This window comes from Daktulosphaira vitifoliae, unplaced genomic scaffold (assembly GCF_025091365.1).
Source record: "Daktulosphaira vitifoliae isolate Bord-2020 unplaced genomic scaffold, ASM2509136v1 Scaffold_1, whole genome shotgun sequence".
NCBI classification, from domain to species: domain Eukaryota; kingdom Metazoa; phylum Arthropoda; class Insecta; order Hemiptera; family Phylloxeridae; genus Daktulosphaira; species Daktulosphaira vitifoliae.
Window position 1 is genome coordinate 73,839,565 of NW_026099572.1, and position 72,089 is coordinate 73,911,653.

General features: G+C 34.0%; 2 long non-coding RNA genes across 3 annotated transcripts; both read left to right on the top strand.

Moving 5' to 3' along the window:
• Nucleotides 1-14,353: 14,353 nt before the first annotated feature.
• Nucleotides 14,354-31,802, top strand: LOC126893552 (uncharacterized). Of its 2 annotated transcripts, none has more exons than XR_007701210.1 (3): nucleotides 14,354-15,455; nucleotides 30,173-30,278; nucleotides 30,343-31,802. It is a non-coding gene; the product is annotated as an uncharacterized LOC126893552 (long non-coding RNA). The 2 variants fall into 2 exon arrangements; XR_007701209.1 differs by lacking the exon at nucleotides 14,354-15,455 and adding an exon at nucleotides 21,827-28,027.
• Nucleotides 31,803-61,030: 29,228 nt separating this feature from the next.
• LOC126894587 (uncharacterized) lies at nucleotides 61,031-63,579 on the top strand. The gene is made up of 3 exons (XR_007701454.1): nucleotides 61,031-62,726; nucleotides 62,901-63,042; nucleotides 63,126-63,579. It is a non-coding gene; the product is annotated as an uncharacterized LOC126894587 (long non-coding RNA).
• Nucleotides 63,580-72,089: the final 8,510 nt, after the last annotated feature.

A 72,089-nucleotide genomic window follows, 5' to 3' on the forward strand; every position in this document is an offset into this window, starting at 1 on the left:
TTAATTAGGTACTATCGAACTAAATGACATTTTCGGCTCACGACAATAAATGCACCGATCAAAAGATGGACGCATTGGGCAACATGCTGAATGTCTGCTTGAATAAATTACGGCTAATTAAATATGTGTGCGGCACGCGAGTAGACGGGAATAATTAAAATCCGCACGAAAGCGCTAACTTTTGTGTAAAACCAATTATCAATAGGCAATATCAATAGTTTTTCTATCCGGTGGCTTAATCCGCGCAACGATCGATCAACAAATGTCAACCGGTGAAATATTTGTTTTTTAGTCGATTGAAACCGGACGTCTCGAAGGCACAACAGTTTGATACTTAATATTATTTATATGAATACTAACTCGTGTACAACAAATGTTTGCTGCTGCATCTCGTGCGAGTAATCCTGCGCACGGCAGTCTCGACATAAATACCCATAAATGGTTCAAGCAGTTGGGGAAATGCGAGCAGCTGATTTCGTCGCTTGTCAGGTACAGAGTAACGACAAAACAACCTTGTTCGGTGGAAATAAGAGCTGAAAGAACGTCGTTCACCCTCCACTTTATGGCGGACGATCACAGCAACGAAAGCGTACGTTTCAACCGAAATAATTACATTCAAAGGAATTATTGTAGTTCCTATGGAGTGTACAGTACATTTCAGATAACCGCTGCTCGGCTTGGGTCGTTTTGCAGAATTGATTTCGCCGCAAACAATTCCATCAGTTTTTCTTTTTGTTGTGAAAGCGCCATTGTTCACCGCCGCTTTTTAACACCTAATCTCAGCCGTGCCGTAGCTTTTGCGGCTGAACAATTAGCGGCGCTGACAATTTCTTGTAAAACGCAACAAAAAGCGACGGATTCCTCGTGGATTATGCACCCGAAAGGGATAACAGAATACAAAATGGCGGTGGTAAGACAAACGAGACGGGGGGGGGGGGCAGCGTTTCGTTATGCATATCACAGGGCAACGGCAAATGAATAATTTCATGGAGTTGAAAGTGTACTCGGACGTGAACGTTTCGAGTCTTCGTTAAAAAACACCAATTTTCGATGTACACTAAACGCGATAATTGCTCAACAACTGGGTCAATAACGTATTGGGTGAGTTTGTACGAGTAAATATTTGGCAATGCGAAAAATAATGTTCATGAGTCGTTGCGGAAAATCACAATTTTACATAATAAACAAGAATAATATAGTGCAAATCACACAGTTTTCCAGTTAAAACCTTCGAGTACATATTGCACTTGTCTACGATAAATTGTATGGTTATTGCGTCGACAGTGATAATAATTAGCAATTGTTTTTTCACGTCCGCTTGGCTTGCGCGATCCACGAATGCATCTAAGTAGAAAACAAAATAAAACTACGAGCAGGAAAAAATAATGATAAGTAAATGATGTGTACATTTCAGCGTTGCATCCTTGAACGACCCAATGAAATGTCCATGATTAGTGTAATCAATTTCTATTATTTTTTTATTACGAGTAAAAATGTAATTTTAACGCGTCCTGTTTTGTTCAGTGTTCCGTCGCAAACATAAACGCAATCCGTTGGAGTATGCTTGAGCATTTTCGACTGGCTTTTTTTTATAAAAAGCTGACGACATGTATTCATTGTGGAAATTCAAAGAAATTAACAGCGGCAGACTTGCGAATAAGGTTATCGCCGTGCCGTCACGTGCTGCTGTTATCTCATCGCTTGTTTTATTGCGAGAAGTAAAAAATTAACAAAAGGGAAGTTGGAGGGGGGGGGCGATAGTTTAATTAAACGCCAATTCACCCATTGCCGGCGTGATGCGCAGCTGTTCCGACGGCATTCGCTCAATCACAGTGTGCACTTGTGTTAACCGTGTGCTCGATATATGACGTACAATAAATGCTTAACAACACAGATAATATTGTTGGCGATACCACAATAAAAAATCGTCCTATTTATTGCGCGCCGTTGAGTTTATGCGGTGCCGTGATGACGATATTAATGGTCATTGTCATCGATCACTTTGCTCTTTGTTTGCCATTCATTGACAATATTTGCATATTTGATTTTTCCAGTATCGTAAATTCATTACAATATAACACTCACGGACGTTTACATGTATTTTATGACACCGGCCATAGGTAAACTAGTAATATGCTAATTGTATTAGATTTACGGTTATCGATTGAAGATCCAACGATTAATATCAAAATGGTGGCAGCAAAACACGACGACTAGACGAACAGAAACGCCGTGCAAATTACTTTTTACAGTAATACTCTGGCCACTGGTTTTTTCGTTCCGATGAAAATACATTTAACATGATAGCACAACATTATCTGCTACAATGGCGCCGAATTCACAATAACCAGTTAGGGAAAAAAATATTTTACATCGCCTACTCTTACGACAATTATATAAAAAAAACAATTACGACAATTGCTAGAGTTTTTTTATTTAGCGACAAATTAAATACGAATATTTTTTGTGCAATAAGTCGCGTTTTTAGGGGGAAAAGGTTATCTCATATTGCCAAATTTCAATTATATATGCCTAAAAATGTTTCAATAAGCCGACTGAAACACAATGTATAAATCATAATTTAATCAAGTAATTTTATAAAAATTTGCAATAAATTTTCTTACTGCAATGATAAAAAAAACATAGTAAAACAAACAAATTTATTGTTGTTGGCCTTAAAAATGTTTTGATTTTGCGTTTTTACTAAATTCTATTCTTTAATGAATTAAAGTATAATAATGTTTGAACAATATTGAAAAGGCCTACTTTACTTCAATTGAAGTCTGATTTATTGTGATTCGCGGGTTCGGTTCATTAATTGCATCTGAATCCCCAGCCGATTTACTCATGACGACCCCGCGAAGCATTGTATGAAATGTAATTGGAGAGTCTTCAGTTATATACCAGTTCTTTATTACACGGATAAAGTTTGTTTTTATTTATGATAGAAAAGTTGTATTTTTTTACCATTCTTCGAATAATTTAATATTTGTTTTCACTTTACATTGAAATAACTTTAAACAAATAAATCTATATAAAAACACCCGTATGGAACACATTTTATGCTAGTGATGTTAATCATTGTCAAACTTAAATCTCTACTGGACCTTACTTTACTGAGTCCCGCTGTTTGAACTGTTTTTTTTTTTTATTATAGACATAGTACTCGCACTTGGCTTATACAATTTTCAAAGTTCGTTATATTTCGATAACAAACAAACAAGCCCTTACACTTCTCGTACCGCAATTATTTATAGCGATTTTCGTTTTACTGGTCTTATAAATGATATTTAACATTAGGTGTATTGAAGTGTGTAGTACAGATGAATTGAAACATCAAAACTAACGCCAATACAAATATTATTAAAAAATATTTATGACTCGATAAGAACTGTTGGTACACAGTGTTTAGTCAATGTGCACTGTATGTGTGGATTCCTCGAGAGAGTCGGTACCGCGTAACTGTGTTAAGTAGTATGATAATCGAGTGGCTTGTTTGATAATTAAACTCGTGCTGTTATCAAATGTTGTGAATCTCACGCAGCTCTGTATGAAAACCAATAATTTAGTCGTCAAACGAAACGGTTTGAAATATTCGGCGACGGTAACGGACAAATGTATTTGGCAATGTTTTGTCAAGCCTTATTAGTAGTCATTAAATACTGTGTACCTGTTGCGACTTATGACCTCGATGGACGTCATAGCGTACGGATTAATCGCACACAGCCTTGACATGCGGCTAAAACAATTAGTACACATCGTATACACAATAACGGCACAGTGTATTTGCCGCCGACAGTGTTTTTTCGACCCTTGTGGGCGCACCGTCAATTCGTCCCCCTTTTTTGGAAACCAAAATGGTACACGTCGCACCGAGGGCCGGCAGCAGCAGATGTTCTGCAGAGTCTGAATATTCTCACGCGACAGTATCGTTATGATTATTTTCGTTGTAATTGTTTCACCAGCCTCGCTCGTGTTAAACACGTCTGATCCCATGACAGTGTAATTCGAACAGTTATTTTCGGTAAAAAACGTAATGACTCGTCCGAAATCCAACGGTATACGTGTACTTTTGACTGCGTAAGTCGATTCGGATCAATTGTTATTTTTTATTTGCATTCCATAGCAGCTGATGTGTGTATAATGTTTTTCTACGGTAACGGTCTAAATGCAACAGTTTCCTTTGTGAAGATTTCAATGAGAATATATGAACAGTATAATATGATCAGCCACCGCGTATCAATCTTTGTGCGCGTAATGTCAGTTGGCGGCATTGTAATTACTATACCTGGACGTAGGTTTTCGCGTTTTCAGTGTGTGTGTGTACTGCGTTTTTTACTGTTTATAACCTTGTACTACGACCACAGAGACCTACATAAATAAATAAATGAATATCTAGTTAATAGACCGTCAAATGTGATGAAAATATTGTTCTGCTATTGTAGTAGTTCACGTCGTCATTAATTCCCTACGAATATTTCATACGGAATTTCTACCAGTAATTTAGTTGGTAAAATGACAAGTTGTGAATTGGACCATACAGTCAAAACTTCATCGTTACTATAGTTTATCTTAATATTTATAAGTAAACCTAATAAATTTAATTTGATTTTTAAAGCAAAAATAACAGCAGACGTTTTCTATTGTTAAATCATGACCCAGTCATTTTATGACTTTGTGCATTTTGTTAAAAGGAAAGAAAATCGTGACAAATAAATGTGTGAAATTCACATTTTATGAATCCGATTTTATCGTTCTACAATTAATAAGGACACACAGACGGCACAGCAAAAACTGTCCGTAATAATATTTAGAATCACAATGTAATATCAACTATATTATAACTGAAAGATAACAAGTTGACTTTGAGTTGGAATAATTTTCCTCGACATTTTACGACATATAAGAAGTCTACTGTAATTAATCAGACAATAACGATGTATAAAACACATGAGCACATTTGGGAAACGGAGATTTATCCTTTTATCATTGTTGTCGTCCAAATTGAAAAGTAAACATTGAATACTGAGGATTTTGCAAATATTAACACTTTCCTTATAGCGTTGTTGAAAAAGTATTGTTTTTCAGTCGTGTCCGTTTCACTATTGATATCGGATACTCGAATGTGTGTATACTTAAATACCTTTGTACGTGTAATAAGCCTTCGTCTATGTGCTATGACGTATGATTGAAGGTCGGTCGAAATATATACAACAGTAGGTACACTTTTCAAATGATTATTAGTAAAATTACATTTGTCCGTAATGCTCCGTGTACTGACTGTTAATTACATTTACTATTAAAACTTTGAAACTGCCGTTCAAATAGCTTACAAATGTTATGTACTTCTTTCAAGAATTTTACATGACGCGCTCGTCTATTAAATTGTTCGATTTAGATAATTGTCAACAGTTAAATAAATATATAAATCAACAGATGAATCTCTTGGGCAGCACCATTGACACTAGTTTCTCTGTCAAACTGTTCGTTCAGTGTACTTATGACAGTTTTAGGAATGGATTTGTCGGCTTTGAAACGGAGCGATGGACTTGCATAGTTTAAGTGCTCTGAAAACGGCGACGATCAATAATAGATTGCACGGCGAATTGTTAACGATATTGGCGACTGATATTTTTAATTATATTTTAATGGTATACTCTTATTTCACAATGAAAGGTATGCGTGCGTGGGTCGTGTTAACTTGATGCGTTTGAGTTTGTCTTTTGATCAATAATTTCTACGGAAAAAAGAATACCGAGTAAAGAAACAACGAGAGGTGATTTGTTTTTTAATTTTCTGCATAACTGAATCTGAACACTGCAGATGTTTTTCAACATATCCTACGTTGAACACGCTAAGTAATTTATAAAATACATATTTCTTTGATTCTATCTATCAACAAAACGGCTATTTTTAATTCCAACCAAAAGATCTGATCAACGCACAAATCGCTATTATATTCAAATTAGTATTGTTCAATGAAAACACAGTATTTCTTTTTAAGATTTGTTCACTATAAGAGTGTTTCGAAACTATTAAATACCGTGAATTTAATCACAAACATTATTTTTTGACTTTATCTGCGTTAAAGTGTAGATAAATACTATTAATAAAGATGTAATAGTTATATGAATGGAAATTAACATTAATAGTTATCAATGAAGTTTTTTAATGATTTTGTGATCAAAGTTAATATGATTAAAGTGCAAGTTGTAAGCTTGTGCATTTATTGAATAAAACATTCAAAAGTTGTGTAAAAACGTTAATACTTTTTATGAGAGTTTTAAAAATGAAAAATAATTATGCATATTATTTAACGACCGAGTAGTTGCTTAATTAATGTTGTAAAATTTATTTATTGTGTAGTTATAAGATTTTTAATTACACGAGCTAGAATAAAAGTACTTTCTAATAAATGTTTGTACTTTTATTTTAATAAATTTATATAGTGTAGTGTATATATATTTTAATAAAAGCATACTATCTATGTTAAAACTTAAAATATTAATTATTTTATCATGTTTTACATTACTTTTTTTTACAAAAACATCTATTACTTTTTTTGTTGTTTATTTATCAATACTCATTTTATAACGATTGAATTATATCTGCACTGTTTTAACACAGTCCCTTCAACTTATGAAGCCAAGGGCATAACTGTTTTAGAAGGGTCTACAAAAACAATATGTAAGGCTTCCCACAATAAAGGTGGAGTGTAAATCGCGGGAAGACTCTGCACTATTAAGTTATTTATTTTACAATGATACCCTTTATTTTTTTTTTTATAAAAATGTACAGATTAAATTTGATTTATTTTTATGAATCGTGTTATTAATTAAGAACACTACTATTTCTTCGTTAAATGAATTTTTCATAAAAATGTATAGATTCAAATTATTTTTAATATATTAGATTAAAAATCTGTACATTTTTACTACAAAATCTTTGTGTAATGAAAATATGGAAATAAAGTTTTAATTAAATTACTTTGTATACAGAGTATCTTAGATCTAACTGATTATATATTTTATTCAATTATCATTTCGTTAAAATATTTTTTTTAAATTGCCTCTGTAGATTATCTTAATTTTATACTTTTTATTATTAATGTCCAATAAAAATCAAAATAATTTATTTTTTAAAACTTTCCAAAAAGCTTTTTTTTTAACCCCATATAAAAATTATGAAGGGCCGATAACAATTTTAGGACAAGTACTTATCAAATTATAAGCATTTTAATACATTAAGAGTATAGTGTGCAGGTAGAGCATATGTACGCCAGTTTGGACTGCACTTATCCGCGCAACATACCCTTTTTATGTATTAAAATATTTGTGACTTGATAAAACTTGTCCTAAAATTATTATTGACGAATAAAAATTGTTATTGTTATTTTGTTTTTATTTTAGATAAATAATAAAAAATGCATTTAAAGTAGTGGACGAAGGCAATAATTGTTTAAAAATTTTTATAACGAAAATTAATAAATTGATCATAAGTTGTTAGATCTGATATACCATCTATGTATTTACAATCCTTTTTTGATTAATCGAAATAATTACATTTTTTTCAAAAAAATATGTGGATATCTATTTCAAATATATTTTTATAAATACAAATAATGTCATAATGAATGATTTGCGAAACAATATTTTTACAATGTAAATACTAAAATCAAATGAATACAAAACCTTAGTCCTTATTGATTGACTATATATTACACTTTTTTATATTTTCTATTCTATAAATTACAAAATATTTCACAGTTACGTGAAACAGATTACTAAATTGATATTTACACATAACATTTTGTGTTTCAAAAATTAAAACATGTTTATTAACCTGTTGGCTTGATTTTTATCTTTAATAACCTTCAATTTCTCTTCAATTTTTTTTTTCTGTACAAATATTCATAAAATATATCTATGTTTAAGATAAAATGTGGAAAATCAAAATAATTATTTGTTAGTCGAATAATGAATAGAAATTAAAATGTTTATATCGTAGGTTTATATTTGTATGAAAAGGGAATTTTAAAAATATTAGTTTAGTTTAACTATAAGCTTAAATATAAGCTACCAAATATTATATCAATAAAAACGTACAATAAAAATTGTTACCATTTTAACTTTCTACCGAGTAAGGTAACTATGATATTGTCTTTTAATTTTTAAAAATACAATAAAAATGTTTACAAAAATAAATTTCTACGATTAGTAGCTCATGATATGATGAATTATTCAAATAATAAAAACAAACAAAATTATTGAATATCAATTTCAAACTAAATTTAATTACTATGATAAGTATATATTCATGTATTATACTTATGAATCTTAAAACTTGATTTCAGGATATTACTAAGGAAATAGGAGTTTATATTGATTTGGATAAACTAACGAATTATTCTTAAAATTAAACATTGTCTGCAGATTAGCATTGAAGAAATTTTATATAATTATAAAAACAAACAAAATTTAAAATCGAACTTCAAATATAAATGTTGAGTTTTGTTGTTGATCTCTAAAAATTTTTAAATAACATGCAGTTTTGAATTTTATATGTTCTTTTTTATTCAGAATTGCAGTTCATTATAATACTATAAAACTTTGATCTTTTATTAAACATTGTTAATTGTTTTATCTTTAAATAATCTTTTAATTCGCAAAACTCATTTTTTCATTTTCTCACTTTAATAGTTTTTACTACATTATTTAATATACTTTTCTGTCACACATTCTATACAGATTAAACTAAAAAATTAATATGTATTTTTTTAATTGGTTGATTGCTATGTTTATAAAATTAGTTATTTCTCAATACACGCCGATTTTTCGCCCAAATTTACCAGCTGTAAGTAAACATGTTTCACTATATCTAAATCATCTGTACTATATCGATTTATGTTTTGTGTTAGGGAGAATATAAATTAAGAATTAAAGCCATTAATATACCTTGCGGTTCCACAAATGATCATTTACTTAAATACTATTATTATATAAGTAAAACGTCACCAAGCCAATATATGATGATGAGCAATATGACGTTTTTAATTAGTTTTGACGATTCTTTATATGTGGGGTCAATTTAGGATTTAGATAGGAAATTTCAACAATAATATTATGTTCATTGAATACAAAACCAGACATATTTTTCTTTAAATCAATTTAACTAACTTCGTTTTTAAAATAGATAAATATTAATTTTGCCGTGAAAGGGTCAAATGGTGGTTGGATAAACAATGCTCATGTTTTGTCAAAAAATAAAGCTTGTTGCACGCTTAAAGAGTTTTTTGGAAATAATTGGTAGGAAATCACAAGATCTTTCAAAATTAATGATACTGATTGTCCAATAAAGCCGGTAGGTGTTGACTAAATTTATTTGAAATATAATTGTTGAATTAATTCATTCCAATAGGGTACTTACAAAACAATCGGATTTGATCTGAGTAAAATAACTGTTTTTAGCATGCAAAAAGTATTTTTTCATGGTGAATACAAAGTTACAGTAACATATTTCAATTCTTCGGGGAAAGTTGTTGGCTGTTTGAATAATAATGAATAATAATCTCAAAACAAAAAATATATTTTAGTTTGATATTGTTTTTGATTTAGATGAATTGATAATTTAAATTAATCAATTATAAGGTTAAAACATTATAATTACTTAATTTAAATTGAATAACTCTTTTTTAGATTTTACATACCATGTTATAAAGATGAAAATTCCATTAATAAATATATACGTTATATATAATCGGTTTATAGTACAAATTAAATTGGTTTAGGTGATACAGAATGATTTTTTTATCATAACCCACTCAATTATTTGCAGAAAAATATAATTTAAACCTTTTTTTTTGGTTACTTTTAGTTACATAATATTCTTGAATTATTAACTATGTAATATATTTTAAGTTCATCCATATGACTTGAGAGTGTCAACTTTGTTTTTTCAAATGGGAACACTTATTTTGAATCTAATAAAATGTTTGAATTTTTATTTTGATAATAAACGATTTTTGCATTTTTAACATGACTTTATTCGTTTATTAGGTATGATAGTTTAAAGTTTTAAATTTTTGAGTTAATATATATATATATAATATACGAGGGATTGCAAATACAGGCAGCTAATTGTATTTTTATGTCGTCTATTTATTATCAATTGTGACTTTATCAACAGATATGCTTAAAGTATGGTAGTAAGGCACATTGTTGTTAGTTTATAAATACACCAACTGGTAATACAGAAAGCATATCTATTTTCACTCTGTACAGGGCGATTCCTTTGTATTGAACCAGTTAATCAATAATAAAATAAAACATTTTTTTTTCATTTTGGTCTTTTTTAGTTACATTTTTTTATTAATTTATCAATCATGAATCGTGATTGATAAATGAATTACGTTCATACCTTATATCTTATACCTTATACAAATTTCAGCTTTATTTTTTTCAAATGACGACATATATAATTAACTGACTTCTTTATTAATAATGATCTAATTAATGTCGATAGTAATTTTTAGACCAATATTTCAGAAGCTATAAAAATGTTCATACTTGGAAGGGAGAAAGAGTGAGGCAAAAAAATATCGAAAAATAATAGCACTTCCAAACATTAATTTAAATAATTAATAACTTTTAAAGTACTAGTTCAAAAGTTGTTATCGGCTAGTCATTTTTTTTAGTTAGATCATTATAAAATAAATAACCTAGTCAAATATGTATTTTTGCATTTGTAATAATAAAGTGAACACCCTTAACAGATAAAAGTGATTAATATAAAAATACTTGATAATTGATAATAAGAAAATTACATCACTAAAAAAAATATATTATCAATAGTATTTATATTATTCGATCAACTAAAATGGTTCGTGATAAAAATATCACCTTGTATATATTAAGTATGTCCAATACTGGTAGACATATGCGACTGCAAAGTATGGGCAACAAGGAAAACGCTATACGCCATGATATTTTCATGAATTGAAAACTTTTTTAGTAGCGCCAAAATAATTCTTACATTGTCACTGAAAAACGCAAAGCCGATACTGTGCATTTTTATATAATCGATCTAAATAAAATATAATCAATTGTGTGCGGTGGGCACTCTCGAATGTCGAAATCGATGATAATAGTCGAGTTGAGCTGTTGATGAGTCATTTAAACATTTTCCCATAATAATTATCATAAACACAATAATTAATGAATAATTATTGGCACGATTTTTTTGAACCGATGATGAAATTTATCGGTAGGTATATTATAAAACGATTAGAGTAATCAGTAAATTATAAATTATTTGTTAACAATCCATTACAGAACGCACGCCTAGTGTGCATAAAATAAAACAAACCCGGAATGTAACGTAAAACTGAACCGTGTTGATCAAAAAAAAAAAAAAAATCATTAACCCGTGTTACTATTTACCAAGATGAAATAAAAAAAAAAAAGAACAATAACAATAAAATCGGTTTAAACGCGCACACTATGTACAATGTAATGCAGTAATGTTAGCCGCGTTAAAAACCTGCAGCTCTTCTCGGAAGTGTATTCACTTGTGTTAAGTTAATAACTCGTAAAATAAAATCCGATTTAATCATGTAAATCGAATTTGACCTCGAGCAAAGCTGAGCTGTTGAACGCGTTCACTTTTCGCGACAATTTCAATAATGTATTCAAATGGATACGATTTGCCGTGTGTCATCTGCTAACGTGTTCTACGACATAACGAAACAATTATAGTCGCAAACAATTCGTACTGTGAACTCGTCAGTAATAAAAAACGCGGTGTATACTGTTTCGCGTGAATCTGTGTGCAGATGTCAAACACAACGAGGACTTATTCTTCCATCGGGCCGACCGAACGCAGCTCAATAAATTTGTATCGATTCCGCACACGCGGTCCATTATAAGAGCTCTTTCCGATTACATAGGAATTTGTGCGCGTGTATAGTTTTCTTTATTGTTGCCGTAAGATCTAATCGAAGATGAAAAATGTATTTTCACCGTGCGCCCCCGACAAGAGCGGCTCGTGAAAACGGCGAATCCCACGCAATTGCCAGGCGCTAAAAAAAACCGACAAGTGTAAATTGGCTTTCGTCACGTGTGTTCGCCGACGTACGGCCCCCGTCCAGTACACGTGCAGGTCGAGCTCATGCTTTTAACCCGCACGTTCATCCAACTCAACTTTCAAGTGGCAATCGTATTGGATAAATAAATAACAGCGCCTCTCCACCGCATTGTTACCAACGAGTATGTAAAACGCGTCCGTGTGATTTTTTGTGTAGAAAATTGTTATTATACCGTTTTGGAGCATTCGTTACGGTCGGAACGCACTGCGGCGGTGTGGTGTATTAAAAAGTGTTGTTCGAGTACACAATGAGAATGGTCGTTATTAGCACACAATAATGTGGGTTAGGCATCGACTTGGCCACGTTTTTATAGTGTATTGTCAGTGTGGTGTTGTACACTACAACGACGTTCGTTTTGTATTCGTTTACTTCCCAAATAAAAACTCATAATACTATGGAAAATAATTAGAATAACGCTAAATAAATACACTGCCGCACGACCGTTTCCTGTGCGACATTGGACAGAGCGCAATCGATTTCCAGTCGAAAAGAATCTAAAAAAAAAAACACTTGTTTTTGTTTCGGCAAAGCGTCCGGCGGCGTCTCCATGCCGTTTTCATCGATTTTTTATTGTATTTTTACGCGTTTGGCGTATAACCGTTGACCTCCCACTGGAATTGCAAGTCGCCTTTGACGTATTTCACTGGTTAAGTTTGCCGGCCGGCGTGTGCGACCGATACTCTTGTTCGTCGCCGTCGAAAAGCCATTGTGTCAGTAGTCGGCACGACGTGATGTTGAGATGCGCTTTGATAGTTACCGTGGTCGTTGGCACGCACGTTATGGAAAGTAATTTGGGTTTACGGGCAAACCGGTTCGATGGTAATAATCGTTATTGTCGTAATACGTATAATTAACACGTACCTCCTTTTGTCGAACGGCCCCACGACGATAATCGAAACGGATTCCGTCGAGTTGCACTCGCCCGGAGTGCTAATATCGTTTTAATACAAACGCACCAACAACAACACGTCAAGTCCCAACTGTGTGCGACATAACGTGCCACGGGCTCACAATACCCGTAAATTTTTTAAACATTTAGCGCTCTACTGTTTTAAATTGCGCGATAAAATGTGATTTACATCAACACCGGTCAAAAGTGATGAAAAAATCTATTGTTTTACTAGTGGAAAGTTTCTACACAACCACTAGCTAGCGTTTCTCAACGCGATGTTCATTAATTTCGACGCCTCTTTTTCTAACCTTTTGTAGTATTACATATAAATATTTACAAATGGAAACTAATCTAATAACAGCGGCAATCGGCAACACATTCAGTGACTTATATATCAAGTGTTTTCGGTTAGCAAAGCAAAACCGTACAATTATGAACTTATCAGTTTCTATCACGAGCGACAATAGAACATAAAATAAAATATTCATTGCATTCATGTTACATTTACGACTAACAGAACATGAAGTTATTATACCGGTTAAATGTGACTGAATGTAAAATAAACCAATACGAAACGTATATAAGTTGTAATAGTTAATAAATATGTAATAGTTTTTTAAGTGTTTTTTTTTCCCAATATTCCAACGTTTAAAATCATGTCAGTGTTCATTGGTATTTATTTTTATATAAAAAAAAAACCAAGACGATATTTCAGTTTATTATTATCTAACATAATATTTAATACTGTACGACTTAAACTTGATTATCATTCTATTTAGCGTCCAAGACTGGTTATCTGTGTGTTTTTCACGATTAGATCAACAAAATTGAAATGTACATAAACACGAATGATTTTTTTTTTTTTAATTAGTTAAATACAACATGCACCAAACGATTGTACACTGTACAACGATGATATCATTTATTGAGATAAGAATCGAGTGTATGTATATATACATTTTAGACTACTGTTTTGTGGTAACGACATGTTTTATGATTATAATAATTGAATACATTTTGAACACGGTCATTTTTCATTATACGGTTTCTAAGAACTATGTTTTTAATGAAAGTTTTCACTATAAAATACATTGATAAACTTCTCGACAATGCAAATCATAGGAACGGATATTCGATTCATTGTTTAATCTCAAAAATAGTCTCAACGATATTTTCTTGATAGATTAAAAATTTATCCAAACAATGGAAATATTTTCAATGTACCATGTAAATGCAGTCGGTGGTAAACTCGCGCGTATAATGTAATGATAACAAATCGTTATGCTTTAATATTATGTACATACATATATGAACGCATTTACTTTGATGTCGGTACGAGACAAGCTGTTGGTAATTACTTTATAAATCGTTCGTACGAGAGTAGCTGTTGTGTATTGTCGATCGGGTGTACGCACTTAATACTATTATTTGATTTACAATTCTCGTTGACTTAAATTTTTAGTATAATACGTTTATGCGTTGCCAATTAATGTTTCCGTAGATTCCGTGCGTTTGAAATGCATCGATGAATCGCCGTGTAACTTTTGCAGAGTTACAAACAACGATAAAATATTAAATTTCAAATGATGTTTCAATGCTATTCAATCTCTACCTGAGGCAACAACTCACTCGAAACATGTGCTTCTTTTTATAATACCGCGTCGTGGTAAAATGCACAGTACGAGCTGAAAATTCTAATAATAGAACGAATCGATCGGTATATGGATTGGTATTTAGGTCATGTTTGCTGCACATGTCCAGTGCACTTACTGCACCCCTGCAAGTTCTCACTCGGTACGTTTTACAAGTACTAATAATTGCGGTTGAACAATAACAAAATATCGGCGAATATGTGCTTTCGAAATCGTGAGATCTATAATATTTCAAAACAGCTGCTGGTCGTTGTACTATTGACTCAGGTGTTAATACAGACCGAACACTGTTGCTGTGAAATCCTGCCCCGTTCCAATGGCTTATAAAAAAGTCTAAACTAGCAACGCTTGAAGAATAGAAAACTTGGGCTTTGAAAATGTGCCTGTAAACACAATACGTACATTTGTACCGCAATATAATCACAGTACACAGTGTTTAACAGTTTAGTACATTAAATAGCGTTATTATTTTTATCATAATTCAACTGACAGCGGTGAGGTGACGCCAGTTGAACTTATGACGTACGGGCAATAACTGTTGCACAACATTTAATTATTAGATCAGTGTTGATCATTTCTAAGAACAACAGCGTTTATACTATTACCACATGTATAACACAAATATTGTACATAAATCTAGTAACTGTATACAGTGTATGAAAATATACAAAGTGCAGTTTGTCAGCGTTATCAATAATAATGCGTTTTAACATATTATGAACTAAAGAGGAGTACATTTGAAGCATACTGGTTTTTATTGGATTTGCAAGTATATACGATTATAGATTCCACTTTCTAGTTTTTAACAATAGACTGTTAATACAAAGTGATTTATTAAGAACACTACTATAACAAATATTTTTGTTAAATAATGATTGTTTCATAAAAATGTATAAATTTAAATTATTTATTCTATGAATCATGGTGAGTATAAATCATGTTGCAAGAAAAAATTATTTCTAAGGGTAGATTTCATAAGTGATTTTCGAAAGTTAAATCAGACATATAATTATTTTATTTTACTCTTAGATGAGGAATAAATAAAATTTTGATTGGTCAATAATTAGTTTTGTATTTTGAGCATCTAACGATTTAGAAAACGCGAGAAGCCGCATATTGTTTGGCAACGTTTATTAGATTATAAGATTTATTCGCTCCCCTCTCGCCCATAAGTAAAAATTACACTACCGAACTGGTTTTCGACCAGTTAACATCTTATTTAATCCAGTCACCATTTAAAAGTAAAAATTAATTACAGGTTTTCACTTAACTTCCGAAAGTTACTTCCAAACTCTACCCTGAGAAATAATTTTTTCTTACTGTATACTTTATTGTCACTATGATTCATAGAATAAATCATTTTAATCTGTACATTTTTATGATAAATTCAATTAACGAACAAATAGAGTAGTGTTCTTAATTAATAACACTATATGCGATGTCTGAATATTTTATCGAATAAATTGTCATGTCACAACTTATTCGAGTAGTTTATTCTGAAAAAAAAATTAACCAAACGGTGCACATGCCCGTAAACGGTGTTTTCGTATAAAATACGATTACTGTGATAATGTGTAACGCAATATATTCGGTGCCGGGAAAATCAAATAAAAAGTGAATTAACAGGCCTGTTAGGAATTTCAAAAAAAAAATTACGGAACAAAATTCGTTTACGACCCGAACGAGTGTGGTTGTTTCCAGCGGCTGGGTGCGGACGAGGGCTGAGGATACTTGCGGTATTAACCCTCAGTGGAGTGTATACATGGCACGATATTACTTATGACGGCCAAGAGTGTGTGTGTGTAGACGTTTGATGTACGTGGACAAGGAGCAGGGGTAGCGGAGTGTCGGTTACAATATAAATAGTAATAGTGCTGAAGGGAGTGTGTTTTGGTTGAGCGTGGAGGGAATGGATGTGTGCACCGGCAGGGTGTGAGAGAGGGAGGGGAAAACGACGAGCGGCGATGGTGGGCGATTTGTCGCGCGGACGTGTGCCGAGGAAGAGCGACCGAGTACACTGGCCTATGCCGGTTTGTCGGAGGGGTATTGACTCCTGCTGCCGTTTCTACCGCTGTGTGTAATATCAGGCGGCGGCGCGCACATTGTCTTCCCACCGCGGTGGTCGGTCCGTCCGCCGCCGCCGCCGCCGCCGATATTCGCGTCCGGGCGCGCATGCACAAGAACGTTCGCCGAATAGAAATTTCACCGCTATGATACGATTATCCGCGTTCGCTTTCTCCGGCAACCGACCCTGGCCAATTATGATTATGACGCGTTTTAATTGATCGTGATTAATGAATTGATTGATTCAACCGACGCCATTTTCCCATGAAATCGTCTCGTCTAGTGTTCCACGATGCACTTAATCGTTGGACGTTGGCTACCGCCGTTGTTGTTGATGTGTACCGTTTTAATAGCCGCACTCGCCTTATATATGAACAATTGCAACGGTGAAAAATGGCGTACCTCTGCAAGCACTTCATAGCCGGTCGATTGCTGCTTCTGGTTGGGTTTTTCGTTGATCTCGTTATTATTCAGGGGGGGGGGGGGGCTGATCAACTACGAACCGGCAAAACGCACTGATGTCCATATCATTTGTCCTTTAAATTATAAAATTCATTTCGGAGTACTGAATCCAATTTACCGCGATAAGTTATGAGAATGTTTGCAGTTAGAAATACACATGTTAATAAGAGTTTAAAACTTATAGTTTCTAATATAGTTTCAAAACTAATTTAGATGCTTACAGTATAAATATATGAATTTAATCACTAGCACTTTCGTGTAAACTAAAATTGCGCGATGGAAGTTTATAGGTATTTGTTGGTGATTTGAGTTTAGAAAATTAATTAACATGCTTCATAGCATAGGCGCAACTTGAATTGTTTGGAAGGTCTAATTTAATTTATCCACTCCTTACGAAATATTTCTATTTAAAAATACATGCAATCTCCGTAATTTTGGAGAGGCATTCACACATTTTGGGGTAGCCAAGTCCCCTCACAATATCCCAAAAAGTTCCCCTCTTAGATAACGGTAACGTCGATCGAACCGACCTGTAATAGTCCACTACTTTAGAAACAATTATTGTGATCGCAACGAGTTATATAATTTATAATGATAACACAGTACATATCTATGAAATATTTAATGAAAAATTGTGCGTTTCTTGGAATGTAAAATAGTCTTATTACGACTTATCCGTATAAACTCAACTAATGATATGAATTAAAATTCAAGACAAGCTGTTTGTTAAGAGTAATACAATTTTAACAATACTTAGAATTACATCTATGATTAGGCCACTCGCGCTGTGTTTAATATTTATGTAAAGTAATAATTACTATTATAATTTGATCGGATCGATGAATAAATATGAAATATACGACCAAGGTAAAGACTGAAAACAATAATAAGGGTTCGCAAAATGCGAAATCGGTAATAAAACAAATCGCCATTGATTTTACTCTGTAAAAACAACATTTTTACATAAAGTGGAAGAACACTTTGTTGTTCAAATAAAATTTCAACATTGTAAACTCATTAAAAATCATGGCTTTTATTGAACTCTATGAAATTATTTCATACTACTTAATATTATTGTTTATCGTCATTAAAATGTTGATTTTGTGTACACAGTGCAGTAGATTACATTAGTTACAGTTGTGTAACTGTTAATTAAAACGTATTTCAACCTGAGGTACAATTAAAGAGTTTTTCGTTTAATATTCATTAAAAGTCGACACATTTGCAATTTTCAGTCTATTATCTCTGAGCACTCCAATTTCTAACTGCGTGCAATATATTTTTTACAAGGTTATTATTTATTGTTGGAAAATTAAAAAAAAAATGATTAGCTTTTATGTCTCGGTGCAAAGTAAAAATAATTTTTCCAACCCGTTTATAACTGCTGTCCGTGTTTTATTTAAATTTGAACCGTTTAGAGAACTCAATAAGTCAAAAAAACAATAACCGTTGTTATGTAAATTTTACAGAAATATCTTGTGTTTGGTTGGCGGTAACACACAAAAATAGGCGTCACGAAAGTACAACAAATATGATCGTTTCACTTTGTGCGTACGGGAGCGATGGCTCGTATTTTTTATTATACGCGTAATGGAACACATACAGCGCACTCATAATATTTAACATAACATTGAAACCGGTACCGGTGAGGTCTATCTGTTTGCTTCTCTCTGTTCATCTGGTAACCGGCCGGATCTACTGACATATTTATGGTTTTCGTTTACATTGTTGTTACTGCAGTGTTGTCTCATTTTAATAATTCGTACCCACTGGAAAACAAAAAAACACAAACTGCGTTCACTTCAGTATTCTGAGACAGCTGAAAACGAGTAATTAAGGCCAGATCGATTATGCGTCTAGTTCTTCCGAACCGAAATGAAATTATTTCATTAACCGCTGTAGGTTTCAACCCGTCCGCCTACACACTGGTTAGCATTCTAGTCGGGGTAGTAGTGGTGGTGGTGGTGGTGGTGGTGGGGGGGGTCGAATCAATGTCATTGTCCGGTGGCGCTGGGGGGATACCGACCGATTAACCGGCCAATCGTTTTATTATATTTCGGAATCGCCGGCCGAATGTGATTTATCTATTTTTTGTGTATTTTAGAGCGTACACTGGCATTCGGATCCCAGCGGTGTTGCATGACCTGCACCGCATGTTAACAACGATACGCCGTCGATACTCCCACGCCGTCTCCTCGGCCGTGTGCATCGTGTGCGGGGACAGTGCAGCGTTATTTGCACTGGGTCGCCCCTTGTAATCTCTGTACATGTGGATGCGCATTCCTTTGCCGGCGGGTACACACGACCATCGCTTTGTGTACAAGTACATAACGTGTGTAGATATACGGAGAGACACGCGCGCTAATAGGCGAACTGGTTTCTCGCACCGAACCACCTGGCAATCCATTACCGTCATCGTCGTGGGCGCTATAAAAAAAAAACGTGCTCGTGCGTCGCCCTGCAACATCCGTCCCAACTACCCTTTGAGCAAACGTGTTAATAACCGCGGTTAGTCTAGATAACCATCGACGGAATTGTTTTTTTATTTAATCGTCGTTTTTTTTCCGGTAGCTCGACGTGAAATAAAAACCACATGTAAAATACTCTTTAACAATGTTGTCTTCATTGGCCACCCCGTTTAAATTAATAACGGCAGTTTAATAAGCGCCTCCTTCTCCGCTTGCCTCCCTTCAACGAGACCCGCGGAACGAACTACTGTTCGCTGCGAAAAAACATAATTACTATTAACGAAAGCCAAAAACGGTGCTAATATCGCGTCGTTTATTTTTTTTTTTTTGATGGCACATGTTTCTCGTGTAGGACTCGATCGACCATGTGCGATAGCGATAGCGTTTGGGGTTATTATTAAATGTTAGTTTTGAATAAAAATGGTGAAATCGAATTATATAAGTGTGGGGCATCGGATTTTGGCCGGGCGCGGTGATGCGCAGTAAAAAAGATAGGGACAGCAGAGTGTGACCGCACAACGAAAATACACAATTTCGATTGTCTAATACGCATGGGCTTATCTGGTGCACAAATTTTACGGTGCGTATACGACGGAAATTGGTGTACTTAGAGGTCGCTAAACTCGAACGGGACGTGCGGCTAAAAATAGATAATACTACGGAGAAGAAGAGTCGCGCGTATGTCAGCCGAGCGAGAGATGTTTAGGCGAGTGAAAGTATGTGGATTTTTTTAAAAACGTTTGATGCCGAAAACGTTTGTGCGGCAGATGATACGATTTATTTTCCGTGTGTGAACTTAACCGGGTAATGTATACTTGTTCGAGACGGACAAGGATATCGTAAACACTACTTGGTCTCGTCCAACTAAAGAAAGTAAACACAAACAAGCCCAACCGCGTACACTACCGAGGAATGAGTCCGCGGTAACCACGTCGTTCTGTTTAAACACAAGTCTGGTTGTCTGTCGGTCATTAATCCATTTGTCGAATTTGTCTCGTATGTCGACGCGGTTCGTGTTCGACGTGGGCCTACGTCGTGGAACGACGGCCGTCCTTTGTGAATGTAAATTTCAAACTGTTTTTTCAAACAACATGGTTTGTACAACAAACATCACGGGTACTTCATGAATTTGGGTTGATCGTTACCGACGGAACACGATATTTTTTACAGAGGAAACGAATTTCGACGGATTGTTCAAATAATTTAGCTGCCAACTCCAATAGGAGGAGACAACGTCGTCATTGTAATATTTGAACGCGATCGTATGTAGGTCGAGGTGAGAGTGGCTTCGTAAGGCTATACGACCGACGGAAAAACACGTACAGTAATATTTAACCTTTCTGTTAACGTGTTCGATGATCTGATGTTAATTAAATAATAATAATAATAACAACTAAATTTCGACCTGCAGCCGAGCCGCGAAAAAACGTGCAAAATCTAGACACTGTCAAACATTGGCAGTTGACCTGATATTATTTCATTACGCAACGTGCAATCGATAAAATGTACTTCAATTTAGAACTATAGAATGGAGTAGTCGTTTAATACGTTTATGAGCGTACGTTTTTTTTATAAACTGTTTCTCGCTATCAATTCGCGTTACTTCATTTTAGGCGAAAAAAATAAATAAATACATAATAAATTACACGAGGAGCGTATTGTTGTTACAAATGAGAATTTGTTTTCTATTTGGCCGTTAAAAATTGGAATAAAACGGTCGCCAAGGGAGTGATTAACGCGAACAACAAGTTTTATACTCAATTAAACTAAATTCTTTTTTTTTTTTATTTGGCGCCGCTAGCGTTTCATACTTTTTAATTTATTATGAAATGTACGCTCGGCGTACAGTATGACTGGCAATCAACGTGAAATGCTCGTTGATCGCAAGCAGCCAAAGCTCTTGAGCTTCTACGCGTTATAATGCCTAAGACATGTGTTTTTTAAAATCAATCAACTATTATTTGTGCATTGTATTAAAATTTCGAAGAAAAATACCGATGACTCAACTCAAATTCCTACCTCCCGCCGTCTCGCCCGAGGTTTATTGTCAGTTTTAATCAAACCGGATATTTCCTATTACGTCCGTCTCGCACACAGTCACCGCTACGGTTTTTTTTATTTTCATTTTATTTCCATGTGTCTAAAACGGCTCCGGGCCACGTTATTAATTTACTTGCAAGTTCCAACGCACAGAGCTGTTATCAATTATTTTATTAATTGTTACGGCGTAGACGGTCGCTGTACCGAACTTGGGCCGACATTTTTGCGGCCAAAAAACGGATAGTAAAAAGTGCAGTCGAAAGTGAAACACATGTGTACACAGTTGAAATATTATTACGGCCGAGAGCACCGTTGCGCACGACGTCTCATCGTATTGAACGGTAGCGGTACGGCACGTAGTATTGTTTGGGGTCGAGCAGCCGTCTTACGTAACACACCTAGGACGGCAATAACGAGTTAATTCCCTCTAAACAACAACACTGCTCTGTTCGCTTTTGTCTGTGCGACTCGAGTACAAAACAACGTAACAAACCAAAAGGAGCCGTGACGCAACGGCCGGTGACGAGCGTTTTTAAACAACGACACTCTGTCAAGCGTTTTTGTGGACGGCCAATCATTTGATCGGCCGTTGTTACCTCGTCGGAACAATATCCACGAGATCTTACGGGCTGGTGAACCATCGGAACGCGATCGTGAGCAGTTACGTTTAGATCACGGGCGCGTAACAAGAGCACACACACTCTTGTTGTTGTACAGACTGCGCGCGTGTGTTTCTTTGTTGGCGCGCGCTTAATAACAATTGTCTAGACACGTCTCCTCTACGGAGCACTTGCTGCTCGCCGACGTAAGGAACGTACCCAGCCCGCGCACCGCCAAACAATCGACTTTCAAGCACGCGGTTGTTTTTTTCTCGCGATTTCACTTTTGGCTTGAAAAACCGTTTCATCGCCGTGTTGACCGATAAAAAACCTACTCGGAGCTCGGCCGCTGTCATTGAAAACGGCTCATGCGATTCCATTTTAATACGCTTATATTTCTTATGTGAATACGCTCGCCACCGACGTTTTTGCCACACGAGATCTTATGCGCTTAACGAATGCTAAACGACAATCACGCGACTGTCCGCGTCGTCAAAAACCTCAAACGAACCACCGACGACCGTTAATCGCGTAAAAAAACGTCGATAAAAAATCTGGAAACCGTCGTAAGTAATCGAAACGTCGATTTCTGTTTTACGGCAGTCACGTGACGCGATTAATTTTCAAACAAATAAAGATAACGTCGGAGATATCAGGCGCCGATTGTTTCTCATTACTGTTGCGACGTTCACGTAACGCGTTAAAAAGCGACGAGGGAACGTAAAGAGTACGATTTTCGTCGAGCAATTAACCACTGCGGTGTTTGTTGACACGATGTCATTGTCAGTTCAGTGTGGTGATTCGCTACTAAGCGTTTTAGCAAATTTCGAACGGCAATATTGAAGTGTTGATATTGGTGGCGTTCATCTAGAAAAAAAAAAAAACGTTTGTTATCGCGTTATTATTTGTATATAACGCACACTTTTTACGGGAGCCGCCGAGACATTCAGTGGTGGCCAAAGTGTCGGAGCGATTTACATTACTGTCAGCGCGCAATATAATCGCGAGTAGTGTTTTCCCACTTGTTGTGACCCGTTTGCCGCAATCGCGGACAATCGATATCCGAGACGCATTAATTTATTCCATCGCCACTCCAACGACCAAATCCGAATGTAAGAACCGATAAAAAGTAAAAGAAAATTTGCTGCTCGCCGTAGGTTTGCAAACAAAAGCAAGTGCGGACGACAACCGCGCGCTACAGTCGGTAGTTTATGTGGATTTCAGCGTTTTTTAAGAACGAGGAGGGTCTTTGAACGTATCGGTCGGACGCTTTGACAGCGCAATTAAAATCGATTTTGCCAATACGCTCACGGCTACCTATCGGTAACAACTCGATCATTTCACTTGGGCTTTTCGGTTTGGATACAACTAACCGTTATCTCGTAAACAATCATCCGCCGAGTTTCCCACGCCGGACATTGTAGTGGGATTGCTTTTCATTGGACGGCGACCGGAGAGAGAAACACGACAAACTGCTGATGAAATGGAGTTCGCCGGTTTCCACGAAGACCGTTTGGGACGTCAGTGCACTCGATCGCATTTGCCCTACTTACGGTCGACCAGCTCGTTTCGGGCCAAGACAAAAAAATCGTTTCGATACCGTTCAGGGATGTCGTGTCTCCCGGAGGATGCGTTCGTTCATCTGTAGGTACACGCCAACAGAAATCGAAAGAGAAAAAATATAATCCAACGGAAACGGCAATTTGATTTCGTCCGGCCGTAACGTACGCCGAGCATTTTTTTTATTTCGCTTTGGCAACGCTATTATTCCGTGGAAAACGTCGACGTTCAATTAAAACGAAACGTTCTGCTGCGACACACGATGCACACACAATTGGCCGAATCCCAAGGGTATAATATTATTATTATGTAGCAACGGGAGATTGTCGGCCGATAACGCGGTAAAAAAAAAAACACATTTACTGATTCGACGAGTACGCCGTGTCGCCCGCACGTAATGTATTCCAACAACGACAAACGCGCAGGCAGATGATCGCCGTAAAAATATTACTCGGATTGTAATTAATTTTGAATCTCCGACGGGCAGCCGATGCACTCAACACTAACCGGTCGTGAATCTCGGCGCACGGAATTTTTTTTGTCGAGTGAAAGCTTATTTATATTATTTTTTTTTGGCCGCCGCCGGAGTTTGTGCACTTAAAACGGTGTTAGGCGCCGCATTGCGTTTTCCTGCAATCAGAAAACGTTGAAAAATAATCTATTGTTTAGCCATTGAATAGTATGTATAAAACAACGAATACGCCGGTGCCGAGAAGTTCCTTTTTTTTTTTTATCGTGTACGCACGCCGTTCGTAGCGGTAAATCGATAATGTAATTTCTAATAATGTTGTACTTGGAAGTCTTCTATAACTGGTACTGAAATCAATCTTTAGCCTCGCGTTCATATGTATACACATATTTGTTATTGAACAATTAAATTGCATCTCCGCGCAAACGCGTTACCGGCGGGTCGGTAGTGTCGGCGCTACACGAGTTTCACTTACATGAGATTTCACTTTTGTTGCAACGGATTTATGGTAATTCCGAATCAATGTGGAAAAATAAAAAATAAGCCATGTCGAGTTACAATTCGACGCTTCCTCGTCCGCATTAGCACATAGGCTTCCTTTTTCCAACACAACACCGTTAAAAAGAATGGCAAGTGTCGCGTGTACAAACGCACTAAAGTCGTAGTAATACGATTCGACGGGAGCACACACAGAATATTCAACAAAAAAAAACAATTATGGAAAATGGCTACTGAATTCGCCTAATTTTTATCCGACAAAACACTGAAACCGCCTTCTCCTGTTGAATAATCAGAAAACCGTTTCCTTATTTAGGGCGCAGTCGAATTCCAAATGTATTTTTTAAACATTAATACGAATGTCGTGTGAACGTACTGGCTGCTATGCAAATATCAATGTTTAATTAACTAATTGTAGACAAGCCCGTTCTTTAATAGACAAATTAGAAATTCGGATTGGATTATAGCAAATCCAAAATGTTTTTTGCATTAATATTCACTCATTATTTATATGTAAATTATCAAATGGAGTCACGTCCACTGGTCACCAACAAATAAATAAATTTAAAAACTCAATTATACGGACACACGATGGAAGCACAGCATGGAACGTCGTAGTCAGTTGTTGTCACACAGCAAACGGTTATGACAATTATTATAGTGCTAAAAAATATTTTCTGTTGGGTGTCCTTCGGACAAATTTTAGCAGTGTTTACGCTCATCGTCACGTAATCTAGCAGTTTTTAATTTTAAAACGAGAAAAATGTTGAGAAACGCCAAAATGGGAAATCGCTTTTGGTTTAAGTTAAGTGTTACAAAACTATTAAACATAATGTTACTACTCAGTTTTTACGCTTCAATACAGAAATGTACATTCGAAATCGTTTAGAAATAGTATAGGTAGTTGATAATTGTGCCTAAATCATCAAAAGCCTTGGGATTTATTAAATAATATTATTGCACTTGTGTTTAGAGGCTAAAACGTTTGTAGTACCGAGTTAATGGCGGTTATTTAGCAATTGGTTAATGTCCACGCTAACTTATTATTAATTATCATTTTAACGCGTTAATTGAACATTACACGATAATATAGTGTTTAAAAATCGCACATAAAATACGATAAATATTTCAATGGGTTTGATATAATTACTGATAGCCGATAGCAAATAAGAGCGACGTGTTTTACCAAAGCAAAAAATTATCAAGTAGCTATTTTGCGCAAAGTGTAACTGATTGATTGTGAAAAAAAAATTTTACGGGTGTCGTCATCAACATAGAACTCTGAAAATAGCGTTTGGCCAAACAAGATAATAATAGTGCTGTGTGTGTTTTCACTACTAGAATATACACTAATGTAAATTATCTTTTATTATTTATATTAAGTCGCTTTTGTTTAATAATTAATAACGAACAAAAGAGGAAAAATGTACATTACTAATATTCTTATTGAGTTTCAACAGCGTTGGAATAATTTTCACAACCTTATAAAATTGTAATTATTAAACTATAATAGTGTCTCGATTATGATTATTACAATTACGTTTATTAAAAACGTATTAATTAATGTTTTTGTGTGTCGGCGATAAAAGTGAAATAATAGACAACGTTTTTTTCTACGTGTTCAACAACAGCATATTTGTTTTTCAATGATTATGTAAAAACAAAAAAAAAAACATTGTGACAAAGTGTATCTCGCCGGGATGCAATGTGTGTTCGTGATAATATAATAACAATTCATTTTTTTTCTTTCTCGTGTGTTCACAAAGATATTAAAAAGCAAAGAATAAAAAAAAAAAAGAAAACACTATGACCGGAGAGAGAACATACACTGCGTTTGTGTACACGTTCTTACACTCTACCCGTGTAATAACTATTGTACATCAGTTATTCTTAAGTAGCATTGCACCTGGCCGGCGCTCATTTTTTTACTTTTTTCCTAACAATAATACCTATAGGAAATTCGCCTTTGTAAATACAAAAAATAATAGACATGTGATCTTATTTAACTAGCATTTTTCTAAATTATAATACACTACTGTACAATATAAATTTTAATTTTCTATCGTTTTGAGAATTTTTTTTAGCTTGTTGTCAACCTTAGCGACTACGTCCGTGAAACCGCTGAAAATGTCATGAATTATCACAAACATGTCATAGCAATCAATCATTATTTATTCACTTATTAGAGGATTTGCAAAAAAAAAAACCATTCGAAGCTTATGGAAAACCAAGTCCTCACAACCGCAGAGAAACGCAAAGCATTGTGAGATGTATGCGCGTGGACAAATTTTATGTAACGTCTTGTATTTGTACTGCTGGTGATTTTTCGAGTGTAATAAACAATACATTGAAAATATGAGAAGTGCGCGTGGTTCTATACATTTCTTAGTTTGAGTTGATATTAACAAAAAACAACCTTAATCTCTGATCGCTTGTTTACGCGAAAAAATCGAGTCCGTTTAAGTGTACAATGTTACTACATGACAAGTACTCGTACGCAGAGAACAGTACAAATGCATAGGACGCGCATAATAATAATGTTATGAGCAAAATAGTGAAAGTAAAAAAATGAAGAATAAAAGAGGCCAAATTAATTTTAAGAAAAAAACGTGTGGAACGGATAATAAACTAAAATGAAATGTCGATGCGTAAAATACTACGAGTAGCGGTAATATGTTATTGTGAACACTTTATTACACAGTATTTATTATTTTTACACGTCTATTACTACACTCTGGTCGATTGCTATCACATGACTAATGCTTATTGTTGTTATGGAAGTAACAATATAAACTAATAATTCATAGCATTGTTTTCTGTTGAGCTTAAGAAGTCATTTGTATTTCAAAGCGAGCCGTCTGGCCATTCGAAAAAATCATGTTTTCTTTAGCTCTCGAGTGTAATATCAAAACACAAAGTTCAGTAACCACATTATCAACGGGCATGTGAAATATGATACCAAAATAATGATAAACAGAACGTGTGGTGAAGACGTTTGCCAAATACTGTTATGAGAATATTTTAATAAATATCAACGTTCTTGAAACCTTTGAAAGCTTTAAAAAAAAGCTGCCGTCTTTGTGTTTTGAGGGCTGAATGCCAAAATCAAAGGCTTTTCTTCCATTTCCGAACATTGTGCAAACTAACAGTTAGCTGGTAACACCATCTGCCCGTTTAGTAGGTATGCATCGCATATTTTGGTCTCGTCGATCCCACTGAACGCTTATAAATCAAAAACATTTCGGCGCTTTTGTACATAAATCTTTCGGGCTCGACAGAGTTTCAACAACTTCGCCCTTCCCGCCGTCGAAAAACTTTTTCCATACGTGCCGAGCTAATTTTTTTATTCTCCTCCGACGGCAAACATTATCATAGAATTTCGTATTTTGGCGGCGCAAAGGACATAAAGAAACAAACGCGTTTTCCTATCAAATTTATTTAGCTATATTTTTTAACTATCACTAATAACGATCACGGCGGTAGTAATGATGAAAAAATAGTAACGGCGGTAGACATCCGAATTTCCAATTGGGTGGGGTAGCTCGTTGGAATATTACCGCGTTGGTTGACATCGGTACCGGCCGTTATGGAAGTGCTTTAGTTTTACTGTAATGCTGCAATTTTCTAGAGTTTCTAAAAGATCCTCATAAACAGACCGTTAGTAAAAAAATAACGTCTCCGCCGATTATGAGTAACTAAAAGCCAACGGTCGCTCGAAACTATTTACCAAATATTCTCATCATTGAAAAAACTGGTCAATAACGAATGTTTGCCGCGTGTATTTGCCACTCATTAACGTACAAGTCTGTACGGTTTGGTCACATTGATGTAGGTCGACACATTTATTATTAATTATGTGGGAATAATTGAAAACGTTGGGCCGACTAATTTATGCAACTCCAAGTTTACATTTAATGCTGCGGCATATACACACTTTGTGGGCGGTCATAATCTCACTTTTATTGCTTAAATTAATTTAAATTTACTGGAGCATTATAACTCTAACTTGATCGTTGTAACTTAAATTCCATTTAGTTATGAGTTCAGTAAAATTTCTAACGAATTTTAATTATCGTTAAAAAGATTTTAAAATAATTGTAACAATCCGTTTAACAATAAACCTTACAAATGTTTTTCAGCTTATATGAATTTCAAATATTTTTATAATTCATATATACCGTCTGCTAAATATTCACATACTTAATATTTACCACGCAGAAATAATAATTTTTGATATTTAAATTACTTGGAAATTAATGACCATATAATAATATCAAATAAACAATTTCCCGTTAATAACCGCCTAAGTTGAGGCCTTGTTTTTAAACAAGGACTCTTTATTTTGTTTTAAATAATAATCAAAAAAATTTCAACGTTCGTTTTTGAAAAATACGGAAATGAGTTTTGGTCATTACCAGAATGTAATTATTATTTTTTTAAGCGATTATCTGATAGTTATAATGAAAACTAATTAGAAAATAGGTAATACTCAAAAAAATATTTTATTTAAATTTTTCACTCAATTTGATATTGGTTTGAATACACCGCAGCAATTGATATAATTTCACCTTGAAAGTTAAGTATTGGTAATGAATTTAAAATACATTTATAATTAAAAATATTTCTTGTAATTTTCTTAGAAGTCAACATTTTTTTTATATTTGAGACATTTTCATTATCATTTTGTATAAGATATTTGTATTAAATAAATGTGTTTAACTCGTTTCCACTGAATCGTTAAACATCAAAAATATGATTAATTGGTTTTTTATTATAACTTAGAAAATGAAATGTACATGTATCATACGTAATTTAAGAGAATATTTTATTGGTAAATACATTTAATCCGATATTTTTTATCATTCAATCGACAACTCGGGGAAAATGAAAATTTTAATTTGGTCTAGTTGGAATTGAATGGAATAATATATACCTCTGGTAAATAATTATAATTTTCAAGCATTAGATATGAATTACATTGTTAAAATATTTTGTGCTTATATTATTACAATATTTACAACTAAATTATATTGATAACGTGTACGTAATATTCTTTTGATTTATAATTTAAATAATAAACTGTACATGTTAAGCATGACTATTTATGAAATAGTTAGATAAAAAAGAAAAATTTATTTTTTGTTTATTTAAACTTAGCCATAAAGCTCGATAAAATGTTTAATTTTATTAATGAATGAGATTGTAAAATTTGTTTAGTTGTTCAAAATGGAATTATTTTGAATAGGATTTTTAGTAAGCAATTAATTATGTTATCAGTAAATTTTTGGCAATTTTTAATAAAAATAATTTACAAATGTGTTTGAAGGTCTACGAAAAAAGAAACAATTTTATTCAATAAAAATCCAGCGGACTGCCTAAAATTAGAGTTGTCTAGCAACACATAGTTATGTTTATTTTTTTTTATATACGAGGTAAATGAACGATTATATTTAAACAAATAATTTTTTATTTTTAATTGAAATATAATTTTTTCAGCACAGATAATCACGATGGAATATTGTGTGAAGTAAAAAAATATATAATATGTATTATATGGTTAGTTTTATTGCTGTTAAAATCGCTTTGCCTATCGTTTTACGTTCTGATAATGTTGTCATGGTCGAAATTACAACTAGGAAATTTTGGAAAATAGTCATCAGTGCTCTCCTGTCCTAACCTGTTTATTTATATTATTCATGATAATAAACTTAATTGACAATAAATGACTGCCGCAGTACTGCAGTATATTTATGGTGACGCTTTTGTGGGCTGATTTCACAGGATCTCATCGAGTGCATTTCAGGAAGGTCGTTCGACCACACCCCTGTTGATGCCACTGCTGTTATCTGTATCAACGAAGGCCTAGTGTGCACTTTTAAAATAATTAGCAAACGCTTTTGCCGTACTCGTGGTCGTCGAATTGAAATAAAAAAAAAAAAAACATAAGCGTTGTTTCTGATGTCGAAAACAATCATTTGACAAGTGAAATATTGTGGTTAATGCTCATTAGAAACGACGATATCATCAGACCGAGCTTTTATTTGATAACGAATATTAAAAATCATTTCATTTGAAACACTACAACATTTTTTGCGGTTTAATGGCAAAAACGCGTGTGCTTTTCACAGTGATATTTCGTGTTATACCCTCGTTATGTTCAAAACACACACACACACATTGCCATGAAATTTAGAATGATGATGTTCTATTTAGTTTTTATTACGCACTGAATAATATAAATCGATTACTATCACATAACGTAAGTGCACGTTCTGCGTAAAATGATAATATAATGAATAATGACCACAGGTGGAAATTAATGAGGGTTATGTGGTTCACCTATTGGTAACCAAAGAGGCGTTTGCTGTCGTTAAGACATAATGAAAAAGTGTAAAGTCGGTCTGCAATGGTTTGTATCCGTTCGAGTCGAAAACAACTTATTGCGTTTGATATTTTATATTATTTGATACATTTTCAACGCCACACATTTCTGTTCGTGTTCATCTTACGGGAAATTATTTACTAATTATGTTCTGTTTATTATTCTAACGAGAAAACCTATAAACGTATTTATTTGGCTGTAGACATTTATTTTACATTAAAGACAAAAATATACGGATTACTCATATGATTTAAGTAAAAATAAATTGTTAAAAGTATCGAGTTGTGTGAACATAGTGTTGGCCAAGGTTAAAACAGCAGCGCACATACTCGCCGTTTCGTAAAAAATATGTCAAAAATAATAGTACACGAGCTTTGAATTTTGTGTCAATGTCCTTTCGAAGCGCAGCATATGAAAACAAGGAGAGAAGAATTAAAAAAAAACTTCTAGACATACCACACAATGGCTTTGAGAATAAATGTTACAGAACTAAAACAAATTGTATTACAATTACATTACTACGTATCCTATCAATATAGTGTTAAAAGTCAATATAACAACTTAATTATCATCATATCGATAGTAACAGTCTTATTATTATTTCATTTTTTCTAAATAATAATATTTAGATAAAAATTTCAAATATAGAAAATCAATAATACAATCTTAGATTCTTTTTTTAACTTTAAACAAATATATCTATAAATATATACTCAGATCAAAGCGTTGTCACATTGACAATGCTTTTGATAGTATTATTGTCATTTCGTTAAACAATATTTTTAACAAAAATTGCCCTTGTAGCCTTTAATGGTAATCACATTTAATAATAATAATAATAATTATATGATATATATATATTATTTTATATTCAAGAGTATTGATTTGGTATAGTTTAAAATAAGAAAGACGTTCTGGAATATTTTCAAAAAAAATGTTTTTTTTTTTTAATTCACTGGTGGTTCTTTCAAACCTTTTGAGTATTAGAGTTTTTTTTTTATTGAATTTTTATAAATAGCAAATTCAAAAAAAAAATTATTTCTTTTTATTATTTAGTTTACTGTGTTAAAATTTCAAAAGGATCAGTGTTTTTAAAGTTATAGTAGTTTTAAAATGCAGATTTTTTTGTAATACTGTTTTTAACGGTAACGCAATATAGACATATTTTTCTAAATTCCTAAAATTAAAATTTTCCAATTTTCAGCGATATTTTTATTTGAACCTTTAAATTGGTCCAGTGAAAGCCGAAAATTGTAATAAATATAACAAAAAATTCAATATCACAAAACTTATACCTTCTCAGCTTTGCATCTAAGCTAAAAGTTTAAATAAAGTTTTACTCTAAATAATGGCTGTACATTTAATTAATTAATTGATAATATTTAATATTCAATATAATTAAAGTTTAAATAAGAAAGTTGTAAAATACGAGATATAAAATAATTTTACCTGTATTTGCATATAAAGATTCATTCTCTTAAACATAATATGAAAATCTGGTAAAGTTTTATCAACAACATTTCTGCATAATTTTAAATTTCAAAAAAAAAAAAATATATCTGATTATATCTGATATGTGAAGTATCACATTCTTTTGAAATATTAAAATGGAATATATATATATATGTACAGCAACAGATTAAGTCATCAATTGAAATTGTTTAGATTGATCAGAAAATTCAATATTTCTTTCAAAAAAATTATAAAATCATATTTATTTGATTTTAAAATTAAGGACAATTTTTTTTTTTTTATAAATTTGGACCTTACACCACCTTTTTTTGACCAGTTTTTTTTAGGAAAGCAAAATGAGTTATAATGTACCGAAATAAAACATCTATTTCTATTGATTACATAATTAATATCATATTTAATTTTTTAAATATCAATATTATGAACTAACTATTATTTTAAAAAAACTGATTTAATATCTTTTGGTCTTCTATACATTTAGTTATTGCAAAAATGGAAACTTATTTTAAAAATTTTACAAAAATTAATGATAGTTTTATATTTTGAACTTTTTCATTTTTAATCACTACATGCTAAACAGCTGGTAAATATATTTTTAACTGTTAGTAAAAATACACCTACAGAAAAAATACTTGAAAAAATTAGTTTATTCGAACAAGTATAATCTGTGTATTAAGCCTTAAAATATGTAAAAAATATCTTCTAAATGTTTTGACTGATTACAAATGTAGCTAATTTTAACTCTTTAAAATGAAATTAACCCCATTGTAAAATTTTCAAAAGCTTTAAAAATTACATAAATTTAATAATCATTTTTTACATAAAAAAAATTTTTCAAATCTATATTATTTTAAGTTAAACTAATGTCTTAATTTCTAAGCCATTTTTTGCCTTCTATTCGAACATTAAAATTAAAAGATTTGAACCGAACGCCAACAATAATTAATATTAATATTAACATAATAATTATGGTCAACTTTACTTGATCATAATGATTGATCTTAATGATTTTAACGCAATTCTATGTTGCGCTACTCTATATACTATAGAGATAAACTTTCTTTTGATATGCTTATACTGAAGACTTTCTATTACTTCTATTAAAAATTTGCTATAATCAAATTTTTCTAAAAAAAAAATACAGTGTAGTAATTTTAAATTTTGACAGGAAAATTAAAATCGTCCGTTTTGGACGACGTCAATTTTTTCAGTGATGTTCTTTAATAAAAAAATCAGGATTTGAAACATTTTTGAGAGAAATGTCTTCAACCAGATATAATTTCATCTATGGATCAAAAATATCAAAGAACCTAAGAACTGAGAAGTTTTAAGGGCACACACACAAAAAAACATCGCAGTTAAATAAATAATCATCTCAGTTTCACATCGAAGTTAAAAACTGTAAAATTTTACAAAAATTTAATACTCGTTATCTATCAACAACGAAGGCGTTTTATAGAAATAAAATAGGGGTCAAAATACATTCTGATGAAAATAATTAAGTGATCAAGATAAATTTCTGTGGCTTATAAACAAAAACCACAAATGGGTGTTTGAGATTTTTATAATTTGTATATAAAATAAAATGCTATCTCTTATGTGCAAAGAAAAAGCGCGTCTATTCTATGAGAAGATTTGTTTTTTGACGTTGCTTTACCTAAGACGCCGTTGAAATTAATTTGTTTATCGATTAAAGTTTCTGAAATTGGCGTTACAGCTTTTTAATGTAACTACAGATTGTTGTTTAGAGGGTGTGGTAACAATTTGTCTTATCTTTAACTTTCATCGTGTAGGTGTCTGGAGTGCACCAAGGGATGAAAATCTACAATACTATATACCCTTAGTTTATAGTGCAACTGCGCGTTTGTCTACATACACAGTGCAAACTAAAAATGAACACGATAATCGTTGTTTGGAATGGCATCGTTTTATTATTATTTAGAGTATTTTTCAGGTATCTTTATGTGCGTTGGCGGCAAAGTGCGGTTGGCATCAGCTGCGTTGTATCAGAGTAGAAACGGGTTAATTGCACGCGATAATACAATTATCGTTTCCATTATCAAGTGGATACGTATTATGAGTTCGAACGAGTGCCCTCAGCGTGTATACCACAACCACGGTCACATTTATACGGCTGTAACGTGTATGCAAGCGCACGTATACCGAACGCGGTACACACACACACACACACGTTGTGAGGAAGAACCGACGGAGGCGACCACTCGGTAGGTGGCCCAAAGACCTCTCTCACGCTACACTCTTCCTTTGTGTGTTCCTCTCTCTTTCCACCCGATCCATTCCACGGTTATTGATTGTAATTCCTCACTACACGAGCATTTCCTTTCCTATACAACACTATGTACTTAGGCCGAATGGTTTGTTAAAAGGAAACCGAAAACAGTGTTAGACGCCATCGTTACCACCTGTAGCATTCGGTTATATTATTAGCCCAGTGTACAAGGCGCTATGTGTATACATGTTAATGTGGCTTGACGTTCGTACGATTTAACTGTGTGTTTATGTTTTTATTTTTTCGTTAATTCGCCGATAAAAATCGGTTAAGTGTTACCGCTGTAATCGAGTAGATCGGTTGGTGTTTAGACGATAAGGATCACGCACAAAAACATTCTGCCCCTGCACTGCACTGGAAAGGGTCCCGTAACACCCCAAAGTCGGTATGTGTGAGCAATTACAGACCGTTTTTGCGTCACCATTGAAAGGCCACTCTTATGAATTATTTAAACCCTATCGTGACATTTTCGACACATCGGTAGTTGTTAACTAAGTAATTTTCCTAAAAAAAGGTGTTCAGAAAGTTAAACCTCGGTGCGTTTTCGAGCTGCTACGGTAAAAAACAATATCAGATTTTAAGTAAGGCAAATCGTAAGATAAACCGTTTGTATGTAGCTTGCAAGAAACTTTTATTTTTAACGTTATACCGTTAAACTTAACGAGAAAACCGGTCGAAATTATCTCAAAAATTCTATCAACCGTGTAAAGAATGACTTGTGCGTCGTTGTGAATATCATTTAAACAACTTTCTAAACACATTCCTAACGAGAAGACGAATTATTTAATTTGCGTAAGTCGCGCATAGCGAAACATTAAGTGTTAATGACTTTGATGCGGAAGGAAACCACGTGCAGTTATATTATGAAGCTTGCCAACGACTTATTGACGTGGACAAGCACACTAGACTCGTTCGGCTACTTATGCAGTGTATTTTATATTCAGCGTGTAATGAATCCAAGTGAAAACTATTGGATCCAATAATAGTTTTGTTGTAATTTTTATTTGTAACAATTTCAGACTACGGTAAAAGCATATTTTTGATAATAAAAACAAATAAAACGATTTATTTTCAACTTGTATTTCAAAATAGCCAATGTTTTAGCCCTTTTCTTGCAAAATATTAAATACGAGTGATTTCAATCCAGTTTAGAATCCATAAGTCATTTAAAAAATATTACACCAAAGTGTCAGTTGGATCTGAATAGACTATGCTGTTTTCTTTATAAACACATCACTAATTGGCTATTAGTCGCGTCGCGGTAATTAATTTCTACCTGTGTCGGTAATCGGTAGCGCTACAGGCCGTACATGTCGTTTTGTGAAATTCAAGCGACCGATACCAGTGGGGGAGGTGGTTTTGGCGTTCACGTGACTATTACTCTGCTATAGGGTGCGACTATTGTGTTGGTCGTGCACTGCCAGCAGATGTACCGGTGTGTCGTGGCACATACTGAAACGTATTGGGCACCGCCGGCAACTTTATGGGTTTGCATAACGCGTTTCGATATCGTGTTGCCGGCTGCGACGAGCATAAAATGTATACGGCCAAAAGTGGNCCGGCAACTTTATGGGTTTGCATAACGCGTTTCGATATCGTGTTGCCGGCTGCGACGAGCATAAAATGTATACGGCCAAAAGTAGGCGTCNCGACCGATACCAGTGGGGGAGGTGGTTTTGGCGTTCACGTGACTATTACTCTGCTATAGGGTGCGACTATTGTGTTGGTCGTGCACTGCCAGCAGATGTACCGGTGTGTCGTGGCACATACTGAAACGTATTGGGCACCGCCGGCAACTTTATGGGTTTGCATAACGCGTTTCGATATCGTGTTGCCGGCTGCGACGAGCATAAAATGTATACGGCCAAAAGTGGCCTCCCGCCGAAGTGGCGCTGAGTTGCAGACAAATTATAAGACAAATGGTCGTGTGTCGTTTATAATTATTTCTGTACCCGTGCCAAGTCAAGTGCAATTATATCGGAGACGACGCATATTTTTTACTTTTACGATAGACTACAACGCCGGAAAACTCGACAGAATCTATCGGCTAATAAACACACGTCGTCGTTTGTACGGGCAGAGCGTCGTGACTTGAGATCATCCGGACAGGGCGCGTCGCACTGTCGCGATAACAATAATAATAATCGCGAACAGCGTTGTAGTAACGGCGGGACCTCCGGACGGAAGTCGGGGGGGCACGTCGTTAGTTGATACAACACATGCACTCGAAGTGGGTTATCCGTCCGTCGCCACGCGCGTGCCAGATGAGATTGCGTTACGTTTATCGACCCCCGTCGAACGCGTAACTCGGTGTGTATAACGCGCATTATATTGTTATTATTATCGTCGTGTGTACGCGACCCGTATGCTGTCAGGGCGGGGTGAGGTGGCGGCAGAGAGCCGAGAAGCAGACTAGGAACAACAACGCGCTGTTATGGCACCTGGGCCAGGTGACCGGCAAGTGAAGAAACCGTAGCATATGACTAGCGCGCAGGGTACGCGGACACCGAGAGAACCCGTTTGTCGGTCGACGACACCGTCTCGTCGTCGGCGGCAGTCCTACGAAATGTTCTCCACCGTCGGCGAGTGTCCCACGAAATGTTCTCCACCGTCGGCGAGTGTCCCGTCTGAAACGGGGACGTACACAACAGAGTTGTAAGAAGGGTGACAGACACAACGTTTTTTCGGTTAAGCTGATGACAAACCCAATTCGTTTCGATTGGAAAAACGTTTCGTTTTAACTAAACGCCACGCGAAATCGAAAACTGCCCCGGGCAATATTAATAAATTATAACTGTTGTAAAAATAAAACAATTTCGTGGCGTTAATTTTTTAACATGAAATACGCGCCGTACGAGTACCGTCTCATTAACAGCCGTTATCGATCGTCCGGACACGGATATCTGAGAACGAGCCGGTAATTTTGGGCGTACGAGTACTTGTCGTCGTTGCGGCAGGGGCCACACTCGAAACCGATTCGGGTGGTAATCTAAGTTTCTGTGTAAAAAAAAAAAAAAAATAACATGTAGAAACAACACCGAAATGGTTATTATTAAGTCATTATTCCACCGGACGGTCACTCCGGTCGGCACGACGATTGTGCAAAAGCGAAACCTCTTGTTAAACAACTCTTTTTCGGCGTACGGTCTCGAGAAACGCCTTAACGCCCCAAAAAGGGAAAGGGAACTTAAGTAGTCATAACGTGTTGTTTTCGATTGCAATCGTATGCGTCGCCACCGCCCCACCCCCACCCGGTATAATACTATTATCTATTTTTGCTCTAAAACGGACCACTGTACGAATGCGAACTGAGGTTTCCGCTGTGGAACGTTTCAATTAATAATCGAGTCATCGATATAACTAACATTTGAATAATTCATGATCGCCCCTCCCCCCACTTGAAGTAATAATAATTGACACGTTGAGTGTATATATCCGTTTTATGATCGTTTTTAGCTTTCCCGTTGCTTATCGCCACCAAATCTATAATGAATTGTTTTATTTTTTTATGATAATATCTGTTATGATAATCAAATGTGCTAACCCAAGTATTTTATAATACGTTGCCGGCAACGAGTTTCTCGGTAATATTATTCCGAGTTACACATGTTGTAGAATTGGATAAAACACACACACACACACACACACGGAACGTCGTAGTCATTGTTGGCTGCGTTATAAAGGCCAAACAAAGTAAGGGTGTTTTTTATTGTTGTAATAGAGTGGGACGTGAGAGATCAGCTGATCGCTATGGCGTCCGTACCATGTACGTGTGAGGCAGACGGTCCGTATTGTGTGCAATTGAAATGCAGAGCTGAAGACGCAAACAGTTGGGAGTCCGAAGGAGTGACTCGTTAAAATTACGAGATCTGTGCAATGAAATCGATGCGAAAAATGTATGAATATCATTTTTATACCTTTCTTTTTATACTCTGAAATAAATAACCGCAAGCCGTCGTGTTATCTCATAAAAAATACTTGGAAGACACATCCGCTCCCCGAGTGTAATAAAACATGATCTCGCACACGCAGTTGAACGGATTCTAATATGAAACCCGTCGAGACCATCCGCAGTGTTGTGGCGAGGAGGGGGTGGTGGTGGTTTCTCAGGAGAATACTACCCACTCCGTATACCACACGATAATAATTTATATATATTGTTACGGGTGGGCTACCAGTAAATTAACTACGAGTACATAAAAAACAATTACCACATGCTCGAGATGTTCCATTTGTTTTCGAGAACTGCAGTGTTTTTTTTTACGCGTGCTCGCCATCGCACGTTATGACGGCATACATTTCGTTGTGACACGACCAATTTTTTTATACCTTTGAAAATAACTAGAACGTCGGCAGTAGTGAATAAATGTTGTCGAACGAAAAGAGAATTATTTTTAAGAATAACGTCACAAATAACGATCCCAACCCTACCGAGTATTTTAACCTAAAGTATTTTTAAGCCTGGAAATAAAGCGTTGTGAATTAAATACATTTTATTGTGTTGAACTTTATTTCCCGTCGTACTCGTAGACTTGTAGTGATTTCCTACTGCACAAAGTGAAGTGCACTCGTGCGGGTTGGTCCACTTACAGCGTTCCTTTGACGAACTCGAGCGCACACGTTTAATATAAACAAAATGTAAATTGATTTATACATAAATCATCGATAGTACGGCAAGTGCAAGCAACGAGGTTACGGACGACATGATTTTTGTCTTTGCCCGTTTTAATTTCATCAGCCAGCAAGTCTATTGACACGCAATACGCCGCCGTAAACAACTAGTACTCTTCTCTAACACAAACGTCTCGGCATTTTGATAACATCCATCAAACGGGTACGCTGCGTTTTCGAGTAATTACTTTTTTAGTAATGCGATCACGCGGCCGTTTCTGAAAATGAAGTTCCCGTCAAACTGCGCTGCTCTATGGCGCGGCGGACCGCATAAAAAGCCCTTTGTTCGTTTGTGCTCTCGAAAAACGTCGTTTCAATTAATACTTGGCGACCGGCCGAATGATAAGCGCGTTACTATCGCGTGAGGCGGCGACGACGGAGTTATTGGGAAATTTCGGGCGCGCAAAGAAACAAACGGACGGACGTTTTATTTATCGAGGGCGAGTGGTCCGAAAGGGCCGCTCGGAGAATGTGCCCCCGAGTGTTATATTTTATCGTTCTTGACTTGTCTTTGCCGTACCGATTCCTTCCGCCCCTCCGGCGCCATTTATACGGCGGTAAACCGTACGCATACAAACGTGTGTATGTATAAAGCGCGGTCGGAGATACGTACAGTTGTAGGCGGCGGTGTGCACCGCGAAACAGAATCAATACCGCCTCCCCTTTCCCCCACCGACTCCGATCGCCGGCCGGCAAAGGGGAGGCCGACGGGTGCGCTGTGGCGGCGCGTAACAAAACGTAGGGTTGCGCCGGAACTGTTTAACGCCAAAAACGTGACATCCTCTTTGCCACTCGTCTGCCTCCTCGATCGTCGCAACTACTTCCGGTTAAGATTTTTCTCTCGGCACCGTCCGCGGGCTCGCACGTGAACTCTGTTTGTCTTTTTTCTACACGACAACTCTTCGTCTTCCGGCGCATTCAGCCATGTTTGTCTATTATCTTTTGTTCAGTCGTTGACACATCCGAATAAGCCGTCGTCGGAGATTAGAAAACGACACCACTCCTATTGCGGCAGACTGTTTTTTTATCGGCCGGTAGCGCATATTACTCAACTGGCCGCGTACAATTGACTCGATTGAATTGCGCGTCTGTACGATTTTATCGGAGCGATTTGAACACATTTGCAATGCTCTTGTTGCGGAATTCTGTAGTCAATTAATGAAAATCACTTTGTTAAAACCCGGTAAAATAACACAGCAGAGTTTATTACAGCGAAAAACAGTCGAGTAGTTACAATCGATATGGACTGCCGTAGGTATTGGGCGCGGGCAATGTCGAAGGCAATACTGTACGGGCAATTGATGTTTTTTCATACTCGATTAGTATTAATTGTCTGGTACAATTACGACGAGTATCAAAATCATAACGAGATACACGTCGGAAGCCAGTGGTTATTTGCGCAGCTGTTGAATCCGAAGAGCCGCTTAATCATATACTAATGAAGGGCACTCGCACTCAAAACGTAATCACCGCACTTTATGACGGCCATCGGTTTCGTAAGACTGTGGCTGCTAATTAAAACACAATTTACCAGCACACGACGAAGCGTTTCGACGGCAAAGAGTTGCACGTCTGAAATATTATTATTTTATCGATTACCGTACAACAGCTACGAATCGTTTATTTTTTACACTTTCGTCGAATGTCCGTTGAAAACGGCGGTTATTTTGTTGTGTTAAGCCGAAACGCGAGCACTGACAAAGTGGGGGCGACTGAAGGGTTGTTACTGTTACAAGAAAGAGAATCGATAAAAGTAATTTATAATATGAAACGAGAAATTTAGCTACGTTTCAATCGAACGCCCACGTTTAAAAAGTGTTTTGCGTGTAATTATAGATGTGAAAAATTCGTCACTGACTCTGCATTATCATACGGTCGTTTGGGGGGGGGGGGGGGGGTCTATTGCGCCGAGGACCAATCGAAATTGTCTACGAAACTAAAAGTCGGTTTTTTTTTCTGTCGCTTTTCCGGAAAAAACAAATAAAGTCGAGTCGCGACGAGAAATTTCGCCGTTTTAGAAAAATGCCGAAGAGTTAGAGGAAAGAGACTAAAGAGAAATGTAATCCGATTAATGCGTTGTACATGTCAACCGATGTCGCACACAGAAAAGTAAATGGAACGTCCGAAACAGCAACGTGGGGGTCGATGGCGAATATATTATTATAGGCGGAGAAAAAACGATTTGTACGTAAGACTTGTGCTTTTTCTTTCAATTTTCCAGTAAATATTCGAACAATTCCCTTGGCTTTTCCGTTTCACTGATCGATATAATACACCCGGCCGTACGTAATCGATACACACCGTCGAGGAGTCTGTGCCATTTCACTATGCACTCGATCCCTTTCCATGTCTTGGAGTCGTTATCGGATATACCCAAACTCGAGCTTATTACGCCGCTGATTGTTGTAATTCCGCTGCACTTTGCAGTAATATTTATAAGACCGCATTTCCGGTTAAACACAATCAGTATAGTGTAACCAACAGTTTTTCACGGAAGATAACAACTCTGCAAGTTACTGCAGCCGGTTAATTAATTAATAAAAACGGGATGCAGACCGCACAATAGCCGTCGCTTGTTTGTGTCGGCCGAACGCCATTGTTTAGCATAAACACATTAATTATTCACTTTGCCGTTTTTTTTTTTTTACTTACAGGTAGGTGATAACCTATCAACATTATACATTAATATTCTGCGTGTAAAAATCAAATTAATGTTTGTACACGGCTTACTGAGTTTTGTCCATTTTATTATGCCGTTACTTATTAATAAGTTTATTTTACATCAGCTGACGCAATCAAATTATGCATTTCGTTGTGTTTACAGAGTTTTTCGATTGAGCGGAGGGCGTGCTGCCAGTGGAATCCAAAGAGAACACGGTCGTTTTAGCTAATCCTTCGACAGAAGACGTTATGAGTGTTTCAGAGTAATTTTTCCAGCGGCTTGCTGTCAGCCCCGCGAACGTGTGTGGATTTCCATTTGCACAATCCCATCAATTTATCATGTATTCTTTCTATGCGGTGGCTTTCCGTTCGAATTACACTCTATCGATTTACCCGGAGGGGAGGACACGGGTTCGAGATTTCTGATTCTTTATAGGGTTTTGCTCGCTCACATATAACGTATGTGCATTTGTGCGCTATATAGTTTTGTAAAAGGGTTAAGTCATACAGAGTACGCAACACGTTTTCCGTTCGTTTCTAGGAAAACCCGTCGACTGTTGTCAAACCGACGGAATTTTCGTCAGTTGGTTAAGAGGCTTTACCATTTAAATATGTTTTTTGTACGCGCAACAAAGAATGTCGAAGAGTAATAACTTTCTATAAAATAAACTCAATGAATTTAATTTGATCTGCTTCCTGTTTTAGTTTCCTCGAACAACGCAATCTTTATATTGGAAAATTTCCCGGTCAGGATAATAATAATTTCGTGAAAATATTTAAAAAATGTATTTACATCAATGTAAAATCAAAATTGTTTAACGTCGCAATATTGAACAATTCGCTCAAAGGGCTCGTATATTTATCTCGCCTTATTGATTTAACTGGATAATAAAAAAAAATTTAATTTTATGAGACTGCCGTGCGGGTCGTACTGGCAAATGTTATGTCTCAATAACCCAGAAGAATAATTATGAGTTTTAAATAGAAACAATTAGTCGTAGAAACTTTCTCTATGGTTCGCATGCATTAGTTAATTGACCGTGTTAAAATTATTAGGCTGTTCACGAATTTTTTAGTACTGTTATCGACAGTACGCGAGTGTGTTTTCAGACCTAAATCACATTTTATTTGCTATGTATCAAACACCGCGAGTGTGTGAGTTTGTTTTCAGTTTTTTTTTCTCACAAAATCAAGACTAGGTGGTCTGCCTGTGTTATTGGACGTTAATTGTTAATTCAATGTACCAACATTGTGTGTTACCGACTACACGATTAATACAGTGTTTTTTTTTTTCATACTATTGTACAGGCAAACTACTCTANTGTGTTATTGGACGTTAATTGTTAATTCAATGTACCAACATTGTGTGTTACCGACTACACGATTAATACAGTGTTTTTTTTTTCATACTATTGTACAGGCAAACTACTCTCTGAAAACAAAATCATTATGGTCATTAAAGGGACGGCTTTGAATCATCGGCGTTGCTACACAAGAGACGCATGCTCGTGCCGTTCCCACGTTACTTTTTACGAATGGTTTATTGCGGTCATTAAGTAAAACATCGTATTCAGATAGAGGAGGAACAACAACTCGTCAGACAATTTCCTCGAATAGTGACAAAAATAATATTTGCTCATTTCTCGGTGATTTATAGCGCATAAAGGCAAGGGAACATAGTATAATTCCTTAATTACCACGTACTAAATTTAATTAAAATAAATTACTTCAATGCATTTTAACGGCATTCAAATCGGCATATAACAGTGTTCATAAAATGTTGTCTAGAAATGCATATATCTATAAATTGTTTTATTAGATTAATACAATGGCGAGAGTTTATTTTATGCTTACTATGAATTTAAACAGTTCAAATTGTTTTAGTGAATATTACAGGAATATTTTATTTTATTATTTATTTAAAAACACCAATGGTAATTTAAAATAAATTACAATACTTAAATAGGCATTTTTTAATTACCTTATAGTTTTTAGCTTTTGAACAACTAATAAAAAATTAATGAAAATGAGAATCTATAGTAACGTCAAACATAAAGAAGCCATAGAAAAACAAAAATATTAAGAAGCCATAGAAATACAAAAATATTAAGAAGCCATAGAAATAAAAAATATTAGGAAGCCGTAGAAATACAAAAAAAATTAAGAAGCCATAGAAAAACAAAAATATGAAGAAGCCATAGAAATACAAAAATATGAAGAAGCCATAGAAATACAAAAATATGAAGGAGCATAAAAATACAAAAAAAATGAAAAGCCAATGAATTTTAAAAATATTAAGACGACTTAGAATTATTTTTTACCTTTAGAGAATTTTCGATAGTTTACCTGCGATTATCAACGAAGTATTATTTTTTGTTTTACCATTTTAAATTTCAACTTCAAATAATTTTCAAGTTTGATTAAATATTATTTGAGAAATAATCTAGTTCTATTTTTTTAAATACTATATACTCTTATAATAATGTACAGAAGAATTTTATTAAGAATATTGGTGTTACCATGGAAATTCTTTCATTACATTACTACCCCTTAGTGATAATATCATATGTGTTATATTTGATTACTTATTACTTTTAATTTTGTTTCAGTCACACCATAGAACAGCTAATTAATCGTATGCTATTATGATTTCTACGGCCAAATATTATTAGATAACAACATAATTAATAATTAAGAACAGTAACGCGGTAGTTATATCTGTTTATATTCTATCCATAGTTAATAACAAATTTTAATAACCTGTTTTTGATTGAATTCCAGATCGTTAAAGGGTTCTTTAATTAATTTGAGGTGCTGGCTAGGTTCTTAGTTTTTTATTTTTTTCGTCAGAAACGGTTTTGAACCAGTTTTAAATGTTCTTTTTTAAAAGGTTCTAACCCCCGCTAAAATTATTTGTATTAAATTAATTTTATATTATTTTTTTTTCACGGGTTACTACTTTAATAATGCCTTCGAAGAGAGTTTTATACGGAAAGTCGACGAAAGTATTTCAGAATTAGGCGACATAACTTCAGTTCTGATGTCAAGTGATAGAATGGTCGACTGAATAATTATTTTTAGATAACAGTGCTGTCTGTAGTTGTTAAAAGTTTAAAACGTGTATTTTGAGAGGGAACACTGAAATCTTGTTCAAAGAGTTTTTTAGTTACTGAACCAAAGTCTATTTGTTATATTAACTATGTCGATTTATTAGTGTAAAACAAGAGATAGTTAATGCACTTATTATTACTTTAGTTTTTGGCTAAATTAGTGCGAAAATAAAAAACTTATATTTATGTAGAATGTATATTTATTTAATAAAATGACATTATTATCTAATTAAAAAATGCTAATATAGTATACAATGTGATTTATTTAGAATACTACTAACCTTTTTCTGTTAAGCCTTGTTGTTTTCATAAAAATGTACAGATTAAAATTAGATATAATTTTATGAACAATAATGTATAAATTTTAAGGGTAACTCTAAAAAATTAAACGGGAATCTATAATTTGGAGTTTTTTTTAACCATGTGCTTACCAGTTTAATAATATTTATTTTTTTGTTAATACAATTTTTAGTTATATATGAGTGGGGAGCGGAACATAAAGGAAATCTTGTCTATGCGTTATGATAATAGTAGAGCATTGCTTAACACTACCCTGCTCCTTCTAAGTCTTAAAAGTGTAATATCTAAAAAAGTAATATAACAAAATTTTTTTTTTGAAAATGACCAAATATAAATATGTAATGTTATTTTTGTTGCAATAATTGCAAAATAAACAGGCGACAATCAAGGTTATTAAACCAATTATGATTGAAATGTTTTATTTTAACAATTAAAATAGTTCAATGAGGCTTTACTGTTATAAGTTTAGGTTTCACTTCGTTGCATACTTAATGATACATAAGTAGTGCTGAAAATAGTAGAATTCATTGATTTGTTTTACAGAAAAGTACACAAAAAGGACTTTGATATTTTTCTCTTTGGCGAAATTTCTACCATTTATTATTTGACGCAGTTAACACTTACAACCGTAACCTTATGTTAATACAAACAACATGAACTATATGCTGTCTACGTGCAAACTAGTGGTGGGTTAACCAAGTGAATAAAAATTAACATTTACTTAATACTGTAGACTGAGTCAATAATAATTACACACAGAATCATATGTGGTTTGTTATAGTGGTGAGCAGAGTTAATGTGTCGTCGACACATCGCTTAAAACAAAGTGCTGTAATATTGGGTGTTTCAAAAGGAATCCAGCAACATACGTCGTTGCTCGCACCCTCTTACAGAAATATTTATATAAATATCTTCTACATGTGTAGTGAACAGAGGGGATATATATTATTATATTATCGGTTGCCCTCCTTTGTATTACACATGACGACTATCGGCACATGGTATATTATGTGGGCCGTTGCTTTTGCTCCCTTTCGACTGATCGCCGCCTCCATCGCCTACTTACCCTACACTAACGGGTGATAATATTTGAGGTGCTTCGGTAAAACGACCCCTATGGCGTTTAATGCTCCCCATAAAACAGCCCGAGGACATTGGTCGAGGGTCATCGAAATTGTGTCTGTAAAAAACTTTTTCACGCTACACGGCATCGGCCGAGTTGTTATCAATAACAGTTATAATTCATTATAACAAGCAACAGTAGACTCGAACCACCATATAACCCATCACATCTAAATGAAGTATTTTATTTAAATATTTCCTTGGTGTTGTTGGATATTTGAAAACCAACGTACGTTAAAAAACTCAAATATATCCATTTCATTTAATTTTTAGTCATTCTAAACACGTGTTTACAAACAAAGGACAGATTTAAGCGTTATTGATTTGTTGATATGGGAACAATTTATAAACACGTCTGCTGACTTTAACTATTAATACGCACAATCAAAATATGTTTAAGTTGGTATCTATGCATATAAGCAATTAACCTCAAATAATTATGTTTCAATTTATTAATACATGATTTTGAGATTTTTAAACTTTAAAAATAATCTCAATTATTATCGAGATAAAATTTATTTCAATTTAACTTTTTCGACATTTTTCAATAACATCGAAAGACATATTATCATAGCTTAGAAAAATATTTGTGTTCTGGTATCATAAAATTAATATTCAACACGTATATAAAAAATACCATAATTTTAGGACTTTATAAACACTTTGTCAGTTTAAAGTCTATATAGGAGGGCGATACCCTTCATTATGTAATTTGATTTTATGTTAAGTACCCAGAAATTTGTTCTTCATAACGAAAATATTATTTTGGACACTATAAATGTAATTTTAAAATGTAATAAGTCAAACCATTGCAAAATACAAAGGAATAAATTTAGCAAAAGGGAAATAAAATTAATTTCTATGGTCTATTATATGTATTGTTCAAAATATCAGTACAATTGTAATAGCTTGAGATTAATACTCTGTTTTCAACATTTTGTAAATAATTTTTCTTTAAAAATGTTTTCATGATTTCCAAAATTTTCAACTTTTTTTTGTTAATAATTTTTGATTGTACAACTAATATTGAAGTGAAATGAATTGATTGTTATAAAATAAATAATACAGTATAGTACACATCCAATTAAAATATTACCTTTTTAAATTTTTTTTTAATTAACAAAAGTATTTATTCAGGTGTAAAATATGAATTGTAAAATTTTCTATAACATGGTTATTAAATTTAATAAAAATTATTAAAATTAACTGATCAATTTTGTTGTTCGTTTTAAGTTTGTGTAAGAATTTCACTACAGAGTAATCGTAACTAAGCCCTTAAAGAGTACACAAAATCTATCTCACATCCCAACTGAATACAAGACAAAATCAAAATACAACATAATAATATCATCAGATTATTACAGAAGGAAAATGTCCTGTTCTTTGTTCTAAAATTTAGTATTAGTAAGAATATTTACAAATTTTATGCGCAGTAAATGAACGTATCAAATTATAATACCATCTTAGTGGCATAGTGTTATTATAAATATAATCGAATAATATCCCAATGGTAATAATTTACTTCCATAACGTTTAGCCTTGTTTATTCCAAATATTAATTAGTAATTATATTATTAATTGTTGAATATTTACATTAATTATGTATTAAAAAAAAGTAACATTCAAAAACTAGTATATTATATTTTAAAATAAATACCAAATGGTTCTCACATATTCTAAATTTGAATTTTAAATAAATAGTAATTTTTTTAAATGGGAAATAACTTTAAAGTTGTTGTCTATCAATAAAATTCANATTAATTGTTGAATATTTACATTAATTATGTATTAAAAAAAAGTAACATTCAAAAACTAGTATATTATATTTTAAAATAAATAACAAATGGTTCAACTGCTTGAAATCAAATAAATACTTGTTTTTAATTGTAATTTGCATACTTACAACATCATCTACAATAACTACAACACATTAAATTGGTTTAATATGTATACATATAGTGATTCCTTAACTAGGCCTCACGGAATATTTTCAAAAATATTAGAACTAACTATAGTTTTATTTTATTGAACTTTAATGTTTCTTTGTTGAACTGCTTACACGAAAAAATAATATTTGCTATCTTTCTTATGTCCTAAACTCTTATCAGCCTTCAATTTTCAAATAGCAACTCTAATTTTTTCTTATGTCATCAAATTTATTTGATTCGAAGAAAAATTGATTTATTTGACTTACAATGAGTTACAGCTGTTTAAAGTTTAGGTTCGATCAGAAAAAAATAATTACAATACATTTCAACATAAATACGACATAATATAATGTTGATCGATAGTAACGCGTATATCATAACCGATTTAGAAAACACACTCAATTTCTTTGTTCGAGCTAAATCGTAATGCAGTTAATTATTTAATTAATTTTTATGTTGACGGGTCAACAACACTAACCTTATCATCATTACGGTCTCCGACACGCCGCCATTGCTGTCTCGACGTTTGCTCACGTATGTAGTTAACTGTAAATCAATAAAAATATTGTGTTTGATGATAAAAAAAAAATTGCATGGCAAGAACATTACGTTTTATTTGTTNGGTCAACAACACTAACCTTATCATCATTACGGTCTCCGACACGCCGCCATTGCTGTCTCGACGTTTGCTCACGTATGTAGTTAGCTGTAAATCAATAAAAATATTGTGTTTGATGATAAAAAAAAAAATTGCATGGCAAGAACATTACGTTTTATTTGTTTGCATTGCTTTCTCGTCGCGATTTAAGTCAGGCATATGGGTCAGGGATAGTTTTTAAATGTATAATTAATTATTTATGAGCTGTTAAAATTATTAATTGCTCTAATGTAGTTGATAAAACAAACAAATACAATTTTTAAAGAATTGTATATTTTACAGAAATGAAATAAATAAGTATCCACATAAATAAACGCATATTTGGATTACACAAAGTATTACGAATTTTCAATCGCAGTGTTAATGAGTATACTTTGGTAATTAACTACAACGGATAAGTTATTCATTTAAAATCCTGCAGTTGATTCCGTCTCAGAGAATATGTAAGAGCCACTTAAAGTCTTATATGACCATAGTTAGTGATAATTTAGTACTAATTAACGAAAGACTTGTTGGTTTTTGTGCAAATGTTTTGCTGCAGTCGTTGTGCATCGTGTGCAACGTGTCACGTTTAATTGCATTGCGCGTACGTGAATAATGAGTTATGCTTTTTGTAATTATAAACGACAGAATTTGCAAAATAAGTGTTGGCATACCTTATGCCAGTTACGCGATTCTTTTAATATTATTAAATTAGATTTATGAAACTTTAAATCAGATTTTGGTGCACGCTAGTTTTTTAACGAATTATATCCTATTACATAAAGACTATTGTAAAGTAAATATTAAACACGATTAAACGAAGGAAATACAGGCAACTCGTTTGTTTATACACAAAAATGTAAAAGAAAAGTCTCTGATTTCAAATTTATATGAATAAATAGGTGACTAGCTCGCTGGGTGTTTTGAACGTCGATCGACTATATGATTGTTGTCCGTATCTATTAGTTAATTAACATCCGTTGGGGTGTCAAAGTAACCTAACTTTAGCAATTAGTTAATAATTAATCTACTTATCGTACCAATGTTATAGTGCTATAATAATATCAATATGCCTAAATCGATATATATATATATATATTATTTGTTACGTGTGATTTATAATCAAAATTATGATTTTGTTCTGTTATTTTCACCTTTTCGTGCGATTTTAACAATTACACATAGTAAATAACATTATACTATTGATGGTAGATGATCCACACCAGCCGGACAACGTTCTTTTGTGAAGTGTTTACATTTTAGTAATTAAACCTACGAGTAAACAAAGTACTGTGTACGCAGTACATTGTTTGCTGCGCAGCGAATAAATGTGTCAGTCTTTTTTTTTTTTTAATTGTATTCGAGTGATTTTAAGATAATAATACAAGAATAGGAAATGTTCATTTTTACTGTACAAACAGTGGAATTTTTAATCAAGACGAAAATTATAATTAAAAAGTACAGTCATCGTTCAAAACTTTTGTAATAAGAGGTAGAAAACAAGTGCTTATACAAGAAACTGTTTTTTCATGCATTTATTTTTAATCGTAAAAACTATAAACGTTTATAATTTTACAACATCTTTTCTAGACATTTATATTAAAGGCACACGTATAAATTAAAATTACAGTAGTTTTGATTACATCTGATTTGTATCTATAACATTGTGTATACATGTAATTTTAAATTTAATATGCGACAATAATTTTATAAGCAGTATCCTTAGAGTCATTTCTCAGTCGAGAAAGTATAGTGATTGTATGAAGATGTTTTCTATCAGTCTGTATATTTACATATTAATCAATGTGACGTTAAAGATATCAATTACATAAATGTCATTAGGACTGAGTTTATAAATTAAAAACAGCAACCTTGCAGCACAGCGCACGACATCTAAACTTAAGGGTGTTGTCATAGTCTATGAAAATTTACAAAATCAGTTTGTACACGTTACGTTCGGATCAATAAAATATTTGTTGTGCTCTTCGAAAACAACTGTGACAATCACACGATAATATTTGTACGATTAAGTGTACAATTTTTGCAAACTAGTCGCGTACTGGTAACTTTGTATTAGAGAAACGCGAGATCAATAATACAAACGCTGTTTTCTGTAGGAGATTTCAGAAAAAAATATGATTTCAAGTAGAGTCTATGACAAAAATAAAATATAGTCCTTCGACACTGCGCTAAATGTAGAATGGCGGCCTTCCATGTAGATCATCTGCCGCACGTTTAACAACGATTTCTAAGTCACCTTGAGATGGCAATGGGTAGAGAGTTAAGGTCAGTTTGTTTAACTGTTGTGTTTTAAACAATATTATTATTACGCGTCACATTCGCTTCTAGTCGGCAAAAACAATTTTCCAATATGATAATGTTTTTTCCAGGATTAAAAAATCAATTCGTCCGAAATTGAACAAGTGGCGGTCAAACATAATAATGAACACTTCGAACACGGTCGCCACCGTTACCAGGGCATGTCAAGCGATAAATGCCGTGCGTAGGTGGGTGTGCGTTTATATAATCCTCGATGACCGCAGGGGTGTAATTGGTTTTAAATGTCTCGAGATTTTCTTTGGCGTACTGTCAACTCGAAACGAGTTCAGTGTTAATTGAAAAGTTAACATGTTGTATATAATGTATTTGAACGATCGACCGCGAGCTACAGTCATCCCAAATCTCTTGAAATGTTTCATGTTTTTAAAATAAAATAACTACAACTGTAATCAAAATTATTTAATTATTGTGTGAATTAAGTAAAACAACATATCGCCCACTATTGTTACGTCACCCTATTGGGCTTACGGTGCGAATTAAATATTTCAAACATTTCTCAATATAACCAGTTCTCATTCAGGTTGGTACGACCTCTTCGCTATGTTTTTAATGTTCCATTTATTCTCAAACAATGCGATAAACTTGCGCGTCTACCTAGTTATTTAACGGGTAACTGTTCTCCTTGCTCGTTTTTTATCAAAACGCCGATATTGCTTGTCAAGCGACACTTGATCGCTTTAGTAAAATTTTATATGGTTACAGCGGAAACGTATTGTGCACACACATTTGTAGAATTTTCTAAACGTTTTAGAAATCCATGTACTAGAATATGAATTTTAATAAATACATACTAAAAACATATTTACAATAATATCGTGTTGATATATTTTTATTTGTACTACTATAACATTGACAAAGGTTCACAAAGGATAAATATATTAACTTTTAGTGGCATATTTACGGTGGTCATTGTGACCCCCGTAAATAAGTAACCCAATCGGACCAGCCGTTAATGCAAAATCATTGTTGCAGAGGGGTGAAACTCCCCTCTGTTCTACACGTTGAAAGTTATCTGGGATCCCTAACAAAGTGGAAAATACACCACTACGAACTTTGTCCTTATTCTCAGACATAACGGCTTTGTTCCTTCTACTGAGTATTGGACATTTTTTTTAAAGTCACTATTCGTAAAAACCTAATTCGTCGTCACCGTGACGAGTAGTAATCTGGTAATATTTCTAGACGTTTCTAAAGTATTGTGCCAACATTACCAGAGTATTGTTATTATAAAGTATTGACTATAATGTTTAGGAAATCCTTTTAAATATTGTATTGTATTCACAGAACATAAGAATTTCGGACAAATAATTTTTCGTTGACGTCACTACAATAATTTTATATCACGTGAGAACTTTATGGTAATGTTTCCACAATTTTCTCGTTTATAGTTTCATATTCTCGTTGATAATGTAAAATTGTTATCTGAGGGTATTTCATACACGGAAATTAATTAACATAACAGCTGCGGCAGTTTTGGCTAATGAACAATGCATTGATTTTCTGGTATACATTTCAAGTGAACTACACCAAAGAGCCGACGTCATTGGATTGTTAGTGTATTATAATAAACGTCTCATTAGATCCGTTCCTTTAGTGTGTACGGACGGTCGTGTTGCGTGCGCACAAGCGGAAACACCTCGCCCACACAAGTAATTCCCACAAGCTTATTTAGCCTCTTCATTTCGGTACATTTTGTGTCTGTGTATGAAATAACACCGCTTTCGTAAAATGTCCACGTGTAATTGATAGTTTAGAAAATCCAAGACGAATTTCGATAAATTTTGTCTAATCGACTTATTCTAAACTGGAACTGATGGCAAAATAGTTGTCATGTTTTTTGGTCTTAACAATTGGTTAGTTTGAAGTTAGCACTTCATAATGTTTCTCTAAAACAGATTCGATGCCGACACAAATAAAAAGAAGCGCGCAAAAGTCCGTACTGCGATACAAAGGCTTTGTATTTGAGTGAATTATCTGTGGAGGGATACGTGACTGTCGGAACAAGTAGTGGAATGCGTTGATTGATCGTTTCTACGGTCGGTGCATCTCAGGCAACTTTATTAACAGCTAAAATCTAATGGGTTGGCGACAAAACTAAATCGAGAAACTATTTCTTGGCCAAGTTAAAAGTAGACACGTCGCTGCATTCTCAATAAACAGTACCCAACAAGAATACGTATATTTTTTTGCACGGTCCGTCTGAAAGATGACAAAGCAAATGTGTTTACCGAGAGACATAATGTATAAAAACTCCAAGAGGTGGCTGCAGGTCGTATAATGTGTGCATTGTTTACAGTGTACAATAAACGATTATTATTTATGTCCGACCGAATGCTATTATACAGTGTGCACAAATCAATATTCCACGCGCAATTGACGACATTCTCGTTTTATTTCTTTCCTCTTGACAATTATTACTTTTTTTTTTTCCTCCGTTCCCTCGGTTTATACGCATATCCTGCACATGTACACTCGAATGTTTGACGTGCTGGCCATCAAATCCGATCGCATCAGCCCTCTTTAATGTGATAACAACATTTTTACGCGCCTATCTCTTTACGCTTAACCGCTTGTAAACCGTTTAATCGAAGACGTCTGAACGGATCCAGTGCGAGTTGAACGGTCTCTGCGACACAACACTGAGGTTCCAAAGCAATCGGAAACCAAACAAAATACGTTGAGTGTTTTGTATTGTAGTTTTCAGTTTTTACTTAACAAATGTACACATCGTGTATGACCTTGTGAACACATGCAATCCGAACATGTCCGCCGGCACTGTCATGTAAAACGATAATCGTTTGAGTTTATATGGTTAATACCGCATACCGCATTGTTTACACGTCGGGCAAACGACGATCGAGATTAAAGATAAATTACTATCATCGACCGATAAATCATTTGGTACAAATAATGAGCGGGACTAAAGTTTGCGTACTTCAAACGCTCTATTCGCAAACGTATACAGCTTTCTGTGTAATTGATTTTTTATGGAAATTTCCGAGACGCAGCCTAGACTATAATAATAATTATAATATTAGTATTGAATTATGAATATTTTAACGTTTCACAGACGTGTACGAGTTTTTTTTTGCTTTTATAATAGGTAATTAATTCATGTAAATAATTATTAAATAGATCGTATCCCGGTCGACTCGGAAACAAACTAGAATATTAAATGGTGTTTTTTCTTTTATTCATTGATACTTGACCCCGACAAAGTGCATAAAAGATCATTATATTATCATTTACAAACGCTTTAATAGGACGATTAAGTTAAAAAAAAAAAAAAAACAATACAGTAGCATCTACATGCTTTTTATGTGGTCATTTACAATTCAGTTTTAGTAGTCAATTACAAAACAGAATATTGAAATGTTTTTAAATCGTTGATTCTATAAACACAATATGTTCTAAAAGAGCAAGTAGATTTCAACACTTGCGGATGAGCACAATATGCACTTATTTTGTTTTGTTTCAGTCGACAGCAGTTGCACTAGTATTACTGTTAATCGGATTTAAACGAATGGCCGAAAACTTGGCAACGGAATATCATCGCAATTTTTTAACCACGTGTTTTATTCGCTGGAAACTACCAACGGGTCAAAAATGCCGACAATTCCTGCGTGACAAGTACACGTTACTTCAAAGACAGATGACTGAGAAAAATAGAATACAACGAAGCAACACTTTGGGGAGAAAAATATACCTACACTGAAACCGGTCATGGCATCAGACCAGTGTGCACCTTTAGTTGGGTTCACGTCACGGTTATTATTCGATCAACTGTAGAGCAGCCGACGTCGGTATAAAAAAATATCTATATGTTATGAATGAATGAAAAGAGAACCCAATAGGTTTGGGTGCAGTTCAAACTAGGCGTACACATAACTGATTTCATTACACTGTTATAAAACCACACAATGTTAACATATTCAAAACGAATATGAAAAATAACTTTTAGTCGTCGGTTTTCTCATTAGAAATTTGTAACATTACGAAGACGTGATTAAATTAAACCGATCCATTTCTACGGGCCACTGAAACTATACTAATACACAAATTATTTTATTTATATTTATTACGCAATGTATTTATTTCGGCAATTTTAAGTGTCGTTTTTAACAAAATAAAAACTTTTTCTCGTTTATTCGTAAGTAATCTTTATTGAGTTTGAAACGTTAAAAGTACAAGTTTTAAACATTAAATTTATTATTCTTTTTTTTTTTTTAAATTAAACATTACAGTTTTTTTTTAACGCATAAAATCATTTTCATATATTTTTTTATCTTGTAGCTTATAAGTTTTTAGTTACTATTTTCGTCCAAGACCTTACTAACAATAAGTTTATGATTGTACTAAATAGTTGTATGGTTTTAATGCATAAAATATAATTAGTGAAAATAAATAAAGTTTTAAAAGAATTGGTCATTAAGTTTAAAGAATTTTATTTTAGCGAGTAGTATATGTTTGTTGCAGTGTCTTAACGTTTTAACAAAATGGATTTTTAAGTTTTTAAAATACGTTTAAACACAAACTGTTTTCTTTTCCTTAGTAACATATACTCGACAAACACACTTGAAATTTTTATGTTAAATTATATTATGACCTATTTAAAATCTAGTTAAGCATAATTCAAGGACACGTATGAAAAAAATTGTTTGAGTTATCGAAGGATGTTTTATTTGATTTTAAACGAATGTGAAGTGTCACGAGTTAATGCTTTTAATTCGTTAGAAATGTCGCCAAGTAACGTTCCGACAATTAGTATTGATACGATTGTGGTTTTTTGTTTTGAAAAAGCATACCGTGATAATCTTATAGGTTATGTTAATGTGTTTGTGGAGAATACTATGGAAAAATTTGTTTAGTGTTGTACTTTTTCAGGCGTTATTTATGTTAACAATATTACTATCAAAGCAAATGTAAAAATATAGAAAATACGTTTGCAAATCATTGATAGTCTCGGAGAGTTTTTGCTGGTAAATGTTTTTTTTTTTGAGAAAAGCGTTTTATCGGAAAATCTTTAGGAAAATCCTCCATAGTGAATTGATATTACAATTTGTTTCGAACTGTATACGGAATGGAAACAAGTTAAAAAGTAAATAAATAAATAAAAACTTTAGCGTGCCTTTTCTCGCGCGCAAAAGTTTTTTGCATTTCGTTTTGTCGAAATAGTTTTTCAAATATCTTTATTATTTTAATGAGCGGTTGGTTATTGAAAACCAACGATTTTCATGCCACAGGAACCAATAGACTTCAATCAATTAGACATTCGGAGCTTCAAACAGCAATCATATCAATTGCAGATGTGTCAACACGAGTTAAGGCAGTGCGATTAATTGTTGACCTACGAAGGGCTTCTAATTTGTATTTACTGATCAACAGCGTAACAATAATTGTTTGCGAGTGTCGGCGGTAATTAGTTCGAGAGTCGTTGCGCAATTACCGCGGCACGTCATCGTTGTTGTGATCGGACAGACCGGTGGGGAGGGTTGTCACTGGGGGGAGGGGAGGGAAACGACTGTGTATCGCCGACATATTTGTGTGTCGCGCTAGACCGGCCGCGTTAACGGCCACCAAAAAACCGCCGACAAACCTCCCCTCTCGTACACGGCCGGCCAGCCTTTGAGCGTACGTTTTTTATGCGCCATTGTGCCCGATGGTCGATTTACAAGTGTTTTAACAGGACCTCCTCATGGCTCCGCGACGGAATGTGGAGCGTGCGGCCAAGTTTCGAGTGTCAAGCGCACGCGTTCCCAAAACGAGGCCAAGGGCTCTCTCTTTTTCTCCGTTTGCTCCTTCCCCTCCGCAAGGTTGCCCCCACCCATCCGTGTGCACTCCGGTTAACGGCTTGCCCGTCGCCGCAACGCAATTGAATTGACGTTAACATAATGACAATAATCGTGAAATGAAATAACATAATAAATCGGCGCAGTCATATTTCACGAGCGAAACAAAATAATAATAATAATAACAACTGTTACGACGACGGGGCTAATTCGAACATGACTTGTGTGTGTGTGTGTGTCATTTTCCGTCGGCTAATGATGATCGTTTATATTGAGCGCTTTTTCGCCGGACCTTTTACGCAATAAAAGTCCGTTCGTTTATCCGGTTCGCCTGACAATAAGACGGCCGTTTTTCTCCGAAGACCAAAGTTATTTAATTACTCGTTCCGCGCGACTCCAATCAGCGTACGAGTTCACCATAATATTATTCCGTCGGCCGGCTTGGAATTACTTACCTGCAGACGAACAGCAGCGGAGTTAACAGATTACATAAATGATATTTCTGTGTGGCATACAATTCGTGTGTCGTTTGGCCGGCACAGATTGATTATCCGAAAAAAAGCATATGCCTTATACCTAAAGTCAATATGTCAATAAATAAGTTTGGCCAATTCGAACGTAGCGCTCGTTACCCAACAAAAATCGAAAGTTGTTTTCAAGCAGTTTACATTCTACCGCGATGTCCACTCGCAAAGTAATTTGACAGTCTTTCTGTATTTTGTTTTACGACAAGGCCGTCGGTTATCCAAATTTTTTCCAATACGATTTGCAACTCTTTTCAAAGGTGTAATGTGTAAAACGCCATTTTTCAAATATATACTGTGTGGTGAATTGTCGACAAATTATAACATCGAGTTTGAACATAAAAGTACAATATTTCATGTACACGAGATTTACGAGTTCAGCTAATGTCTCTGCGCCCCACTTGCCTACTCTGTTGTTGAATGTTTCTTTGCAATAATAGTGTTTCTGGTTATAATAGATAATTATCCATTAATACAGTAATGAAATATAATTATCATTAAAAACTATCTCTTCGGAACAAACCAAAAGATTTTTCTAAAAAGGCCAAAATTAAGTAAAAATTTAATGGCCTACGCCTCGGTACATATCTTCATTAATACTTTTGGCAAAAGTGTACAGTGTTTCAAAATATTTTACTCGTTCAAACATATTTTACAATACAATTTTAATACGTTGGTTTTTTTCATAATTATCATATTATATTCGTTTTAAATCGATCAAGATTCTACGATATTAGAAAATAGGGACATGTTTTCCTTTTCCAAATAAATCATATTAAGAATTATTAATAGCATTAATAATTTATTAATATTTAATAAATTAAAAACATCAAATATATAAAAATTACTTTGTTAAAATTGTAAAAATACATAGAGTTGTAAATATTTTTTAACTTGTTAATATATTGAAAAAATATCGTAATTATAATTACAATATTTTTTGTATAATTAGACACAAATTATTATCATATAATTATGTATACAAGCTGTTATTTAAATAATTAGTTAACTTAAATAAAATATTTTACTAGGAAATACTTAAATAAATAAATTACTACGCAGCACATTACAAGTATGTTATATAATTCGTATAATACTTGAATTTCATATTTTGGATAAACACAAAAGCAATGTTTTAGTTTCCATTGAAACGAAATACAAATAATTCGATATGATAAGTTGTAAATCTTATGAAATTTCAACTAATGAACTTGTACAATGATCTCCAATAAAAAAAAAAAACGCTAATAAAACTTTTTTTTTTTTTTAAAGACAATGATAATAGTTTTAATAATTTTAACGACTTGATTAGTTGAAGTACACAATCAAATTGTAATGTTTTTATTGGCTTCACGCTAAATTATATAGCAATATAATTACTCAAGAAATTATGATCTAATAATAAGTACTATTATTATACGATAATTTAAATATATTAGATAGCTTAATATGTTCAATATTATAGTAAATTAAAAAGTGGACCGACTAAACGTTAATTAGGTTTTATAATTTATGAAAGTCGTTATTTATTGTACACAAACGAGGTTTACTCTATTAATCTGTTGTAAACAAAAACGTGTAAATTGTAAGCATAACATGAGGTTCGGACATATTTTTTATTGGGACATCAAACATTGCGTTGCTAACTTTCAAATGAACTGGTAAAGTTATTCGAAAATGTGTTTACATCCACATGTTTAATTTAAAAATTAATATTTATATTTTATGTATGCAAATTTCAATTAATGTTTGTGGTATTCACAGACACAAATCTTACAATTTTTGTTGAGTATTAAATGTTTGAACGTTCAGAGTCAAAAATTGTATATTTTGAATTTTCTATAGATGTAATGTTATATAATTATTAATGGACGTTACGCGACTTGATTTCAATACTTTTGGAAGTTTTTAATTAAACATTAATGCAACATTTTTAATAATTTTATGCTAAAGGATGTAGAACACCGAGTCTTTAAAGTAGGTTAATTCGTAAACAATAAACGCATTTCGTTTTGCTAGTAACAAAAACAAGAAATGTTTTTTACAATGAGTTAGTGTGAATATTCTGAAATAATGTACACAAGTAGTAAAATACTGAACTAATCTAATCTCAAACAAACAAACTATAAAATTACAATAGTAATTAATTTAAACGGTGTTAAGAAGTTTATTGTTTAACGATAAAACTATAAGTGTGTTCATTATAGTCATCGATTATAATTAATACGAGTTATGAAAATTATTGTCATTTGTGGACATTATATCAGAAAAAAATTATACAGTATTATTGACTGTCATACAGACTTGATTAAACTTAAATTGAAAATGTTAAAAAATATTTTTGCGATTATTTAAATTAAACATTATTAACTGTATGAATGTTTTAGTTGTCAATTAGATTTGTGGGTAGTAAAATAGTAGTTTTTCATAGTAGTTTAATAACGAGTGTTACACACTATACTCTTTTACATTGGTTAGTTGACTCGAAAAAATGTTTACACAGTACTAAAGAAACATTACGTATCGTTAGCAATGTCTACTGTTTTGGTATCACAGAGCATGTTTAAAACACGGATCACTTATTTTTTATTGAGCAAAATGTACATTCGCCGATTGGCGAGGGTGTTTACGGACATATCGATTTCTGTAGTTGTCATAGGCTATAGGGAAATTAATAGTGACAGGTTCGATACGTAGTTGGATGACCCTTTGAACTATAAAAATGATGAAAAGCAGTTGCTATTTATTCTGTTTGGTTATCGGTCGTTATACCGCTCACCAAAAAAAGGTTTAGCTGTTCAGGTCTTATCGAATTTTATTGCTATTTTTACCATTTTTAAATTTGGTCATACATCTCAGACAAATTTATGATTGTAATTAGGTTTACGAAAGAGTAAAAAAAGTACATTGGTAAATATTAATTTTAAAATTCAATTATTAATCATCATTTCAGAGACTATTTATCAATTCCAAGATTTATATTAGACTTTAAATTTATGATTAATTCGTATTCGTGTCAACATGCGCAAAAAAAGTAGAAAAAAAAATAATAAACTTCAAAAATTAAAAGAACGACATGTAATGTAAGGAAATGAACTGTAGAAGGTCGTAACAAAACTTAAAAAATTCTTGTAAACGTCTACGGAATCTTATAGAAAGAAAACTGGATAAACACGGGGAAAAATGAATACCTATCAAATATGAGTTTATTTTACAATTATGGACGCGACATAATAGGTTTTGGCGTCACTGCAATGTGTTAAAAAATTCTTTAGTTTTGCACGTGCCTAAGATATCAGCAGTAATACCAGTAGTAGTAGTCGTGGTGTGATAGCGTTAATAGTAATAGTTTTATATTAGCAGTGTTACTAGTCACAGAATATCAGCCCAAGGCAACAAAACACGTTGTCGGCTCATGTTACTCACTACGTTATCGCTTTATTATTTATGTGTTGGTAACGACAAGGCGTTAACTGATGAAATTTGTTTAAATCGCTACTTACAAACCATACAATATGTTTGTTTTCGATACGTTGAACGATTGTTCAGTGCAATGAATTTACAGTGGTCATACCGAATAGTATATAAAAACGTAATATTAATTAGATCGTTCCGAATACTTAAATTTGGATTACATAATTAGATATCGTTTAACATATATAATATAAAAATTGTACGAATCTGCGAACGTCGTCACCGTTACTGTGACCTCGATTACTAATTACACTAGAAAATAGTTCGGCGTCATTACACTTTGTTCGGATTTCTGGAGGAACGTTAATTTTTTTATCGACAAGCATACACTACAAAACAGCTGCTTCGGAGGAGATATCAATGGGATTGTTTAGCAACATCAATGGCACACTACGGTACCAATTTTTATTGTAAACGAACTACCCCTTCGGGTTCGGCAGCGGACTTCTGCCTGCGTTCCCATTACTGCCATAACAGCGGAGGAGTTGGGTACTGCACGTTCGGTTACAACGAGCGACGTGTTGTGCAGTGTCACTAACCGGAAGTATTAGGTGTTCCGCACAAACACGACCGTTCTCGTTTTCTAAACTGGTATATGGTCATCGTGCGAGTGAATGTTTCTAGTGTTGGGCGACGGCGGAACCAGTGAGAGTGATGGAGGTAATTCATCATGCGCGGCCGCCAAGTTGACCTTGTGACACGGCCACCGCCACAATTTAACAAGGCGCGCGCGTGTAGTAATATGCCACCGTTGGCTGTTCCACTACTGGCAATTTTCCCTTCGTGTGGCCTGACGATGCTTTACGCTCGGTGACTGGATGTTACTTGCGTTTTCACCGAGAACAGTCTTTGACTAGAGCTTTTTCAACGGGCTCTGTTTGGAGACACCTCCGGATCAAAGAATTATTCATTGCCAACAACGTTATGTCCTGTTCGTGATTTTCATAAGATTTCCAGTATGTTTTTTAAACATTTTGAAAAAAAATAATGCGCGTTGAAAAATAATGGAATTTTTAAAGCAGAATGTCCTAGTAAAAAAAAAAAAAAACCATTTACTATTTGTTCCTCGGATTGGCTTTCAATATAAGTAAAACAAAATTAACCGTTTAGAAAATAGTAGGGAAATAAAATCGGTTTGAAGATAAGATACGTTCTTGGATAACGGCCGCAGTAGTTGTTAAGTAGCATATTTGCATTTTATGTAAGTTCGTGATTATTCATAATTTGTTTTTTTTTAACAGTACAAACCGATTCGTTTCGANTCTTGGATAACGGCCGCAGTAGTTGTTAAGTAGCATATTTGCATTTTATGTAAGTTCGTGATTATTCATAATTTGTTTTTTTTAACAGTAAAAACCGATTCGTTTCGGATACCTCTGGAACCGTTTCTAGTATTCGACTGCGAACTTCTCACATAATATTATAACACAACCTTAACTGACTTTGCCGAAGGATGTGTGTAATGTATACAAATCCAGTGACCGCAAATAAGGTAGTCCACAATTTATGATAATCATATAAAATTGAGTGAACCGGTTGGTTATTTAAATGTGATTTTTATTCCATTTTCTCTAGTAAAACAACGTCCTTGTCATTGGCAATAAGTCTCAACGTTAATGAATATGAAACATCGTAAATATTTGGGGTGTGCCGTACCATGTGTCTATAAGATATTCAAAACACTCTAAATATATTCGAAGTAAAAGAATAAGGTTCATTGTATAATCCATAAAGAATTACCAGCTGTTATGGAATTTAAATTCAAGATAATGCAAAGGAAGTTATTTTCTACAGTTACCCGATTTTAAAAATTGTTTCATCATTGTGTTATGTTTACTATCATTGTTAAAAAAATGGTTTGCAAGCTGACGATGAAAATACTTTCCATTTAGAGAAATGTTAAACATTACTGTTATAATTACTTTGTTATCAGATTTTGTCAAAATTAATTGAAATAAAGTAAAGTGACTTCTAGTTATTGTTGTAATTATTAGATTTTTACTTATTTATGAGCAATATTAATAGCAAATAAAGTTTTATTGCAACTATTATCTAACTGTGGTTAAGTCTTTATGGTAAAACTAACCATAGTAATACTGTTTACTTAAAAGTTTAATTTAACTCATTGTAGAGATATACTATTTTGTGAACAATTGTAAAATTATAGTCTACAATATATTATATATGATAAAGTAAATATAATAAACCTAAAATTAAATAAAAATTTTTATTTTTATGAAACTATTTTTAAGTATAACTGAAATAATAATATAGCTAAAATACATTTGTAACCACTTGTTGATTATTCAAAATTGGTTGAAAATTATTTTTGCAAATTTTTTTTTTTATAACACTTTGTTATAATTAAATATTATTATTGTTAATAACAATAGTAACATTATCAGTGTAATTTAACAATTAAAAAATATATTTAGATTGATAGACATATGGGCTTATGTCATGTAAAAGTCATAGTAATGACTTATACATTTAGTCATCCTAAATATTTTTTATGTTATCAGTTTGTTCTCCGAATGAATGTGCTCGTTTATTCATGAAAAACTTCCGCTAAACGACTGAAGTCGTAAAAATAAAATAAAAAATTCTTATGCTTATTCGTATATACAGTCTTTGAAGATGTACATGATGATAATAAATAATGTCTTTTAAAATATTTGTGACAAAGTTTCTCTATATTTATATAAGCCAATACATTTTTCAGAAATAAAAACTTCGAGGACATGAAATTTCCGAGAGGTATCTCATTGTTAATTTCACTTAACCTTGTTTGCGACAGTCATGGGTTTTTACCTTTGACTGTTGCCGATACAAACCTTGTAGGTACCGTTATAATTGTTATCTATTAGGAGTTTTGGAAGTTGAGATAATTTGGGCAAACATTGTTAAATGGTATTAAGTGTTCGATACCCATTTGAAAATAAACCCAACACAAAATTCGCAGTAAAGGCAATGAATAAGTATTTACACGAGTCAAAATCTCAAATGTATTAATAATACTCTGTTAATTCAATTCAAGGTGAAAATACACGGTGATTATTCGTGGTTTATGGTTATAAGCAAATATTTTATAAACACATAAGAATATCACAGTTTGACAAGCGGAAACGTATGTTTTGTTGTATATTAATGAACAATTTATTTTGGCAGAAGATTCCAATGTTTTGCTTTATTTATCTATATACGGTGACATTTATCGTGAGTACTGTCTCTAGTGCTGCAACGTCTTTGAAATTTAACGAATTTCTAAGAGTCTTACCTCGATTGTTTGAAAACACATCAAAAAATCTGCGATCATTAGAAACAACTACTGCAGCCGACGTATACTATGATGTTTTTGCAGTCATTAGGACCACATCGTAATATGTTCTAAAAAATTCAGTGTCAATTATAGTATAAATATCATCTCTGCCGTCACTAATTTAGTATTACACTTGTAAGGAGCTTACGAGTGCTGGTTCCGGTTATCTGTGAACTTTGGCTGTATAACAATGAAAACGTTTGGGCTACGGCCAATAACCAACGAAAATAATATGAGGTGGGTGTATTAACTAATCGTACGGCCGTAAGTCAAATAAACTGTCAATTTTCTCTCGGAGCGTGCGAATAGAATCGTCGCACCGAGTTAATGACCAAACGTGATACGAAGTAACTACAATCAGTTTTTACATTTTTTTGCGGCTCGTCCGAGTCGAGCGTAAATTAGTAGAAAAAACCCAATGTATTTTTAACCGAGAAATTCCGTTAATAATTATTGAAAATGTTCATTAAAAAAAGTTCAATACGTTTTCCGGACAACAATTTTTGTCGTCTGCACGGCTGAAACAAAACAGTAACTTATTTAACTGTATAAATGTTATTTTCGTTTAAAAACAACTATTGATCACCGGTCGATTAGTGGAACAATGCCTTTTTGCCGGTGTAAAACGACACAACGGCGACGGGCACGTCCGAATCACTAGTTTACATTCGAACGACGTAACCCAATATCATCTCTGTATTTGTGAGTTACACACGTGACACTAGCCGTCGCTCGTAAATATGTTCTTTTTCTTCACCAGTAAATCTTTAAAGGGGAAGTGGTCGTGAAAACTCGGCCTCTCCCGAGCAAATGATCGGTGTATAATAACACTGCTGTCATTCGACACGTCTCGAGTTAATAACAGAAATAAACGCGGAATAGGTTTTTTTTTTTTAATAAATCCAATATTTTAATTAACGACCACGATATGGTCGGCTGTAACCGAGAAATTTAATAGGATCCAAAAAAACATGCGCTCCGTACGAGACGCTTAAATATTTCTTAAGCGTCTTTCTTTGACATTAACGAAAATTATACTTTCCATTCTCAATTATCGATCGCCGATCATGTTAATGTATTCGGCTAAATGTGATTACCATACGGTGCGCTGGTAATCAGTTAAAATATTAGCAAAACAAAATGCGTCGTGGACGAAAAAATGGATTGTAAAATAAATAAATGGTTTTACTGTAAATCGTTGAAAACCGGTTGGGAATTCCTTGCAACAGTTCAGTACTGAGGTCCTAACGAGCAGTTCTCCAGCAACCCCGACAGGCTTATTAGTTGACACTGAAACGGCGCACAAAGATTTTCGGGACTCTTGGAACCGTTAAAGTGGATGTCCTACGCTCTTTTCCAATGTATTCTGCCAGTATTCTTTGCAGACGTACTCTTGGAAATAAAATATTATGGCGTTGCCGACATAACATTTGAACGCTGATTAGTCTCATTCCGACGTCGGCAAGTTCAAAGCACTCTCCGCGTTGTTCCAGAAGACACTTCAAAGAACGTTGCCCGCCGTGTACCAATAGCCGCACGTCCTAAATCGTACACGAATTCCGTACTCAGGTGTATTTCACCAGCAACATCGCCCCATTGATCGGCCGGAAGTGAGTAAATAAAACATCCAACTACACTCGGTGTAGTAATCTAATAACGTGCGCGTGCTAACGTAAAATTATTTTACACGACGTTATAAACACACAACGGTATTGTAGTTTAATGTGGTGGGAAAGTAAAACAATAAAATTATAGTACATGCTCGTAAACAGTCGAAATATCAAAATCGTGTTGATACCAATTAATTAGGTGACCACAAACCTTAACTACTTATAGTTGAGTGCTGTCGCTTTGATATATTTTTGAGATAATTTATTTTGCTCGGCGTTAGAGAATCGACTTATTTTATGGAAAATGTCACTTATGTTAAAATAAGAATTTTATGAAAATAAATTCTTAGTATCGGCTTTGACTAGATTCTTAACGTCAGTCTTAATTGTGACGACCATAAAATCATCAACGTCCTTACAGTTGATGGATAGTGATGAACGAAACTAATTAAAAATTCGATTTGATGTTTTCGTTTTTATAATATGAAGTTGTAAGAGCTGAGCTATTAACTTCTTTAAGATTAGTGAACACGTGTAAAATTTAATCAAACCTTTTTTGATTTACTTAATGTTCTTATCTATTATGTAATAACGGATATCTTTTTTGAAATTTTGTGTACACATTAAATTAATAAAGAATATACTATAGTTTTCTATTTATTAGTCTATTAAAATACTAAATGTTAAACTGTAACTCAAATGTTTTGTTTTTTACTCAATCTAATCAAATGTTTTTTTTTCTAAGTATTATTTTTACGTTAAAAAATATAAATCAATAAAATTAAACACAAGTTGTATATCTATCACGTTAGTTTATGAGCATCCAAGTAAATATAGAACTTTGTTAACAATGGCAGACGCCACATCTTCTTTACTGTGAGAAATTATTCACATTTTGTGTAAACAATGTGCAAGAAAAAGAGTCGCGCTTTGTTTTTCTTGTATGATCATAAAAATGGTCATTGGATTTCGACCTAAATGACTGCATTGATCTGAAGTTTCTTAAAAAATTCCGTTGCCTGTTAAGATATTTTGCGATTATGATTTTCTAATTGCGGGCATTGTCAGTGTTTGAACTGCGTGGGACCTAATGGACGTTCACAAAAAGAAACGACGAAAATGATATAATCTTGTTTGTTATACAACATGTGCTGTGGAGTATATACGCATAGTTATGATAATAATACACGTCCTGTAGCACACAACTCGGGAGGTAAACGTTGCGGCAAGAGACGATTAGCTGTGGATCTGGTTAGGAATAAGGAAGAAAATACGCGGGCGCCTGGACACAAAGGTGTAGTTTGATATATAATATATAATGTTGTGCGCGGGACAAAACAGCGTCAGAAAGAAGGAGAATATTAACAAGAGAGAAAAGACGGGGAGAAAAAAAATAAGTAAAACGTCGTACCACCGACATACCTGGAGCAACAGAGCTCGGGTGACCCTCGGAATTGGATTGAACCTGTGGCCGATAAACCTTCAAGGACATTGATGCATTGCACCGACCGTCTTGCTTGGTACGTGCAACGAGCATAGACTAACATAAAACGTACACATATGAGTATGTTTATGATATCATTTCGTATTAGCTATGCCACAACAGTAATAATTACAGATTGCTCGCATCTGAAGCCCACCGACTGGATACAACACAATTGGCGTGACAGCAGCTGTGATCCGATATCGTCAGAAGACATCAATTGATCCAGTTCGGTACAGTTATTTGCGAAATTGTCAAAATACATTAATTATATTGGACGTCGTACGGAGTCGACCGGGAGTGATGAAATTATAATTTCCCATCAGTTGGTAGTAAAATGGTTTGCATTGCATGTCCTGTGGGTGTACCGCTGCTAAAGCGGCTGGTTTTGAAAACAGAACCTTACAAATCAGTAGGTATTAGCGTAACACGGAGTTTAATGACCTCGGTTCCAAAGCGGCAACCGTGAACGGCTAGATAGATGTACATATTATGTCAAAATATCTAAAATAAAAAAGAGAGGCATCTGCCGCACCGGTCGTTTTCTCGCGTTGTTAACATTATTATTGCTTCCGTTCACGTTTCTCTGCGGCATCACGCGAATTCAGACATTGCACTACATTTTTATCGGCATATTTTGACACCGATACAGTCGATTTGTGTACAGATAACCCAATAAATGTCATGCTCTGGTAAGCTGACGATCGCCAAACATTCTGAGAGCATCGTTTTTCGAATTTGAGTTCGACTATGATATTACTCATTAATTACAGTTTGGGAAAAACGGGTAGTATTGAAACCGATAATCCATTTAATCCGACCACTAGGGAAAAAGCCGAAGAAAATTAAAAGTCAGTACAGTTTTGTGTTATTTATTTCGATTTCACGTTATTACCCGAGCATAACATAATCGCATTCCGTCGATTGTCCTCGGAGTTGTTTAGTTATTGTTTTAACAAGAAAAAAATGTACTGTAATCGTTTAAACGAGACGGTAACATATTCATTGGAATAAATAAATGATCCTACTATGTCGAGAATGTGAGCGTTACAGTGCCTTGCTATTACCAACAGTCAAGTGACAATATGCATTATATGAGCAACGGCCTGACTCGAGTCTAGCCGAACTCATAAAAACGCCAGTGTAACAACTGTAGTCGTCCCTAAAATCGTGAACTGCGTAAATTCTCAAAACAAAATGTTATTTCTTGTAAATTAGGTGCAGATTGTAATGGCTGAAAGATACATTTTTAAAAAAATACTTACTGGAACCTTCTCAACAGTATATAGCTCAGACCCCGTTATCCATCTTCGATTGAATGACAGATCCTACCCTCGTAACCTTTAGCTGTATACTGTACAACATTAGTATCTAGAAAACAAATCTAAAGAACGAACAAACATATTTTTATAAATATCACTTATATTAGTAATAATTGTCAAACTGTCTCCAAACAATGTACAACGGACAGAGGCTAATGCGATTCAAAAAAAAATATGCTCGTCTGTAAACAACCGATTTAAAACGCAGTAGAACCAAATTGATTCTATACTATGAATTATTTGTTCAACCAATGGAATGAAGCATTTGTCAACAGAATTTTTTATAATCCATGCGAATCTTCGATAAACACTGGGTCTCTGTGGCAGAAATCGTTGTTAAAAACTTTTTCAGAGTTTCGCACAGTAATTTGTGCGATGGGACGGACCATGAAAACAAATATTGAGCGCGTCCGCTATGAAGACTTTCACTTTTACAAATCATAACGTGCCCGAAACGGACTGTAGAGGGGTCACACGAGGATCCGATGTTGGTCATTTTTGACGAGAAGTCGAAACAGTCACCATTTTGCACGCGCCTTGTACCGTGAGACTCTTGAGGACTCCGATGCAGGAAAACGCGTCCGCAAACTTGTGTAGAATAATAAGTTACATAAATTAAAATACCACGTTTTGTGTTATTTTTTTGTAACACCTACTTGTAGATGGATAGTGAAACGGCTGTTTGAATGAACTTGATACTTGTTAAAGAAAAGAAAATATTAAGTGGAAAGTCAACTGGTCTAACGATTATTTCCTATGATCACAATTCTTAAACACATAATAAAGAAGAAATGCCAGCGCTCTGCTGTTCCTTTTTAATACACTGCAGCGTAGTAAAAAAAAGAGCAAGATAATTGACACAGTAAAATCACTAGAGCGTTAAGGTCGAATTGTTGTCGTAATAACAATTTAACCAGCCTGTGAACAGAGAAGTGGATCATTGGTACGGCACATCATTCGAGAACATATTAAATGTAATACACTTTATTCGGAATATTCACGAGTAGTAACTTATTTTCTTTTTATACGCAAGACAGATAGTATTATAGAAAAAAATGATTTAGTCATAGTAAATTGAAAGCTCTACGGTGAAATTATGTTCGTGTAAGAAGCTTAAGAAATTGAGAAAAAAATTTCTCTATTTTAATGCGTTTATCTGCTGCATTATTGCACTCGTCATTCGAGTTACATCTTCAGCGTGTGGTGTCGAAAAACACATAAAGACGATGAAAATATAAAAGGATTACACTTTCACCGATATTTCATGACCCGTCTACGTCAAGTACAATAACAGTAACATTATATAGACTGTAATGGGCCATTTTTAGTCATTGAAACGTTCACCGGAGATGCCGTGACACACATGTTGATGCTACTGTGCAAGTAGACTTGTACTCGCGTAAACTGTTAAGAGCATTTTTTGATGAATACCCGTCGTACGCATTGCGACCTGTATGGAAATCTTCTTCGGCAAAATGGCAAGGCGCTTGTCTGTAACGCGGGTAGGGTCGGTTGGGTTAGACGAATAGCTGTCGGTCAACGCGCTCAAACTAGTTGGTTTAAACTCCGATAGGAAGATGTGTCACGGCTATTGATTGCGTCGAAATGTTTTCGAGTTAATTATTTTTCTAGCGAGGGCATAAAGTTTTCTTATAATTCCAGGCAAACCAACAAAACGATGAGCTCTAATCTGTTAAACCGTAGGATAAGAAAGGCAAAACCGTTTAAATCGGATTACTGCCATCAAGCGTCGCGCAACATCAGCGCATTTATATACGACCATCTAGTGTAATATTATTATGTACAACTTATCCCGTTTAAAGCTTGCGTAATAATAATAATATGGTTTCAACGTGGCCTTTTTATATGATTTTAAATCGACGCTAATATGTTTTTACTACTAAAAACACCGCCGACCGCTTAAATGGTGTTTGACTTAATTTTTTTTAACGGAATCTAATACAAACGGATCTTAATTTCAACTGGTATTTACAAACTGTCGATAAACTAGAGCGAAAAGACTTACCTCGTCGATACCCGCCTTGTAAATGTTCTAACAATCGCATTAAGTATTAATGAAAGTGTTACTTATTCATAATATTATACATGTTCGCGAGTGTCTGCAATCGGGTCAAGGACTGGGCTATCTTCCCCCCAGAGGTTTATGAATAGTTAATGAATTCGCCAAAAGATAGCCCAATAACCTGTGACAACGGTTATAAGCCGTTGACGACGTGCGCCTGGATCATACAAATAATGGCTAGATTAAAGTTATTCTAAACAACCGGAAAACCACCAGAAAGGTTTTGTTAATAGACACGATAAAATTATGCATAATAAATTATTATATTATTTTATACCTTTTTTCCCCTGCGGCCTGCTAGCACCTCTACCGCAGCCACGGTGATAATTCTACTGTGCGCTGTGTCGGCAATTCACAATCGTCTTAATGCTCTTAACACCAACTCGACATCGTCTGTCTATATTGACATACGTAATGAAATATTTTATCATACGAATTATAATTAAATCGCGCGTAGGCTTATATAGGTCACAGGAATATGTTAGTTAATTTGCTTAAATCTCTCGAACACAATTACAACCACAAACGTCGAGAATACACGATAATTGTATTCCAAATGTGTATTCGAAAGCGTTTTTAAACAATTATTCCAAATGCTCTTGTATATTCTTAGTCTGAAAAATAAGTAGTTAATTTTTTTTTCAATTATGAGTTTATCTACCATCTCTTTGAAAAAACGCTATCATTTGTTAATTAGCGTAACATTAACTACAACGATTGAA